General features: G+C 37.2%; 4 protein-coding genes and 1 long non-coding RNA gene across 6 annotated transcripts; all 5 read left to right on the top strand.

Moving 5' to 3' along the window:
- The first annotated feature begins 13,023 nt into the window (after positions 1 to 13,023).
- Positions 13,024 to 40,883, top strand: LOC129452877 (uncharacterized). 2 transcript variants are annotated; one of them, XM_073861600.1, is made up of 5 exons: positions 13,024 to 13,447; positions 13,664 to 13,984; positions 14,149 to 14,487; positions 17,211 to 17,522; positions 40,610 to 40,883. In XM_073861600.1, exons 1-5 carry the CDS (start codon positions 13,402 to 13,404, stop codon positions 40,753 to 40,755), a joined length of 1,164 nt encoding a protein of 387 aa, XP_073717701.1. In that variant the 5' UTR covers positions 13,024 to 13,401; the 3' UTR covers positions 40,756 to 40,883. The 2 variants fall into 2 exon arrangements, 1 of the variants encoding a protein (XP_073717701.1); XR_012365741.1 differs by lacking the exons at positions 13,024 to 13,447; positions 13,664 to 13,984; positions 14,149 to 14,487; positions 17,211 to 17,522 and adding an exon at positions 39,555 to 40,016 and having other exon boundaries at positions 40,610 to 40,732.
- LOC141359234 (uncharacterized) lies at positions 19,054 to 20,723 on the top strand. The gene is made up of 2 exons (XR_012365642.1): positions 19,054 to 19,333; positions 20,645 to 20,723. It is a non-coding gene; the product is annotated as an uncharacterized lncRNA (long non-coding RNA).
- LOC129452900 (uncharacterized) lies at positions 22,090 to 32,754 on the top strand. Its single transcript, XM_073862384.1, has 4 exons — positions 22,090 to 22,245; positions 31,676 to 32,005; positions 32,139 to 32,426; positions 32,636 to 32,754. Exons 1-4 carry the CDS (start codon positions 22,188 to 22,190, stop codon positions 32,752 to 32,754), a joined length of 795 nt encoding a protein of 264 aa, XP_073718485.1. The 5' UTR covers positions 22,090 to 22,187.
- LOC141359326 (uncharacterized) lies at positions 35,560 to 37,839 on the top strand. The gene is made up of 3 exons (XM_073861607.1): positions 35,560 to 35,786; positions 37,069 to 37,380; positions 37,472 to 37,839. The coding sequence occupies exons 1-3, from the start codon at positions 35,741 to 35,743 to the stop codon at positions 37,822 to 37,824; spliced, it is 711 nt and encodes a 236-aa protein (XP_073717708.1). The 5' UTR covers positions 35,560 to 35,740; the 3' UTR covers positions 37,825 to 37,839.
- A 25,240-nt stretch (positions 40,884 to 66,123) lies between the features above and the next one.
- Positions 66,124 to 67,300, top strand: LOC129452898 (uncharacterized). The gene is made up of 3 exons (XM_073861606.1): positions 66,124 to 66,497; positions 66,630 to 66,935; positions 67,127 to 67,300. The coding sequence occupies exons 1-3, from the start codon at positions 66,137 to 66,139 to the stop codon at positions 67,285 to 67,287; spliced, it is 828 nt and encodes a 275-aa protein (XP_073717707.1). The 5' UTR covers positions 66,124 to 66,136; the 3' UTR covers positions 67,288 to 67,300.
- Positions 67,301 to 72,089: the final 4,789 nt, after the last annotated feature.

Raw genomic sequence — 72,089 nt, 5'->3', positions numbered from 1 at the left:
ATGTTTCAAAAACAAAGCATTTTGGCACCTGTGTGTTTTCATTTGGGACACAACATGGACTAAAATAAATGTGCACATCAAATGCACTATAAGTCTTTTGAGATGAAATGTATAAATGTTTTTATGTGTACTGTATGTGTTATAGGTTATAATAAACTGATTTCTTGTAGTTATATTAATAGTTAAATTTATTGATGAGTCACATAAATGTATTAATAATGATTATTATATTCAAATGCATTAAGTGCATAAAATAATTTAGAATAAGGATTTGATGATTTATTATTTCTTCTCAGTGTACAGATGACTGTGTTTGTGTGTTTGCTCTTGTGTGTAAAGTATCATCTGTTCATACCAGTCAAAGGTTCAGCTGTAGATGTGAACACAAGATGGCACTACTGCTGCTTTATATATCAGTGAGATTTCTCAACTCATCTCTCCTCTGGTTCTGAATCTGGCTAGATGAAATACAGCTACTATGAGGTTAAATCTCGCGAGATGTTGGGTTTATGGGTAGAATTAAGATGAAAATAACGCACATCAGGTAAGATTTTTAGTGATTATTATATTATATAGATTAGACATTCGTGCATCTTTGAAAATTAACCTTAATATTTCACATAGCTCACTGTGATAGCACTTTGTGTAAAATTGAAGCTGGATAGGGAAAGAAGAGTGATGTACTTTTCAAACCACTCAAATAAACACGCTCATGTTCACAAACCAAACAAAACCACATTTATTTCCACATCAGGTTTGACTCTAACATGGAAATAAAGCTGTTCATGTGTCAGATGCACTCTAGAAATAAAACCACTATGACTCTTTGGTCGTATACCCACACTCTCTGATGTTTTTAATCACTGACATTTTGATAATATTTTACAGTTTAAACTTTCTTTAAAGTTGCAAGGCAGGTGGGCGGGGTCCAGGAAAAGATCGCACACTGCAAAAACCCGGGAGTTAAATTAACACTGCTCAGAGTTTATATAGGTCCACTCCCCAGAGTGTTAAAAAAGTAACACCGGAGAGAGTTAAAAGCTACAATCTGTGACTTTATTCTCTCTATCGCCATCTCTGTTTGAAAACTGAAATTGCATTTTACATCTTACTTGTAGAATTATTTTCTTAACTTATGTTAAGATGTTTGCTGTTTCATTTAAAGTCACCATTATTGTGATCAGTGGTTGTTTTAGTTGGACTTGACTCTTGACTATTAGCTTGTTAGTTTTTTCTAACTGCTATATCTTAGTGTGTTTAAAACATGTTGTTATAGCAAAGAAAAGGTTGTTGTGTGATTGAATATTGATGGTTGAAACAAAATCTCAAACTTATATATTTAATGACTATTTAATGAACAGATTTATTAATATAGTTTTCCTCCCTCATCAGAAGCATCATTTTCTTTTAATAATAAATTACTACAGTTCAAGATGCAGAACTCTCTCATAGCAGTTTATCATTCTGAAGGATTTTGATAGTGTGCACAAAAACTTTAACCGCTGAACAATGTAGATACAAAGACATCAAGAATTGAAGTATGAATCTCAACAATGGTGACAAAGAATATGGTAAAAAAGTTCATTATTTATTCATGCCGCAGTGCATTCTGGGAGTTCTGGATGAGATTTGTAATTTGTTGATACCCAGCATGCATTGCAGCACGAAGCTTTTCATTTTATTGTCACCATCATTGTGATTCATACTCTGATTCTTGATGTTTAAGTGTCTACGTTAGACTGCAGTTATTCTGTAAGTGTCAGTGTTTAAAAATGGTTCAAAATGAAAAACTGCAATGAGATGGCTGGATCTCATACTACAGTATCATATTATTGACAGAAATAAATACTTCTAGTAAGAAACCACTAAATAAATTATTTTTTAATAGTGCTATTTGAAAGTATATCTTAACAACCATTATAATCACAGAAATGCACTAGTGAATCCTCTTCGGCCACAAAAAAACATGTTTTTAACACATGTAATTATAACAGCCAAAAAAAGCTGAAGAGCTAAGACTAAGACTCAAGAGTCCAATTAAAACAACCACTAATCACAATAATGGTGACTTTAAATAAAACAGCCAACATCTTAACATAAGTTAAGAAAATAACTCTACAAGTAAGATCTAAAATGCAATTTCAGTTTTCAAACAGAGATGGTGATAGAGAGGATAAAGTCACAGATTGTAGCTTTTAACTCTCTCCGGTGTTACTTTTTTAACACTCTGGGGAGTGGACCTATATAAACTCTGAGCAGTGTTAATTTAACTCCCGGGTTTTTGCAGTGCAGTGATTAGCAATTAGCAACACGATCCAATCATTTCAAAAGCCGTTTCACTCGGATATACAGCGGGAAAAATAACTATTGCTGCGTCCGAAAACTCAAGGCAGTGACTCGTTGCCTCGCTGCCTCATGATGAAATGACTTCGGAGGCATGAAGGTAGCTCAGAGAAAGACTTTCGGACACACTTCTAAGGCAGCGTGTTTGAAATTTAATCAGAGAGCGCCTTTGTGATAACTAATCACATATTTGAAAACTACAATATTAATTTCTCGCTAGAAATGCAATTAAAAGGTGTAAAAAGTGAAAATGTACCTTTATTTACACTAAATTGGTGGTCCAGTCGCGTCCTTGGCCGCCATTTTATTTTTTCGAACTCGACCGGACTCGACCAATCACATTCTTAATGTACGTCCACGCATAGGTATCTCAGGAGACAGGAAGTAAACCAAAAATTGAATTCGGACATGCCTTGATGCCTTGCTGCCTTGGAAAGCTGCCTCAGAAGGCAGCAATTTAGAGTTTTCGGACGCAGCCTATATGACACATTAGCATGTTGACACAAAATGTCCACCAGATGTAGCCATCAAGCCAGTGCCGGTCCTAGATGCTGGGAGGCCCTAAGCAAAGCTTTGTGAGGGGCCCTCTGTCAGTGCATTCAGACCCTGATAGCACACATGCATCTTGAAGACGTCTATTTGATGTCTGCGTTTACATCTGCAAGATGTCTTATTTAGATTGTTTTCTCATCTGCAATACGTCTGTGAGACGTCTCCTAAAAGATGTCATATAGACATATTGAAGATGTCTGCAAGACGTTTTTGATTTAGAATGTATGTAAAGCAGCTCTTTTCCTTTATAAGATGTTTTTACACACCAGATGTATTCCAGATCTCCAGATCTTTACCAGACATCTTACAGACGTACCTGTGCTATCTGGGTAAAACCCAGTCAATGTTGCTGTTAGTTAGTTGTTAACTAACCACATAGTGTATTATCTTATAGCTGTATATTATTCCCATATGAACATAACTTTGAAACCCTGACTGATAAACTTGCTGATAATAACATGAAACATGTATTTGCTGATAAGTTGTTTTGATTTAAAGGGGTCATATGATGAAAATGTTAGCATTGCCACTTTGTAGGTGTGAGCAAAAACAGGTCATTGAAATTTGGCTTTCATTATGATGTCATAAGGATATCTTATTAGAATAATACCGCCTCCTTAATCTGAACTCTCCAACCACTGCACTGCCGTTTAGTGCAGAGAGAAAGAGAGAGAAAAGAAGGACTTGACAGCACAATTGAGTTTGAATAACAACAAACCACCATCATTGTGATCAGTGTTTGCACTTTATCCGCTCATTTGCATTTTAAAAAACACACCCAAAACGACACATTTTTGGACTTGACAGCACAAGAGTTTCAATACAATAAACCACCATCATTGTGATCAGTGTTTGCACTTCATCCGCTCATTTGCATTTTAAAAAACACACCCAAAACGACACATTTTTGCTCAAACCTACAAAGTGCCAATGCTAACATTTTCATCATATGACCCCTTTAAAATGTGCTGTGAGAAGCACTAAAAAATTAACCTGATCTAAATAAATGTAATGAATCAAATTAAATTACATATAAATACATACTGTTAATACACAGGGGTTAAATTGGGATTTGTTATGTGGGGGGGGGGGGCTCTGTGGGGAGGGGTACTTCGAGGGGTAACATATTTAATACTGATGACAGCAAAGCCACTGGTGTGTTTCAATGACATTCTGGACCTCTGATAGGATTTGATAAGTTTCAGCTTTAAAAGAGCATTTCACCCGTAGAAACATTAATCTTTATTGAAAGTGTTATATTTGTAGTCGAAATGTAACATACATTTAGAATTTGGTGCCTATTTTACAAAGAAAAGGGGTGTTTGTAGTCTCACTCCCTCAACAAAGATATTGCACTTCCTTCTTTCAATGATGCAAAATGATGAAGTGTCCCTTTAAAGCTGTCATAGAGGTTGACCCCAAATATTTTAAAAATAGTTTCTGATTTTAAATATTGCAAATCTATGAGTTTGACACCCTATATCCATTTGTTGCACATGTCATTATGCACAATTGATCAAACTTTAAAGGAAGTTAAAAGAATCAATCTCCTTGAATAATTCTAGGCATAAGATTCCCAAAAAGACTCAATTAACAAGATAAGGTACAACACACAGTACTGTATCAGCAACATGTCTTATAAATTAGCCATAGAGATTCCCTATGCTGGTCAGCAGCTGAAAACAATCATATAGTTAGGTTTGATTTGTGTAATCAAAATACATTATTTTATTAAACTATACAATGAGTTATATCCAGTGTTAACCAGTTAACATTGCAATTAAACGAGTGACATATACTTTAATCCTTTACAAATTTTAAGTCTTCTAATAAGTTTTCTCGAGGTGGGCACCATTCTTACCTCTCTCTCTCTCTCTCTCTCTCTCATGATGTCAAATTATCCTGCGCGAGAGCGCGTTCTTGAAGTTCAAAGGGAAAAGCGCGTGTTTTCGCGGCAATTGCGTCACCCAATTCGCGTCATTTGCATCGCCCCATGCTAGGACGCGTGTGGATGCGTCTTTGCATTGACTATATATGTAATCTGCTCGCGCAAATCCTTTATCTTGTTCCCTTGCTTCACGTTTTTTTACCTTTATTCTGCCCCAGACGGATAGCTTTGTTTTAAATTAATGGTGGGCATATAATATGTGCATCGTTACCAAATCACTCTTCTGCGTCATGCACGCGGCCGTTTCTAAATTTGAAGGCTGCAACCTCCGGATGTCGCATATGCGCGCTGCATACGATATCAAGCCTGATTTATTTAAGTTAAATGAGCATTTCATTTGCAAGTCATAAACATAATATAACAATTAACTATTAACTAAGAATAATAGTCAACATTATAATTGTTAATATTCTGAAATACGTTTTTATGACGCATATGCAGCCTACAAATGTGACCTCTGAAGGCTGCAGCCTTCGGATTGAGAGACTGCCTGCATGTTGTCCGAGTATATCACTGATTTAAGAAATCTTTAAGTATTTTTAAAAACCCGCATAAATTCGGAAGTTTGCAAATTATTTAAATTATAGCGCCTTGTTTTCATTAAACATAATAATAATTTTTCTTTGATATAATGGTTTTAAATAATTCTGAGATCAAGGGGGCCCTCTAGTGGTGGGGGGCCCTATGCAAATTGCCTAGTTTGCGTATAGGAAAGACCGGCACTGCATCAAGCCAAATATTGAATTCATACAAAGAAATCAGAACATTTAAGTATACCAGTTGAGTCATAATAAATAAAGTGAAATGACACAGCGAATAAGTATTGGACACACTTTATTTAATACTTTGTAGAAAAGTCTTTCTTGGTGATTACAGCTTCTAGACGCCTCTTGTATGGAGAGACCAGTCGTCAGCATTGCTCAGTATGTGTCATAAAGGTAAAACAGCATTTTCAAGTCGCCATGAAACAGACAGCGATTGTCTTATATTCCCAGCAATTCACCACTAATCAAGATAAAAAATCAAGTTGCATGTTAGATGAATCTGAAGATTGACAACATGCATATGTCAATGTGCAAGAGTTTTGGTTAAAGGAGATTTACTCAACATATCAGGATATTGGCTGAATTTCTGAGCCTTTTGTTTTCAGGACAGTGACGAATGACACAAGACTTTTGCATGCACTAATAGGTTTTGAAGTGAAAGGCAATCAAATTTGTTAAATGTAGTTCTAAATGTAGGTTCGAGAGGGCCTAAACATTCAAGCCTGCAATCATTATTATGGGTGTATAAGTCAGCCTTCCGGCCTCTGGGTCCAGCAGCAATTTTTCTGGCATCCCTCCTCCTCCCCATCTCCTCCTTCAATGTTCGTTTTATTGAAAGCCTGCATACACCACCTCATCCTCCACTGGAGCTATCTGTACACATAAACACAAACATTTCATAACAATCAAATCTTTAATTCTGTCTGTTTTTAAATCAGAATGTTGTTATATGCATGCATGCTTGTATTGAAGATCTGAGACTTTCTCTTGAGATACTGTAAAAAATTTTGTGGTTTGCCAGTATCTTGCTGTATTACATCTTTCATCTCATCAGCCTCCTTCCGGAATAGTTAACGTGTTTTCCTAATGAGCTGCTGATGAGTTGAATCAAGTGTTTTAAATAAGAATACATCTAAAACATTCTGGGAGGGTGTACGTGAAGACCAGGATTGGGAAACACTGCTGTAAGGGAACCAAAATCCTTTATTAACATTTTTCTTTAGATTTTGGTTCCCAGAATGCTTTGCATGAGGCTGTTATTTTATTGTTTTATTGTGTAAAGATAAAAAGACTTGTTAATATTTAATGTTTATTTAACTTTAACAAACTGTTTAAATAACGCACATTTAAATCTACAGTAAGTTACTGGCAAACAGCTGCTAGTAATACTCAGAGATGTATAAAGTACTAGGGACCCAGACTTGAGTAAAAGTACAAGTGCTCTATCAAAAAAGTGACTTGAGTAGAAGTTGAAGTTCTCTTTAAGCACAGCACTTAAGTGGAAGTACTAAAGTATTAAACCTGTTTTTTACTTAAGTATTGCAAGTAGTTTATTTTAAAATATACTACTCAAGTACTGAAAGTAAAACTACAAGTATTGTGTAATATAGTTATTAAAGAAAACAGTCAAAAGTTTGAATATAATATTGTTTATATTATTTCAAATGTTTAAGCTAAAGGACACTCACAATTGCTTTGGCTGTAGCAGGAGTACAAGGACAGGAATGTTCAGATTAATTTAACTAATATGGCGATAGAGAATTCAGAATTAATAAAATATTAGTCGATGTAATGGTAATAGGTAAAGGTACAAGGTGTTTCAATGCATCTAGGTTTCCTTCTTTCGCGCACACTCGCCCTTTCTCACGCATTCTCTCTCTCTCTCTCGGTCTCTCTCGCGCACTTTGGTTCTCTCTTCACTTCACATTTGTCCACAACCGCAGCTCATATTTGTGAGTGAGAGGGAGGGAGGGGTCCGCTCTTCACTATCTCCTATTGGTTTAGACCACGATCTGTGTGTGTTCTAATAGAGACAGAGCGCCGTTATGCAAATTTGAAAACCACGCCCACCGGGGGGGAAATCAGTCCAACCGTCTCCATTGACTTTGTATTGCGAGAAGCCGCCTCCTTGTCATTTCTGGCTTATAACAAAAAACTGAATAATGCCTAAAAGCTGCTGTGTGACAATCTGTACAGCTAACAAGCCAAAGAACCCAGAAATAAGTTTTTATAAGCTGTCGAGCCGTAAAACCCAGCCTTTAAGGAGAATAAAGTGGATCGCCGACTGCGTTTCCCCCTAGTGGACGCAGTTCTACTAATAGGAGTACTATGAAAAGTTGCCTGTGTCCATTTTTGTGTCTTTAAACGCTCGTTTTTTGGGGTCGACAGCTTATAAAAACGTATTTACAGATTAAACTTAAAAACAGAATAATACCTAAAAGCTGTGACAAGGTGTACATCTAACACGCCAAAAAAAAAAACCAATTACGTTTTTATAAGCTGTCGACTTCAAAAAACGAGCGTTTAAAGACACAGAAATGGAAACAGGCAACTTTTCATAGTACTACTATTAGTAGAACTGCGTCCACTAGGGGGAAACGTAGTCGGCGATCCACTTTATTCTCCTTAAAGGCTGGGTTTACGGCTCGACAGCTTATAAAAACTTATTTCTGGGTTCTTTGGCTTGTTAGCTGTACATATTGTCACACAGCAGCTTTTAGGCATTATTCATTTTTTTGTTATAAGCCAGAAATGACAAGGAGGCGGCTTCTCGCAATACAAAGTCAATGGAGACTGTTGGATTGCTTTCCCCCCCGGTGGGCGTGGTTTTCAGGTTGTGACACGCTGCGCTCTGTCTCTATGTGTATTACCGCTCCGGCAGTAATAATGTGGGTTTGGAATGATTTGTAACATTTTATTTTTATAACAAGTAATGATGTAGCACATAAAAAATGTATCGGAGTAAAAGTATTAAACTCATCGAAAATGTGTACTGAAGTAAAAGTGGAAGTAGGAAAAAAATAATACTTCAGTAGAGTACAAATACAGCCTTTTAGTACTTAAGTACAGTAGTGAAGTAGTTCTACTTCGTTACTATACATCTCTGGTAATACTGTAATTTTTACAGAAACATGTATGGTTACTAATAGCTGGATTATTTGTTTCTGCTCTTACATTTTACCTCCTTCAGACTATTTCCTCTTTACGCTTCTGAAGGTTAAGTTTCCTGTCTAGACAGTTTTTGTTTTAGCACACACCTGAAGAACTTTAACCTGTTTACAAGAGTTTTCATGCTAACAACAAACATCTTAAAGACTCATATTTGTTCTTTTATTCTTTCTTCTTCTTGTTTAGTGCACACTTCAAGTATTTTTGTACTCATATTGTTGTATTGACGCACTTATCATATGCTTAAAAGAAATCTCATCCATTAAAGCGAAAATGTACATGAATGATCTCACCGGTTTATGTGTTTGTCTTTTACAGAATGTTGGATCTGTGTACGTGATCTCCTCTCCACCGCTCTGAACTGTTGCTATTACAAACGAACACCAAATACTTTAAATTCGTTTATAAAAGTGCTCTTATAAGTATTATTGAGTTATGTTTTATATAGTTATATTTGCCCTAGGCTAGATGACACTTGCCTTCTATGTTTTTGTGTTTCCTGTAGATCCAGAAGATCATGACTGAAGTGACAATCATCAGAAATCCAACAGCAGCACAACAGATCACAACTTTATGATCTGAGGAGAGACCTGTAATGAATAATAAAAGAGTGAGTCTTTACTGTAACTGAATCTGTAGGTCTGATATATACTCAAATATGTGCAGTATTAGGGAGGACAAGCAGTTTACTCACCATAGACAGTAACATTAAATCTGTATGAGGTCTTCTGCTTGCCAGTGATAGTTATATTATAAAGTCCAGCGTGTTGAGTTGTGGTGTTTGTGATGGTGAGATCTCCAGTCTGATTATTCACCTGCAGTCTTCCTCTGAATCTCCCATCAAGGACATCAGCATATATTGATGTCTTATTAGCTGGTTTATTGATTCGAGCTATGAGAGTCTCTTGAGGTCCAAACATCCACTGTATCACATCATCTGTCTGTAGTTTAGTATGTGTGTGTAGAGTAACAGAATCTCCCTCCATCACTGACACTGACTTCACATCATCACCAAACACACCTGAAGAACACAAACAGAGGCAGATTTATCTTTAACAGAAACATAAAGGGCCCTATTTTAACCCTTTTGTGTTTTTTCTCCCAAATCAGTGACATCAGTTATGAACTTGGCAATGAAAGAGTTAAAATCATGTATTTTTGTAAACATTTGGTAGGTTTGATTAGTACTGAGGTTGATTAATAGATTTTTGCAAAAAATCTAATCATTTTTTACACCCGTTTAATTTAGTGGCTTTTTTGGCCAAATTAAATTTTTCACCAAAAATAATTTAATTTGCTGAAACACAGAGAAAGTTTTGGCCAAATTAAGACTTAAAAAAAGGTAATTCGGTCAAAAATGGTCTAAAGCACATGGTCTCAAAGGGTGTGTCCGAATACACTTTTGATAATTTAACAACAGGAAAAATGGTTTGTGCGCCTGGCACACAGTCTAAAAGGATTGTTCCTATTCTCGTAATGGGTGTTTTTTTGGACGTAACGTGCAATAAACCAATGAATGTCTCATCTCTCATCCCCTTTAAAAGCCAGTTCTGCCTATTCACTATTTAGATGGTGGAATATGTAAAATGAAAAACTAAGTGGAGGAAGAAGACGACCAGTTCTTAAAGTTAAAAATTGGGCTGTTTTTATTCGTTTTGAATTTGTTATTTTTTGCTGGTTGTCCTTTTCTTTCAGTCATGGAAGTGAAATTAGCAAATTGCTGTAAATGTATGGATAGCCTACATACGCATTTCTCAAAGTGTGGGGAACTCACTGGTGGGGAATAGGAACATTACAAGTGGGGCATGATGACAAACGGGAAGAAATTTTTGTGCCCATCTCTATATTACATCGTTTATTTATTGACCATACACTTAAAACAACACATTTAATTGTGAACCTAAAACAACATCAGACTGTGAAGAAAATATTACGCTGAATAAAAGCCTACAAGAATGAATTCATGTCAGAATGTTAATTGAACACTGTAAGACTTTTTATTGTATATATGCGGTAACTCACTGGCAACGTGTAACTGCCCCATTACAGTACCATAACTGTACATGTTTTTACAGTATGATGCCTTTACCGCAGTTCCATTTTACAGTAACATACCCTTACTGTAATCTAGTTTTAGGAAAAATTTTGCCTTGAAGGGGAATCGAACCTGGGTCGCCTGTGACATAGGTCCTTAACACTACCGCAGTGCCACAGAGTCACCAAATAAAAGTTACTCACTACACTCCCCAAGTAGCCTCTTCTGTCACTCTCCCGGCACTTCGAGGAGTGAAATCTTGGCGTCACTAGTGTTTTGAAGTCTTGAGGTCAAATTCAAATCTGACGGTCAAACATTTATCCATAATCCCTTTCTTGTTCCTATCTACAATTCTCAATAAATTATTTACACTGAAAAACAATTCACATTTTGAAATATGCTTCACTGCTAAAAGCATAACAAATAAAATGTATTTCATTTCATAGATATATTTTATTTTTCCAGTTTAAATGCTTTTATAACTATTTTTTTCAACTACAGTAACAATACTGCTGTTGTTTTACAGCAGTCTACCGCAAATTCAAAACATACAGTAAATTACTGTAAATTAAATGTTAATGCCCATAATGCAATGCATATTACAGTAATGAACTGGAAAAGAAAATGATGGTATTTTACTGGGCATTTTGTGGTAAGCGAAACAAAAACTTTAATGTGGAGAGGTGGTATAGGTGGTAACAGGTTTAAAAGTGGACAATGGATAAGTTTGTGACACAGAATAAAAATAAAACTGTAGATTCGACACCAGCAGAAAAAAACAACAACACAGAAACTAATAAACCAAAAAGCCAGCCGAAAAGAAAGTATGAAGACGTAAGTGCGTATTATTATTTACTTTTAAACAAAGTCTTATTTCATGCAAAGTAATAATGAGAAATTTATATTATTGATGACCGAATTAAAGTTCGTTAGAGTTTAATACAAAGAAACAACATCTTAATAAGAAATTAACACTTTTTTGTATCCTTTAAAACTATTAAAAATATTATTACAAACTGCTGTAATAAATGATTAAAGTGTGTTTATAACTTACCAACCAAACAGCAGAAGAAAACAAACACGAGAAGCATTTTTAGTTTCACTTTTTTACGGTTGTGATAAAATCTTTAGTGTTGTTCAGTGAACTCTACAGCTCTTGACATTTACACGATTCACGGAGCATGCGCATTGAGAACGTGGTCATAGCAGTGTTTTCCTCTCAGATGTTTGAACTGAATAATAATCAGAGCATTTAATTATTTTAGAAATAATGAAAAGTTTATAAAAGTGTAATTATAATAATGTTACATGTATGGTTGAAAAGTTGACAGATGATTTATGATGACATATCATAGGGGGCGGGGGTTAAAAACAGGTGAAGGTTAAAACGGTTAACATCATTAACAGTGTTGTCTTTACGCAACTTTAGCTGTAAGATTATCTCACTAAAGCTGTCGAGTGATTCATATGACCTGCTGAAGAAAATGTTTCCCATGTTTGTTTTTTTCTCTATGTGCTCTGAAGTTTTCTTGGTAAGTGATACAAGGAGGAGTTTTTTTTACAAATATATTGTTAATTAGTTTTATGCTTTTTGTAATGGTTTGTTATCTGTCTAATAGGTTAAATTGACTGTGTGAAATCTGTCTATGTTTGGTAATAAAGTGAAGTGATCGTCAGCGAGAAACTGGGGAGTTTCAGAGGGTCAGTTTCAGTTGTGTATCTCGGTCTCTTTTATCTGTCGAGCTGGAACTGGCACCCTTTTGACAAGTCAGTGTGTCTTTTCTTTTCCAGTCCTTTAATATTGCCATGTCATGCTGTAATCTTGCAAGTGGGTTGCAGTATTTCCGACGCACTCGAAATAAACAAAGAGCGTGGCGCATAAAACACGTCCAGAGCTGGGCAGATTACTTATGAATTGTAATCCGTTACGGATTACGAATTACATGACAAAATTTGTATTCAGTAATATAATCTCTTAAATTACACATCGTTGGTAACGTAATCGGACTACTTTTGGATTACATTTAGATTACTTTTGACAAATCTTATTTGATTTCAAATATATAGAGAGGGGGAAAAATATATTTAAATCTATTTCACAAACTAGAGCTTTATAAACTTAATTTTTTTTAAGATTTGTTAACCGTTTGTGGACCAACTATAGCGGTATTTTTACAGAACGCAGTTGTAAAAGATTCAAATCTCATTTAAGTGATTCATGGGTAAATTAATGTTAAATAAAATAAGTAATATGTAAAAAGGGGAGAGTCCACACTTTGATGACATCATGTAGTGCAGACCTTAGGAAACTTTAACACGAGTCTAAGAGGGGGCACTGGGACATATTTTGGTACAGACTCGAGCGTCACGCTGAAAATCGTCCATCAGTGCAAACTCCTCCCTTCGGACTCCTGATCAGTCGGATTCATTTTCGCAAGGACTTCTGGGTTGGTAAAGTGCGCGAAGCCTGCTGCAGTGTGGGCTTCACCGAAGACCGCATCAAGGGTGCAAAGGGGGCGCTAATGAGCATACTTCAAATCGTAAAAATTACAGATGGGTCACCCTATGGACTCGTAGACTCAGTGAGTACGCGCAATTTAAGGCCACGAGATCCACATGAAGTGCGCCATTTCGGACAGGGCCAGACTGTAGAGGGAAGCAGTGGAGACAGACTCTGCATTACACCAACCGGATATTTCACATGCTGACACCAGTGAATCTCCATCAGTATAAAAGTCTCTTTGTATGGTTTTAAGGTGGCTGTTACTGACTAACGCTCAGAGATCAGACACTAAAATACTTGACTCAACATGAAAAGGTTCACTTTACTCTTCATCGCCTTTTTATCCATCAACGGTAAGTTTGTTTATCAACATGCAACAGTTTTGGTAAATGTGGATTTGTTTAATAATATAATAACTGCAAGTGGTTTGGGGTTTATTATTTAGGTATGTATGTATATCATGTTTTATTGATCCAGATATTGATATTAAATGATATTACTTGGTTTGGTTTGATTGTAAAAGGTTTCACATGGTATTGTATTCAGATTGTTTCTGTTTGTGTGTTCAGGTGTGTTTGGTGATGAAGTCAAGACAGTGTTGGTGATGGAGGGAGATTCTGTTACTCTACACACTCATCTTACTGAAATACAGACAAATGATTTCTTAGATTGGAGGTTTGGTGGGAATGAGAAACGCATAGCTCAAATAAACCGTGAGGCCAATTTGATTTTAGTATATGCTGAAGTTCTTGATGGGAGATTCAGAGACAGACTGAAGCTGAACGATCATACTGGAGATCTCACCATCACAAACATCACAACTCAACACACTGGAGATTATAAACTAGAGTTTACCAGAGTGAGGATTACAAGAAAAACATTCAGAGTTAGTGAGTATATCAAGCTTTACATGAATAACCCTTATGAAAATTATGTTATTATTTCACTTTTACCACAAAAACATGGTTAATTTTCGTAATGGAATTAAATACATCATTATGGTTTTTATAATGAATGTAAAGTCTCTGTCCATCATTTTCATTTCTTTCTACAGATGTGATTGATGTTGATACAGATGAGATGAAGTCAGTGTCAGTGATGGATGGAGATTCTGTTACTCTACACACTGATGATCCTGATATTAAGAAATATGATGTGATACTGTGGAGGTTTCACTCTATTATAGCTGAACTCAACAGAAACACTGCTTTCTTCTCTACATATGATGATGTTCATGGTGTGAGATTCAGAGATAATCTGCAGCTGAATGTTCATACTGGATCTCTCACCATTACAGACATCACAACTCAACACTCTGGACTTTATGAAGTAGATCTCAGCAGCACCAGTGGTAGTTATACCATACATCAGTCATACACAGTTACTGTCAGTGGTGAGTCTTTTGAGTCTACTTTTGTCTAGTTTAATCTGGTGTGTCTCATACATCCTAAAAAGTGAAGCACCTGGCTCTTTGATCACCCCCTGGTGGTTGGCTGCAGCACAAGTCATAAACCCCACCCTCTCCATTCAAACAAATGGGACACTGCTCTAAATAATAAAAAAATTACACTTCCAATATCATTTTCCAAAATATGTTTTTTTCTTTTAACTCATTCACCGCCAGCCTTTTTGAGAAAAGTTGCCCACCTGCATTTTTGTGATTTTAACAAAATTTTCACAAAATTCCTTGCAGGAAAAATTATTTTCTATAAATATATAAACATAGAAATTATATCAAATTAAAGAACACACCCTCTGCTTTCAAACAAACAATAAACAAACAAACAAACAAACAAAATGGGGAAAAAACGTTTCATTATATATTTTCTTTTTTTTTTACTTAATTTAACCACTGAAATATGGATATTTCTCTTCAAAAATACAACATTTTGAGCAAAAAGCTTAAAAAATTGCGTTTTTGTAAAGAAATTTATGTTAGAGATCAGACTCAGAATGACTATCAAACATAAACGAAGTTAAAATAAATTATTAACTCTTTTTAACTTATGTTTTTGATAAATTCGTTTTAGCGCCATCTGCTGGATAAAAGCGGTATTAAACTTTCACTTTGAAATTCGTCCAGAAAGGCACATTTATTAGTTAAGTATGAACTCATAAATGACGAAATAACTCGTCAATGGCGGTGAATGAGTTAAGATAGTTGTTATCACGCTGATATATGTTCAAGTGTTCATTTTTGTGCTTAGTTTTATTTTAGCTAATTTGATGCTATAGAAATGGGGCGTGTCGTTATGATTGGTGTGCTTGAATTGGGCACACGAGCATTTGGGTGGAAGTTTGAAATACCGCGGCTCCGCCTTTGGCTCCATGGACGATTCCTTCTGCACTTGCCCTGGCTCCAAACCATAGACCAGGGTTCCCCAAATTTTACCCTAGAGGGCCAGAGCACTACAGAGTTTAGGTCCAACCCTAATCAAACTTACCTGTTATTTTCTAGTTATCATGAAGAGATTGATTAGCTTGCTCAGGTGTGTTTGATCAGGGTTGGAGCTAAACAGTGCTCCGGCCCTCCAGGGTAAGATTTGGGGAACCCTGCTATGGACTGTAAAAAAAGATGAATGTAGTATCGTCACCCCTAGGTTCCTGAAGATTGTTTTTGAAGACTAAAGTAGGGGCGCTTGCCGTCACAATCTTGCCCGCACATCACTCGCAGACAGTGCCGGGCAGTAGCTTCACTACAAGTAGCGAAGCTAGTAGTTTAACTACATTTTTCAGTAGCTTGGCGGTAGCTTAGCTGCTTTCTAAATAAAATAGCTTTTCGGTAGCTAAGCTCTTTTTTTGACCAAGTAGTGAGGTAGCTTCCACACAAGCTACAATTTTCCAAACATTTCTGAAGTCATCCTGAATTTGAGAATAAGCGTGTCATTTTGAATCGACACAGGACGTCGTTTGTCACGTATGTTCGATTTCTGCAGCCTTCCTTCATTCATACATACAAAACATTACCACTCGCATTCTGTGAAGACTCGTGCTACCTCTGATTGGGTTATGTCATCAAGCCAAGCTAATATAAAAACATGTAATAAATATTACAATTAAAACACTTAATAGAATGTGCTTTGGCGGGCACCTCACAGACTCTGTGCAGGCTACCTACCGCCCGCGGGCACCACGTTGGAGACCCCTATGTTAAGATATGTCAGGGCCAGGGGTTTCTTAAATTAAGGCAGCTCAAACATGCATTTTATTCTGGGAGTAGGATAAGACCTGTCCAGCAAACCGCCCCATAATGTAAAGTACCTATGGTATTACCAAAATGCTAAATGGAAACTAAATAAATAATAACATAATAAAACTGGTTAAAAGTAGCTTGGATGTAGCAAGCTACTATTGATGTAGCTTAGCTTGCTACATTTCCCAGGGGGGTAGCTTCAGTGTAGTGAAGCTTAATTTAATGTGAAGTAACTGGTAGCTTAGCTCACTACATTTTCCAAGTAGCTTGCCCAGCACTGCTCGCAGATATCCGAAAATGGGTAAAGAGGCGGGGCATGGGTGAAGCTGAGGTGGTTGCTTGCTGAAACCATGTGCCCCTAGCTCGACTCTAGTGACAACTCACTCAAGCGGCCCCGCCCTTAATTATGCAGAACTGTAAGGCTTAATATAAGTTATACGGAGGATTTACAGAAAAATTCACCCCCTTACAGTTGTCATGAAGGGTAAAATTAGCTATATAGACCAAAAACACTTGTTGTAAAAGGCTGTAAACATATTATTTTCTACTGTAAAGTTGGGCATTTTAACATGGGGGTATATGGGAACTGACTCCCTTTTGGAGCCAGCCTCAAGCAACCAGTCGATGAATTGCAGTTTAAGTCACTTCCGTATTGACTTCATCAGAGAGACGTTTTTATGTTTCATGGTTGGACATTTTGGCTTCAATTCATTACAATGGAAGGAGGCGACGTTGCGTCGCCCATCTTTTTTACGGGTTTAAAATACTGTAGCCGTTTCTCAATTTTTGTTATATTCATGTACAAATGTACAGTAGGTGCTTTTAAAATTTATCATTTTCATTCTTTCTCCCAGTGTGTTTGTTTTTCAGGATTGTTGTATGTTCATCTGACTGTAATGTTCATGTCTTTGGTGTTGTTACAGGTAAAGTGACGACAGTGTCAGTGATAACGGGAGATTGGGTCACTTTAAAGACTTATACTGAAATACAAACTTATGATCTGATACAGTGGATGTTTGCATCTGACCATGAGTTTAAGATAGCTAAAATATCAAACAATATGTTTGCAGTATATGATGGTGCTGATGGGAGATTCAGAGACAGACTGACGCTAAATAATCAGACTGGAGATCTCACCATCAAAAACATCACAACTGAAGATGCTGGACTTTATGAACTGAAGATGAGCAGCAGAAGACGATCCATTCAGAGGAGATTCAGTGTTAATGTCAGTGGTGAGTAACTTTTGTCTTTAAAAGCATTAATTCACCTAAAAATGAGAACGTTGTTATTAATAACTCACCCTGTCCAAGTGAGTAATGCAACTCACAACTGTCAAGTTCTTATAAAGACATCCTTAAAATAAATCATGTGACTACAGTGATTTAATCTTTATTTCATGAAGCGACTAAAACACTTTTCTGCTCATGAAGTCTCTGATGCATATTCATGAAAGTATAGAACATACACACCATCCTGGGATAGACATGTAGTTGTATGCCAGTCAAATGGCATTTTTTACGGAAAGACATTTGATGTCATTTTAAGCTCAGTTTTTTATGCATTCCCCCATATTGTTCATGTTATATTGTGGCACGTTAATATTGTCTCAAAAAATTAACTAAAGTGGTTTGTGCCCCTAAGTTTTTCCAAAATGAAGTTAAAGTAGAGCCTTGTAATGAAAGTAAAAAAGAAACTAGTTGAACATTACATTGAGTTACATTAATGCATCTCTCTCTCTCTTTTATTACAGAAAGAGGTCTGTCTTCATATGTTATAGCTGGATTATGTGCTGGTGTGCTGGTTATTGTTGCTCTAACAGCTGCTGGTGGGGTTTACTGTCGCCACAGGTTTCCTAAAGCAACAATACAAACAGGTAAGAATCATCTACAGATTAAGAAATAAATGGATATACTTGATATACACTTTGATTTGAAGTGGATCAAAAAAGTTCATCTAGATAAGATTGTACCAAGCCCCGGCCTAACGTGACATTGGAGTAAAAAAAATCTAAAGTTTATGTGCTCACGCAAAACCTTTATGTGCAGATTTTTTTTAAAGTTTAGTTTCACGTGCGTACGCGAAAGTTTCACATGAGCACGCAAAACTAAACACGGTAGTTTCACGCACGCACACGTAACTACACTCTCCATGTCCTATTTGGGGGTCCGTAAGATCAGGTATTATTCAAACAACTTTTATAAAAGGTTTTGATTCACTTTAAATGTTGACTAGTGTATATTAAGTAAGGAATAATTGACAACGGGCCATTGAATTATAAGAAAATAATGCACACCCAGGGTGGTTATGCGGCACGACGCTAAGCGGAGTGCTTTTTAAAAAAATAATTCAAATGAGTCAATTATTCCTCTTATACCACGGTTACCAAAAATATTGCTCTGGTGCCTATTTTTATAATAAGCGGAATAATTGACTCTAAAAATTATGCATGACATTTTCTTATAATAAATGGCCTGTCGTCAATTATTCCTTACTCATTAAATCATCTTTTGTGTGTCTTCTGGAATTGAATGTCGAGGGTTTACACTGATTTAATATCAAACATGAGATTCTTTGTATGTCTGAGCCAGATCAGTCTTTATAATCAGATGATGAAATATGATTTGTAAAGAGACTATAACATAAGAATTTAAACTGATCATAATAATAATAAAATTATATAAGTGCTAGTGATAGATGTATATAATCTTTGTATATAATTATTTATAATGATTGTGTTTTTTTTAATGGATTACAGTGATTAAGGGACATTTTGTCCGTCTTAAGACTGATGTTCATAACATAAAGACAGATGATGTGATCGAGTGGAAGTTTATACCTGGTGCTTTTCAACAAACCCTCATAGCTAAAATCCAGAATAACAACAAAACCGTTGATAAGAGATTCAGCAAAAATGCAGAACTGAACAAAAGGACCGGATCTCTCTACATCTCAAAAATCACAACTGATCATTCTGGACTTTATGAACTAAAAATCACCATTGATGGAAAAACCTCATACAAGAGATTCAGAGTCATTGTCACTGGTAAGTAACTACAATATAATTATTCACAATCATCTCAGATCTGCATATGATATAAAAGTTTGATATCATAAATGACGAGATGTGTTTATGAATATCTAATAGGGGTGCACCGATAAATGCCGATGTACACTAATAATACGTGGCTGATAACTATTCTGAATCGCACAGCTAATATTATTTACTATTTCATGTACGACAGCTTTTGATCAATAAATCCTTATCAATCTTGAATCACTGTTAGTTTGAGTCGTTTATTACATGCATTTGATAAAGCAACACTCCTCAAACATAATCATTATACATATTCTTTTTTATAATGAAAATAGCTGAAAAGGTTTTAAGAACAGCAATATAAATATATCCTTAAAGGTGCCGTGTGTAATTTTTAGAAGGATCTCTTGACAGAAATGCAAAATAACACACAAAACTATATGATCAGGGGTGTGTAAACACCTTTCATAATGAACTGTTATGTTTTTATTACCTTAGAATGAAATGTTTTTACATTCCCCTTACATGGAAGACGCCATTTTGTGCCGCCATGTTTCTACAGAAGCCCCTTAATGGACAAACTTTTTATACTAAGTTGTCTCCGAAGATGACATGTTTGTCCGCTGATGTCTACTGTACCTTCTCTATGCGTTTCAAAAGCGAGGGGTGAGCAGTGAACTGAGCCATTGGTTGCAATTCACAACCTCACCACTAGATGCCGCTAAAATTTACACACTGCACCTTTAAGACATATACTGGAGCTGCGTGTTATCTGCGTGTGTATGGTTCTTTATCTGCAACGCATATTGAGTTTCTGCATGAGAGCGCCCTCTGGCTTTTGGATATAGCGGCATTTCACCGTATTTCATTGAGAAGCATAGCAAGCATCATCGGACGATATATCGGTGCACCCCTAATATCTAATTACTTTAGCGCTTTTCACATCTTTTTTAAACTGACTTTAGACACTGCAACCTTTGACATAGGTTTGAAGGACAACATTAATGCTGGGTTATGAAACTTAAGCACTGCAAGTGTGGATTAACCCCTTACTACACTTTTAAAATTATGCCGTTGAAGAATGTGATGGTAATTTTCATTAACGGGCCGCATAAAATAGTTTTGCATGCAGTCATTGTTACTGATCAAATTATAGGGTTTGGATGTACATAGTGTACAGTTTGAAGGATTATTAAGTATAGACATGGAAATACATGATGCTAGAATGAAAGTTGGAAGATAGATTGCTCATTTAAAGATGTGTGACACTTTTTACTGTCTGATCATCTGTTTTGTGTGCTAACAAATTTTTTTTTGCAGAAAAAAATGTCTCTTTGAAGAAAAAGAAACGAACGATGTCAGAGTAACAGGATGAGCATCACGAACGCACAAGCAACTTTTAGCTTATATGAGCATCAAAAAACATACCTGCTCATAAACTTATATTTTAAATTATATTTTGCAAGACATAGACAATGTGTACTGAATGTAATATTTGCTGTTTCACAGTCATTTCTTTCACGGTATATTTGAATATGAGCTTAATATCTGCTGAAATGGATGGATAATATAAGTAGATGTGTGTGCCATTTAGTCTAAATGATATTAAATCTTGAGGTCATAAAACAGTGTGTTTTTATTAAAACGGTCTGATGTCTTCCTTGTTCTATGAAGTCCCTCCTTCAGAAATACATATCGAGTTCTGATTGTGTAGTTTGTTTAGTGTGTTGTGATTCGATAGCAGCTTGGCTTGCCGTTAGCTTAGCTGACAACTGATGTATTCCTGTGGGCGGAGTTTAGTCAGAAAACTGTTCGAGTGACATCATTAAAGCAGGAAGTAGAGGGCTGTAGTCCAAACCGGCCATTCGCTGTAGGCTTTGAATTCTGTTATATATCTGTTATATATATGTGAATTCTGAAAATATATCGCCTGGCAGTGAACTTTGATCTTTATAATTTTACAGGTATTATTTATGCTATTATAGCAACATTATACACTAACTAGGGCTTAAAAATTAGATCAGAAAGAATGTGACCTTTAAAGTCTTATTGCATCAAAATGATTGATTTGTTCATCAGTAGTTGATACCTTTAGTCATCAGACTTCACCTTTGACTTTTATAACACAGACCTTTGTGACATAATGAATGTAGACAGAATGTAGTAAAGAATAAATATAATTCATAAATATACACAGATGCTATGTACACATGTGCAAATTAAATAAATATTGAATAAATAGTTGCAGCTTCTAAAGCAGAAAAAAACTTCAGTAAAATTCAGCATTGGTTGCAAAGTCAAAAAGTGATTATTATATAGCCTAGAGTAGACATTCATGCATTTGTGTTTGAATATTAACCTTCAACATTATGTCACAATGTTCACTGTAATAGCACTTTGTGTATATTAAAGCTGGACAGGAAAAAAGTGACTTACAGTTCACATCACTCAAATGCACCCACAAACATCAACTAACAGACAAACACACATCTCACGTCTGCCAACACAACAAAACCACATTACTTTCCACATCTATTGAATGATGTTATCATGCAGAAGACAAGTTTTAACTTTCTTACAAAACAAAACTGAATGATATAAATATTTGTGACACTTTTCAGGTGAAACTTGTTTAGCCTTGCATTTGTTTATTTGTCAAACATGCATGTTTTCACAAACATGTGTTTTCACTTATGACTTATTAAACTAGTTTAGTGCATGATGATCACATGAGTTTTAGAGAAATGACGTGTGTGTTAAAACTGATGGTGGTCTTGTTCGGTTGTTAAATCCAACGGAAGTCAGCAGCATCGACCACATCACGCTCATATTGTCTTTAAGACTTTTACAGACCCCTGAAGTGATGAAGAAAATGTTTCTCATGTTTGTTTTTCTCTGTTTGTGCTTCTGCTGTCTGATGGGTGAGTTATACATGTTTTATGATTTATAGATCAGATTTACATTTACTTCTGTTTCCAGATGAATGACTTTAAATGTGTTTGTGTGTTCAGGTGTGTTTGGTAATGAAGTGAAGTCAGTGTCAGTGATGGAGGGAGATTCTCTGACTCTACACACTGATATTAAACTACAGAGAGATGATTTGATATTCTGGAGGTTTGGACATCAAAATTCTGCCATAGCAAGAATCATTGTAAAGGCTAAAGAGATCTCAATATTTGATGATGTTCTTGATTGGAGATTCAGAGACAGACTGCAGCTGGATAGGACTGGAGATCTCACCATCACAAACATCACAACTTATTACTCTGGACGTTATCAAATAAACATCAGAGGCAGACAGAAGATCTCATACAGAGTCAATGTTACTGTCTGTGAGTAAAGATTTGTTGTTTTGTATTATATTAAAATATTTCGACATGTTAGCTGTCATGATTTATATGAATGTGTCTTGGATCCACTCATATAATAAAATGATTTCTGTTTATTCTCTCATGTTTTTCAGCTCTGCCCATTCCTGTCATCTCTAGTTACTGTCCACAAAACTCATCATCAAGCTCAAATTGTGTGTTGTTGTGTTCAGTGTTAAATGTGAGAGATGTGAGTCTGTCCTGGTATAAAGGAAACAGTTTATTGTCCATCATCAGTGTGTCTGATCTCAACATCAGACTCTCTCTATTTCTGGAGGTTGAATATCAGGATACAAACACATACAGATGTGTACTCAACAATATCATCACAAACCAAACTCAACATCTCAACATCAAAAATCTCTGTCAGACGTGTTCAGGTGATGTTTGTGTTTAATCGTCTGTTACACTTTTTTTTAACCAAGATGCTTTTTATTAAAATTTAAGATGAGGTTTATAAGTATTTCTATCATTTGTTACCTCCAAATGTGAGTCAATCACTCCGTAGGAAATGATGTCATACTTGTCATCATTTTACCTTTAAGGTTAAAACATTTTATTTGTTTTATTTTGTTCTCTCAGATTGTGTTTGCTGTTGTCATGTTTCTGAAGCTGTGATCCGATTGGTGTTCTCTGCTCTGGTGGGTGTGGCTACTGTTGCTGTTCTGGTTTATGACATCACATCTAGCAGAACTAAACAGAAGAAAACATCACAGACACCATCAGACTGACACTGATCAACTTTATATTCTCACATTTAGGTGCTGTTGTGGATTTAAATGTTTGAGTTCACATTTCTGTTTTCTTTACTAACAACTGAAGCAAGTCTTGGGATGAAATGTATAAATGCTTTAATGTGTACTGTATGTGCTAATAAATTGATTCTTCTGGTTAAATTGAACTGAAATAAATGAACTGTTTTTGGCGTGTAAATGTGGATTTAATTGTCCCTCTTTTGTTATAATATATTGATGAGTTGAATTTAAATAATAGTTATTATTATCAAATGCATAAAAAACTTACTGTAGATTTAAATGGATGTTATTTACTGGCAACAGTTTGTTCAAAGTTAAATAAACATTAAACATTAACAAGACTTTATTTTTATTTTTTACTAAAAAAACAGCTTCATGCAAAGCATTCTGGGAACCAAAATCTGAAGAAAAAAAAAACAGAAAAGGTTGATGAGGGTTTTTCGTTCCCAGAATGCTTTGCATGAGGCTGTTATTTTAGTTTTATTCTGTTCAGCGCCTGAAAATAGTCCCCTGCTATTGAAAGTAACCAAGAGGACCATTTTTAATTTTCTGTCAGTCTTAGTACACGATGTAACTAGAAGAGTCAAGTATCAAAACTCTTTGGTTATTTCTGAGCGCAATGCTAATGGTCTAATCAGATTCAATGGATTGTGCTAAGCTATGCTAAAAGTGCTAGCGCCAGACCAGGGGCCTCATTTATCAAATGTGCGTACGTACAGAAGTGTGCGTAAAGTGTGCGTAGGAACAGTTTTACGCAAAGTGTGGAATTTATCAAATTGCACTTATACGTAGAAATCTGTGTAAATATACGCACACCTCTGAGTATGCGTACGCAGAGCATCTAGTGGTAGAATAGCGATACTACACAGGACCCTGTTCCAGTGAGTAAAGAAGTGTCTATTTTTTATCCACAAGCAGGTGTTAAAAATGATTAATGTCAGTATGGTAAAAGCAAATAAGTATAATGATTTATTTGTGATATGTATCTGTATCTGTAAAAGCTCTACATGTGATTTGTATAAATGAAGTCTCCGACAAATGCTTGACACAGTGCAATGGCTTATCTTGCGTTATTGGAAGACTTGGCAAATAATCATTCCGCAGGTAGCGCGTTTTCAAAGCGCTGGTTATATGCTGCTGTCCAAGGTGGAAAGTTGTCTGTCCTCCTCCAGTTGCACTCGTTTCACGTCGGTGTGCTGTGACGCGTTTTTTTTTTTTTTTTTTTTTTGCTGATAATTTAAAGTCAAACCACTTTTTTATTTTTGGAAGTGTTCTCTCCTCATATTCAACGGAATTAAACTCACTGGTAACATGTTCCCATGTAGATTTGTTTTCTTTTCTTAGTCATTCCTCCCGCACTAAGTAAACCAAACAGGATGTGTTATTAGGATTTAACCTCATCCACCAGTAACTCAATTTCTGTGTCTGTAAAATTCCTCTTTTACGCTGTCTTTGTCATTATTGTGATGAGGGAAAAAGCACAACCACGTGACATATAACGGGAGGTGTTGTCACCATATATGGTTCATTGGAGGCGTTTCGGAATGCAAATGACTATGAACATGCACGAGCATGGTGCTTAAGAACAAGTTGGATTTATCATCAAGGATTACTTACTGATGTGCGTACGAACCACGTGCGCACGTTTGATAAATCCCGATTTTTTTGTACTTAGGCACATTCTAAATTTCATTCGTAAGTACAAATATAGAACATTTTCTACGCAATGTTGATAAATGAGGCCCCTGGAGATCAGCTGAATGGATTCCAAAACGGTGAAAATCAAATGTTTAACTATTTAAAAAAAGTGGAGTGTCCCTTTAAACTACATTCAAAACATCTCTAGTTAAAGTCTTATTGCTTTAAAATGATTGATTTATTTATCAGTAGGTGATACCTTAAGTCATCAGACTTCACCTTTGACTTTTATAACCTTTGTGAAATAATGAATGTAGACACAATAAGCTAGTACAGAATAAATATCATTCATAAATATACACAAATGCTATGTGCACCTGTGCAAACTGAATAGTTGCAGCTTTCAAAGCAGAAAAAACTTCAGTAAAATTCAGCATTGGTTTCAAGGTCAAAGCGTTAAAGTGATTATTATATAGCCTAGAGTAGACATTCATGCATTTGTCATTGAATTTTAACCACATTGTGTAGAATTGAAGCTGGACAGGAAAAGAAAAGTGACGTACGGTTCACACCACTCAAAAAACACACAAATGCACACGCAAACATCAACTATCAGACAAACACACATCTCACATCCACCAACACAACACAACCACATTATTTTACACACCTATTGAATGATGTTATTACTCATGCAGAAGACAAGTTTTAATTTTCTTACAAAACAAAACCAAATAATATAAGTTTTCGTGACACTTTTCAGGTCAAGTTGGCCTCTAGTGTCTTTTTTTGTTTAGGCTTGCATTTGTTTATCTGTCAAACATGCAGTACACACGTATGTTTTACTCATGCTTTTATTTATTTAATTCAATTCAATTCAATTCAATTTTATTTATATAGCGCTTTTCACAATACTCAATTGTTTCAAAGCAGCTTTACATTAATAGAAGCAGTAAAAGCACAGAAAAACGACAGATAGCATAACATAATACACAATAGCATAAGCAGTCAAATTTGCTGCGGCTATGACGCGACATTATGAGCGAGCGTATTACTAATGTAACGTCTAGGAGAAGAAGCTAAGTTAAGCCAAAGCAGGCTACCTCCCCGGGGTAAAAAACCCCCTAGGAGAAAAAAACAAAAACCCCGGGTTGTTTAGCCGAGGAAATAAAAATAAAAGTCCTAGGAGGGAAAAACCCTTGGGAGAAAATAAAATTTAATCCATTTTAAAACAAAGCTTTATTTCTCCTTAATATTTTAAAGCAATATGTTAATGAAATTTCATTTAACTAGTTTAGTGCAGGATGATCAGATGAGTTTTAGAGAGATGACGTGTGTGTGAAACTGATGGTGGTCTCGTTCAGTTGTTAAATCGAACTGAAGTCATCAGCATCGACCACATCACGCTCATATTGTCTTTTAAACTCAAGTAAGACTTATACAGCCATCTGAAGTGATGAAGAAAATGTTTCTAATGTATGTTTTTCTCTGTTTGTGCTCCTGCTGTCTGATGGGTGAGTTATACATGATTTATGATTTATAGATCAGATTTACATTTATTTCTGTTTCCAGATGAATGACTTTAAATGTGTTTGTGTTCTTCAGGTGTGTTTGGTGATGAAGTGAAGTCAGTGTCAGTGATGGAGGGAGATTCTCTTACTCTACACACTCATATTACTGAAATACAGAGAGATGATCTGATAGACTGGAGGTTTGGACCAAATGAGACTCGTATAGCTGAGGTCAATAAAGAGGCCAATAAGATCACAATATATGATAAAGTTCTTGATGGGAGATTCAGAGACAGACTGCAGATGAATGATCAGACTGGAGATCTCACCATCACAAACATCAAAACCACAGACTCTGGACTTTATCAAATAAACATCAGAAGCAACAGACTAACCTCATACATATTCAATGTTACTGTCTATGGTGAGTTAAGATTTGTTGTTGTGTATTACATGAAAATATTTTGACATATTAGCTGTCATGATCTACATGAATGTGTCATATGAATTCACTCATATAATAAATAGATTTCTGTTTGTTCTCAAATGTTTTTCAGCTCATCTGCCCGTTCTTGTCATCACTAGAGACTCTTCACAATGTTCAAACTGTTCATTATTGTGTTCAGTGTTGAATGTGAGAGATGTGAGTCTGTCCTGGTATAAAGGAAACAGTTTATTGTCCAGCATCACTGTGACTTATCTCAACATCAGGCTCTCTCTATCTCTGGAGGTTGAATATCAGGATACAAACACATACAGATGTGTACTCAACAATACCATCACAAACCAAACTCAACATCTCAACATCACTCATCTCAGTCAGACGTGTCCAGGTGATGTTTGTTTTTAATCGTCTGTTACACTTTTTTTTAACCAAGATGATTTTTATTAAAATTTAAGATGAGGTTTATAAGTATTTCTATCATTTATTACCTCCAAATGTGAGTCAATCATCCGTAGGAAATGATGTCATACTTGTCATCATTATACCTTTAAGGTTAAAACTTTTATTTGTTTTATTTTGTTCTCTCAGATTGTGTTTGCTGTTGTCATGTTTCTGAAGCTGTGATCCGATTGGTGGTCTCTGCTCTGGTGGGTGTGACTACTGTTGCTGTTCTGGTTTATGACATCACGTCTAGCAGAACTAAACAGAAGAAAAGATCACAGACACCATCAGACCGACACTGATCAACTTTATATTCTTCTCACATTAAGGCACTGTTGTGGATTTATATTTTTGAGTTCACATTTCTGCTTTCCTTAATAACAACTGAAGCAAGTCTTGGGATGAAACGTATAAATGTTTTCATGTGTACTGTATGTGCTAATAAATTGATTCTTGTGGTTAAATTGAACTTGTATAGGAGAAATAAATGAACTGTTTTTGGCGTGTAAATGTGGATTTAATTGTCCCTCTTTTGTTATAATATATTGATGAGTTGAATTTAAATAATAGTTATTATTATCAAATGCATAAAAAACTTACTGTAGATTTAAATGTATGTTATTTACTGGCAACAGTTTGTTCAAAGTTAAATAAACATTAAACATTAACAAGACTTTATTTTTATTTTTTACTAAAAAAAAACAGCTTCATGCAAAGCATTCTGGGAACCAAAATCTGAAGAAAAAAAAACAGAAAAGGTTGATGAGGGTTTCTAGTTCCCAGAATGCTTTGCATGAGGCTGTTATTTTAGTTTTGTTCTGTTCAGCGCCTGAAAATAGTCCCCTGCTATTGAAAGTAACCGAGAGGACCATTTTTTATTTTCTGTCAGTCTTAGTACACGATGTAACTAGAAGAGTCAAGTATCAAAACTTTTTGGTTATTTCTGAGCGCAATGCTAATGGTCTAATCAGATTCAATGGATTGTGCTAAGCTATGCTAAAAGTGCTAGCGCCAGACCTGGAGATCAGCTGAATGGATTCCAAAACGGTGAAAATCAAATGTTTAACTATTTAAAAAAAGTGGAGTGTCCCTTTAAACTACATTCAAAACATCTCTAGTTAAAGTCTTATTGCTTTAAAATGATTGATTTATTTATCAGTAGGTGATACCTTAAGTCATCAGACTTCACCTTTAACTTATACATCCTTTGTAAAAATAATGAATGTAGACACAATTGGCTAGTACAGAATAAATATAATTCATAAATATAAACAGATGCTATGTACACATGTGCAAATTAAATAAACATTGAATAAATAGTTGCAGCTTCTAAAGCCGAAAAAACTTCAGTAAAATTCAGCATTGGTTGCAAGGTCAAAAAGTGATTATTATATAGCCTAGAGTAGACATTCATGCATTTGTGTTTGAATATTAACCACTTTGTGTAGAATTGAAGCTGGACAGGAAACAGAAAAGGAAAACTGACGTGCGGTTCACACCACTCAAATAAACACACAAATGCACCCACAAACATCAACAAACAGACAAACACACATCTCACATCTACCAACACAACAAAACCACATTACTTTATTGATATTTATTGATATTTTAAAGCAATATGTTAATGATTTTACATGTTATTTAACTAGTTAAGTGCAGGATGATCAGATGAGTTTTAGAGAGATGACGTGTGTGTGAAACTGATGGTGGCCTCGTTCAGTTGTTAAATCGAACGGAAGTCATCAGCATCGACCACATCACGCTCATATTGTCTTTCAAACTCAAGTAAGACTTTAACAGACCCCTGAAGTGATGAAGAAAATATTTCTCATGTTTGTTTTTCTCTGTTTGTGCTCCTGCTGTCTGATGGGTGAGTTATACATGTTTTATGATTTATAGATCAGATTTACACACTCTAAAAATGGTTGGGTTAAAAACAACCCAATTGGCAACCCAGCGCTGGGTAAATATTGGACAGAACACATGCTGGGTTAAAGTAACCCAGCAGGTTGGGTAACACATTTTAACCCAGCAGGTTGGGTTGTGCCAAGTTAATAGTGTTATTCTGCGGTTGTTGGTACATAATGGTAAAGATCATCACCTAATTCATTTACTAATCAAAACTTTATTTTCTGTCAAAAATGTAAATGGGATCCAGCACTTTCAGAGCAGTTTGTCATTAAGGAGTTTTAGAAACTTTGGACAAAAATATCCATTGTATAGTTGGGATGCCCAAACATCAAGAATCAGACTATGAATCTCAACCATGGTGACAATTAAAATTGTTTAAAAAATCCTTATTTATCCATGCTGCAGTGCATGCTGGGAGTCCTGAATGAGATTTGTAATTTGTTAATACCCAGCATGCATTGCAGCATGAAGTTTATCATTTCATTGTCACCATGATTGAGATTCATAGTCTGATTCTTGATGTTTGGGCATCCCAGTTATACAGCAGATTTTTTTGTCCAAAGTTTCTAAAACTCCTTAATGACAAACTGCTGTGAAAGCACTGGATCTCATTTACATTTTTGACAGAAAATAAAGTTTTGATTCGTAAATGAATTAGGTGATGATCTTTACCATTATGTACCAACAACCACAGAATAACACCATCAACTTGGCATGTTCATAACAAATGTGGCGCATCAACACAAAGTCAACACAACCAGGAAAAAACCAGCAAGCAAAAAGTCAAGTGTCAAGAGACCAACCAAAACAAACACCAATCACAACAAGGGTGACTCAAAACGAAACAAAACATCAACATCTAAACCTAGTAAGTGAATTGAGTTTTCTACAGCAGTGTATTTACTGCATACAGAAGTGGTGTTTTGTAAAATGGTGAAGTGCAATGTTTCTCTATCATTTACATAACAGTCAAACAAGTCAATATAATAAACAGTTGTTGTTTTAAACATTGTGTGAACATTAAAATATGACATTGTCATAACGTTTAAAAATGGTAAAATGTAACATTACTCTAACGTTCAGACAACAGAAACATTCCTAGAACTTAAAAAAAACTGGCCGCTTTTGGCGTTGGCGGAGTGTTTTTGGGAGCATTCGGGAGCTTTCAGGGAACGTTCTTGGAACTTTTTATTTCTAGCTGGGGAGGCTCATGTGCTTCGCGCCCTTGATGTTTGTCATTAAGGAGTTTTAGAAACTTTGGACAAAAAATATCTGATTTATAATTGGGATGCACAAACATCAAGAATCAGACTATGAATCTCAATCATGGTGACAATTAAATGAAAAACTTCATGCTGCAATGCATGCTGGGTATTAACAAATTACAAACCTCATTCAGGACTCCCAGCATGCACTGCAGCATCGATAAATAAGGATTTTTTTAACAATTTTAATTGTCACCATGGTTGAGATTCATAGTCTGATTCTTGATGTTTGGGCATCCCAACTATACAGCGGATATTTTTGTCCAAAGTTTCTAAAACTCCTTAATGACAAACTGCTGTGAAAGAGGTGGATCTAATATACATTATTGGCAGAAAATAAACTTTTGATTAGTAAATGAACTAGGTGATGATCTTTACCATTATGTACCAACAACCACAGAAATACACTAATAACTTTTCATAACAAATGACTTAAAATGAAACATCAACATCTAAACCTAGTAAGTGAATTGAGTTTTCTACAGCAATATATTTACTGAACATTCAGAAATAATGTTTTATAAAATAATAAAATGCAATGTTTCTCTATCATTTACATAACAGTCAAACAAGTCAATATAATAAACAGCTGTTGTTTTAAACATTGTGTGAACATTAAAACATGACATTGTCATAACGTTTAAAAATGGTAAAATGTAACATTACTCTAACGTTCAGACAACAGAAACGCTCCCAGAACCCAAAAAAAACTAGCCGCTTTTAACGTTGGCATAATGTTTTTGGGAACATTCTGGAACTTTCAGGGAACGTTCTTAGAACTTTTTATTTCTAGCTGGGTCTTCAAACAACCCAACATAATAACCCAGCAGTTTTAACCCAACACCTAGAAATCTGAAACTACCCAAAAAGTGTTTAAAAATGTAAAAAAATAACCCAGCAAAACAACCCAACAGACTCAACCCAGCATTTTGGGTTAAAAAATAACCCAGCCATTTTTAGAGTGCATTTATTTCTGTTTCCAGATGAATTAGTTTAAATGTGTTTGTGTTTCAGGTGTGTTTGGTGATGAAGTGAAGTCAGTGTCAGTGATGGAGGGAGATTCTGTTACTCTACACACTGATATTACTGAAATACAGCGATATGATCTGATACTGTGGAGATTTGGACCTCAAGAGGATCTCATAGCTAGAATCAACAGAGCAGCAAACAAGATCTCAATAAATGCTGATGTTCTTGATGGGAGATTCAGAGACAGACTGCAGGTGAATAATCAGACTGGAGATCTCACCATCACAAACATCACAACTCAACACACTGGACTTTATAATATAACCATTAGAGGCAAACAGAATACCTCACACAGATTTAATGTTACTGTTTATGGTGAGTAAAGATTTGTTGTTTTGTATTACATAAAAACATTTTGACATATTAGCTGTCATGATTTATATGAATGTGTCATATGAATCCACACATTTAATAAATTGATTTTTGTTTGTTCTCAAATGTTTTTCAGCTCGTCTGCCCGTTCCTGTCATCTCTAGTTACTGTCCACAAAACTCATTATCAATCTCAAACTGTTTATTATTGTGTTCAGTGATTAATGTAACTGATGTGAGTCTGTCCTGGTACAAAGGAAACAGTTTATTGTCCAGCATCAGTGTGTCTGATCTCAACATCAGACTCTCTCTATCTCTGGAGGTTGAATATCAGACTAACAATACATACAGTTGTGTGGTGAACAATTCTATCGGGAATCAGACTCAACATTTCAACATCACTCATCTCTGTCAGACGTGTTCAGGTGATGTTTGTGTTTATTAGTTTGTAAGTACTTATATATATTGTGACCTCCATATGTGAGTCAATCACTCCAGAGGCACAGGAAATGATGTCATACACCATTTTACCTTTAATGATATTCAGAGTAATGGGTCAGTGTAAGTTTTTTTTTTCTCAAATGAAAGCATTGAAACGTTAAAACATCTGATCTGTTTCATTTTGTTTTTTCAGATTGTGTTTGCTGCTGTCATGTTTCTGAATCTGTGATCCGATTGGTGGTCTCTGCTCTGGTGAGTGCAGCTACTGTTGCTGTTCTGATTTATGACATCACGTCTAGCAGAACTAACTGAAGAAAAGATCACAGACACCATCAAGCCAACACTGTTAAATTGAACATTCTCACAATTAGGTGCTGGTGTGGATTTATATTTTTGAGTTCATATTTCTGTTTTCTTTAATAACAACTGAAGCAGGGTTAATGCCAAAGATATTATTGAGTCAAATATATGGACACAACATGGACAAAAATAAATGTGTGCTTCTTTTGAGATGAAATGTATAAATATTTTTGTGTACTCTATGTGCATTTGAAACAAATTGATTTCTTGTGATTAAATTGTACTTGTATAAGAGAAATAAATAAACTGTTTTTGCAGTGTAAATGTGGATTTAATGTCCCTCATAAAATGTGTGTTATTTTAATATATTGATGAGGTGAATTAAAATAATGATTATTATTATCAAATTATCAGATTAAGTATTAATTGCTTAAGAGTTTAGTCTAAATTGTTACCAGTGTTGGGGGTAACACATTACAAGTAACGTGCATTACGTAATAATATTACTTTTCTGAAGTAACGAGTAAAGTAACGCATTACTTTATAAATGTACACATTTAAGCAATATCGCTCTCGGAGTCGTGTGATATAGCTCTATATCATCACGGCTGTGATTAGGCCAGAGGCACGAGGCCGGAGGCAATCACAGCCGTGATGATATAGAGCTATATCACACGACTCCGAGAGCGATATTGCTTTTATACAACAGTTCGACGGCACACGTTTGAAAAACGAAAACTAGAAAACAACAACGGAGTTATTTTAAAAGCCTCTTTGTTTGAGAACTACTTCTTCCGCCACGGATTTGAGAGCGGCCAGAATGACAGGAAACACTTTCGGCTGCTTTGAATCTCATATTAACTCAATGGACGGAGCAGACGTTTCTTTATATTACCGTTTCTTGGTCACAAAGTGTAGTTTTAAGATTAGTTCAGTCGAGAATGTATATGTATTATATTTAAATCTGCAGTCGATTAGTAAAGATAGCGCCTGTTTGAACGTTTGCTTAGTAAGATTCGGTACGAATGAGAACCAAAGCATGAGCGGACGTCAGTGTTCACTCGCCCCGCTGACCACCGCCCTCTCTGGGCTACATCTCTGACAGGGATTCCCTGGCTCTCATGTTCGCCTTACTATTGGTTTCCCATTTACTCTTAACGCGATACGAGCACTCGGTTATTATTAGACTTCGTTCTTGTCAGTACTTTATAAAACTGTTTTTTATAAGTGTCAGAGAGATGTTTTTGCATGCTGCTTATAAATATACCAGTGGCGATATTCTCATAACATGTCTTAATAGTCACGTCGCGATTAAATAAATGATCAATGTCCACATTTAAAAGCTGCGGTGCTTACCTGCAGTTCCACGGTGTTTTCGCGTTCTGATAAGAAATATAGCTCCAGAAAAAATGAGTGTTTACATTCCTCTTTCCAAGTGTTAATCGTCCACGCGATGTGACAAGACATTACTCCCATTAAGTTTAACATCCAAGAGCGCTGATCTTTGACGGAATAATAACTTCCGATTGGGATTCACAGACTGATTTACGAGCTAGTGAACTAATGAGACACACGGAGAGTGATTCAAACAGCGCGTCTGTGTTTTTCCATTCAGAGATGAGCCTGTTTAGAGGACCTCCATTCAAGTGGCGGAATGATACGAAAGGTGAAGCGGTTACTGTGTCGTTATCAGTACAATATCGCATAGCTCTTAGCCAATCAGATTCGAGAACCAGAAAGAACTGTTGTATAATAATATATAAGTTTTTTTTTTTTAAAGTAATGCAAGTTACTTTTCAGTTTATTTAATTCGATAAAAAATAATGTACTGAACAGAACTAAACGTAGTCAAGTAGAATTGCACAATCTATGTGCGCCTTAGCGGGAACAGTTTGAGTCAGAAACGGAGATGGCAGGCCAGAGCTTGACATTTTTGCGATGAAAATATGCAATTTCTGAATGCAGAACTTCATAAAAAACGCATGCAATGCCTGAAAGAGATCAAGCCTCAGCCAAGTAAGAAAAAGAACTCAAAAGTTAATTAAAAGAAAAGGAACTAAGTAACGCAATTAGTTACTTTATTGGGGAGTAACAGTAACTTTCCCCAACACTGATTGTTACAATTATGGTCATTTATTTATTTCATCTCAGTGTGTCATTTTGCTTTTGCACTTGTGTGTAAAGTATCATCTGTCATATCAGTCAAATATTCAGATGTAGATGTGAACTCATGCTGTGAACCCAATATGGCGCTCTACTGCTGCTTAAGATATTAGTGAGATAATTTCCCTTCTCAAACTCTCTCATTTTTTCTTCATGTTACTACTTTTGTGTGATGAAATGTCAAATATGCATCAAAAAAGCAACATTTTCAAAATTAAACTTTCTTTTGGGTCATGATTTGTCTTTGCCAAAGTCACGAGATCTGTCAAGTTCGGTTGTAATTCCACCCTTGGTAACTCTTCACTGCTAGATGACTGTAAAGTGTTTATTAAAATTCCTTTTAAAACATTTGTATTTTAAAGTCTCATTGCTTCAGATGGTACCCACTGACTTCCACATAGGAAAAACAAATACTATGAAAGTCAATGGTTTGGTTACAAACATTTGTTTTTAAATATCTTCCTTTGTGTTAAGCAGAACAAAGAAATTTAAACAGGTTTGTAACAACATGATGAGTACATGATGTCAACTTAAATTTTTGGGTAAACTATCCCTTTAAATGTTCTTCTGATGGAGTGTCCTGAAATGACATTTGTCACCCAACCCTATCTCTAAATGACACTCATGTTGTGTGAAATTTCCCATCACCCTCACAATACTAAAGAAAACAGTGGAGACAGATTCTGCATTACACCAACCGGTCATCCAATGATCATCAAGTCTCTTTGTCTGGTTTTGCGGTGTCTGTTACTGACTAACACACAGAGATCAGACACTAAAATACTTTAATAACTTTACGGCTCATCTTTATTATTTCTTTACCACCAACATCAAGATGAGGAAGATCTCTTTACTCTTCATCATCTCTTTATCCATCAACGGTAAGTCCATTTATCATTATTTTGGTTTTATTTGTTTATATGTAATAACTGCAGTCACATTTGGCAGTAATGTTTTTGATAATTACAGTGTTACTTTATTTTAATTTATTTTAATGTATGAATTTGGCAAATCCTTTAATGGAAAGCGATGTCATTTTAACATCCACATTTAATTATTGATCTTTAGAAATCGAACCCATGACCTTTGGTTTTGTTAGCTTTTAAGAAAATGTCTTTGATTCATATTATTATGTTTAAACATTGCTATAATATTTTTATTTACGTTCGTTTCAATTTAATTTGTTTATTATGAAAGACTGACGGCGCCATATAGGGTGTGGTAATGTATTGAATGATAAGTCGGTAGAAATGTTACTATTAAATAAAAACATAATTTTTGACTAGTTTTGTTCGCTCTTTTAAATTTTTTTATTTTATATAATTTGTTTCTTAATTTTGATCGTTTTTTGTTAAGATAAATAAACAAGAGCAACATAATGAACGCCTTGTGGAATTTTTCTACCGACTTATGGGTCAGACATAATTTGGGACTTTAAGTTTTGTTCGCTCTTTTAAAACGAATTTCGTTTTATATAATTTGATTCCTAATTTTAATCGATGTTTTGTTGTTTTTTGTTAATATAAATAAATAAATAAGAGCAACAGAATGAACGCCTTGTGGAATGAAGTGCGTGACAAATACAACAGCGGCCTTAAGAAAAGGCCAAAACAAAATGTTTGTCAGTTGTTATAGTCTTATAATACATTTTTAACTGATAGATTTCCTTAGGAAGACATTTAATTGTTTCAAATTGTTTGTGAGAGACGTCACATGAGATTATATTATGCAACAACTAACCGTGATTCGAAGCTTTGTTTCAATTGAACCACGTGCTTCAAAAATTATTCACGAAGCGGTCAAAACACCAAAATATGGCGCCCCCTGTTGGTGAAAATGTTGTAAAAGCAACAAGTTCTCAATCCAAACATTTAACACACCAATTGCAAAGTTTTTTCAAAAATATATTTTTAAAGAAAATAAATTCAAAGAAAATAGAATGAAGCCTCGTTTGGATAAAATTATGTGACTTGGCCAGTTTAAAAACAAAAGATTCGAAAAAGATTCATAAATGTTTTGAGGCTTCATGAAGCAATATTTCGAAATTGCCCATCTATACTGTCTTCATATTCAATGTAGAAATTACACGAGGTTTACTAGGCATGTTATCTTTTAACTGGCTGTTAGATTTAATTGTACTGCCTCTATATTTATGTGTTTCAGGTGTGTTTGGTGATGAAGTGAAGTCAGTGTCAGTGATGGAGGGAGATTCTGTTACTCTACACACTGATATTACTGAACTACAGAGAGATGATGTATTACATTGGTGGTTTGATAAAGACAATCTCATAGCTCAAATAAACAATGAGTCCAATTTGATTTTAATATTGGAGGTTCCTGATGGGAGATTCAGAGACAGACTGCAGGTGAATAATCAGACTGGAGATCTCACCATCACAAACATCACAACTCAACACACTGGAGATTATAAACTAGAGATCAATGGAGAGTCTACAGGACAGACATTCAGTGTTAGTGAGTATCTTGAATAATGTAGCCTACATACTTATTTTCTGGGTGTTATTTGCCATATCCTTAATTTTTGAGTAATCATATTTCTCTGCAGGTGTAATTCATGTTTATACAGATGAGATGAAGTCAGTGTCAGTGATGGAGGGAGATTCTGTTACTCTAAACACTGATGTTCTTGATATTAAGAAATATGATGTGATACGGTGGAGATTTCAACATGAAAACTCTCCTCTAGCTGAACTCAACAGAAAAACTGCTTTCTTCTCTACATATGATGATGTTCATGATGGGAGATTTAAAGGAAGACTGCAGCTGAATGTTCATACTGGATCTCTCACCATCACAAACATCAGAATCAAACATGCTGGACTTTATGAAGTAGATATCAGCAACAGCAGTTCACACACCATACATCAGTCATACACCGTTACTGTCAGTGGTAAGTAAATCAGATCCTACAATATAATAACATAGCAGGCATATGAGTGACCTTCAACGTTGAAATATGGTTGAAATAATTTCAGTTCTTGATTCAACGTTGAAGCAACATTGATACAACATTTAATTGCAAAATGTTAATAAAATGCGTAAAAATCAACTTTTGGATGAAACTTAGTTGAAATAATGTCAGTTGTTTGTTCAAAGTTGATTCAGTTTGGAAAATCAAAGGGTAATTCAATAGGTGGGAAAGATCTGATTCAGATCTTATGGCGCTGTGAATAATTCAGATATACTTTGGCTCAGTGTTCGAATTATGTCAAAAATGATGGGGTCCCCTAGCTAAGCCCCCATCATTACATTTTTTTTGTTTGTCCTGGATCAACATTTTAATAAAAATACTTAATTACTCTTAGCTCAAACCGTAATCGTACAGCAAAAAAATATATCTTCAAATATAATTTTAAATATATTTAAAAATATAAAAAATTGCCAAAAAATATGTGCTGAAATATATTTAGGAATATGTTCACAAAAATGTATTTTTCACCAATATATTAAATACATTTTTGGCCACTTTTTAAAAATATATTAAAAAATAAAAAAAATTAGCATTTATATTCACATTGCACTGAAAGAAAAATTTAGTTTGTTACAAACCTGTAAACATAAAAGGGTTTAAGATGTTAAAAGTGCATATTCAACTGTAAATATATACTTCTATATTTTGGCCAATAAACGTATATTTTTTGCCATATGGGTGGCAAAATTATAAATATATTTGTTTCCCTGAAATAAATTTAGAAAAATATGTTGATATATGAAAGTTAAAACCCATTATTATGTTGTCAAATTAAGAATATTTAATTAAGCTTGACTTTCTGCAAAATGTATTTGGCATATTTTAAAAACATATTTTGGCCAAATAAATAAATAAATAATAAATAACGGTGGTTATCTCGTTTTGCAACGAAACTCTTCATATATATATATATATATATATATATATATATATATATATATATATATATATATATATATATATATATATATATATATATATATATATATGATTAAAAAATATATATTTAATTTTTTTTGCCATATGGGTAACCATTTTTTACCCCTCAAATTATTGTGACATTTTTTAATTTTTAAAAGCCCCAAACCTAATCCTAAATCTAATGATTTGTAAATTCCTCCAAAAAACAGTGCAAGGCGAACTTGAAAGTTGCTTAGACAGAAACCTTTTGGATTCGATTTTTGTAAAATTGGAACAAATAATGGTCAATATTGCTTTGCTGCAGGGGAGCATGCAAATTTTAAATTCATTTAGTATTTTAATATGAACTAGGGGACCCATTCATTTTTTGTGCTTTAAAGAGGGTGCCTCAATGCTTAGTGGAGGTCAGGGACCACCCCAGGCCCCCCTCATTTTGAGCACTGCTTTGTCTATTTATTCCCCTGCTGTTATATGTATATGAATACATTACATTTGTTTCATATTCAGTCTGTTTATTTTTTTTCTCCGTCTTATTCTACAGTCATTCTCTTACACAATCTCAGTGAATCTCTGCACTTTGTCTTTGGTTCATGTCAGTACCATGAACTCTTTCTCTATAGCGTCTGGGTTTTGAATGGACAGTTTTGTGTTTCAGCTGATGTCACAGTGTGTGAGACGTTAATCATCAGGGTTTAATTATCATGGCAGTGCCTATGAGAGTCGACCTACTGCATGTTAAAATAATGGCTTTGGACAGATCTGAAGTGTTTAACATTTCACTGATATTTCACAAAATGTATAATATTCATATACCAATGCACAGTACAACAACTGCTTTATTTCTGTTTATTTAATGTTCATGTGTTTTGTGTTGTCAGTGGTAAAGTGACGACTGCGTCAGTGATAAAGGGAGGATCGGTCACTTTAAAGACTAATACTGAAATACAGAGCTATGATCTGATACAGTGGATGTTTGTACCTGATGATGACACACGGATAGCTGAAATATATAAATCAGACAATACATTTGCGGTATATGATGGTGCTGATGGGAGATTCAGAGACCGACTGATACTGAATAATCAGACCGGATATCTCACTATCATAAATATCAGAATTGAAGATGCTGGACTTTATGAACTGAAGATGAGCAGCAGTAGACGATCCATTCAGAGAAGATTCAGTGTTAATGTCAGTGGTGAGTACTAGTATCGACTAATCTTTATATTCAATTAAAATTCAATGTTGTCTTAAATTAAAATATTGCATGATTTTCTCACCCTCAAGCCATTCTTGATGTATATGATTATTTTGTTTCAGACAAACACAATCAGAGTTATATTAGAAAATGTTCTGGCTCTTCCAAGCTTTATAATGGTAGTGAATGGTGCTTGAGATTTTGAAGCCCAAAAAACGCATTCATCCTTTATAAAAGTAATCCACACGGCTCCAGTGGGTTAATAAAGGCCTTCTGTCCGACACAAGTGTATTCCAGCACATGACGTAGGACATATAACAACTCTCAACTTTTTTGGACTTCAAATCAGAAGCACCGTTTACAATAAGGGTCATACTTTGCCCTACTATTATAGACGCTATTGTCTCATCCCCCCCAAAAAATGATATATATTTGATATATTACCAAAACTCAATTTATAATTTTAACAATATTTTAAGCACCAACAGTGACGTTCTCTCTCTCTCTCTCTCTCTCTCTCTCTCTCTCTCTCTCTCTCTCTCTCTCTCTCTCTCTCTCTCTCTGTCTCTCTCTCTCTCTCTCTCTCATTACAGAACGAGGTCTGTCTTCATATGTTATAGTTGGATTATGTCTTGGTGTCCTCCTGGTTAGTGTTGCTTTAACAGCTGGTGTGTTTTACTGTCGCCAGAGGTTCCCTAAAGCAACAATAAGAAAAGGCAAGAGACAGATATACAGATGAAGAAATTTAATTATCTTTTTCTAGATCTCTAGAAATTAAATTTTTTAGATATTTTATTTAAAGATGAAAATGGGTTATTTGGCATTTAGCATTTTTAGCATTTGGTCAAAAAGAGACGACCCCAGTCTTTGTTAAATAAACCCAGAAAATGTTTAGATTTGACCCAATGGGTTAAATAAACCCATCATAGGTTAAATAGGTTAAACCCACCGGCTAGGTTTCATCCCTTTATGACTCAACGGTGGGTTGAAAATAACCCAGCGTTTTTTATTTCACATTTTTGTACAGCTTGATTTTGTAGAGGTTTTTATTCTGATATACAGGCAGAATACATGAACATGTTTATACATTTCTATTCGTTAAACGTATTTAAATTATTTGTATTTCATTAAAATGAACGTCAAAGTCCACAAACACAAAATCATGTAGTTTTAGCAAAAATTAAATAAAGTTTAGTTTCTCGTGCGCATGTGAAACTATCGCGTTTAATTTCGTGTGCGCACGCAAAACTAAACTTTAAAAAAAATTCTGCTCATGAAGGTTTCGCGTAAGCACATGAAAGTTTCACGTGAGCATGCGAAAGTTTTACGTGAGCACACAAAAGTTTTACGTGAGCACGCGAAAGTTTTACGTGAGCACGCAAAGGTTTTACGTGAGCACGCAAAAGTTTTACGTGAGCACGCGAAAGTTTTACGTGAGCACGCGAAAGTTTTACGTGAGCACGCGAAAGTTTTACGTGAGCACGCGAAAGTTTTACGTGAGCACGCGAAAGTTTTACGTGAGCACGCGGAAGTTTTACGTGAGCACACAACGGTTTTACGTGAGCACGCGAAAGTTTCACGTGAGAACATGATGGGGTGAGACTGGGTTGGAACATGACACTAAACATTAGATTTTTTACTCCAATGTCACATTAGAGGCTTGGTTTGAAAGAGATCAAGTGTCAGCCAAGTAATAAAAAGTAACGCAAAAGTAATGTAAGCATTACTTTTCATGAAAAGTAACTAAGTAACGTAATTAGTTACTTTTTTGGGGAGTAGCTTAATATTGTAATGCATTACTTTTAAAAGTAACTTTCCCCAACACTGATTATTAATGGTTTACAACATTCAGATTGATATCAAACATGAGATTCTTTGTATTAAATCATACTGATCTTTCTTTTATTGTTGTCATGCTCTTGTTATCATTTCTTTATCACTGTGACTGATGAATGGATTACAGTGATGGAGGGACGTTCTGTTCGTCTGAAGACTGATGTTGATAACATAGAGACAGATGATGTCATCGAGTGGAGGTTTAAGCCTGGTCCCTTTCGAAACACCGTCATAGCTAAAATCCAGAGTAACAACCTAACCGCTGTTAGTGATGAGAGATTGTGCAGGAATATGACACTGAACAAAAGGACTGGATCTCTCTACATCACAGACATCACAGCCGATCACTCTGGATCTTACGAACTAAAAATCACCAACGGTGTAATAACATCATACAAGAGATTCAAAGTCATCGTCTATGGTGAGTAACTAGATTCTGTAATCTTATATCAGCACAGATTATGACAACAGAATGTGAATGGAATCAGGTATATAGCGGTATATTCCTTTCCTGTGGCGCAATGCGGTATCTTACTACTGTGTCTCACTGCGATATATTGCGCTGCTGTGTTGCACTACTGTTCACGTGTGATATATTACATTACTGTGACATCGTACAATATATTATGATACTGTGGCATGCTGCGCGCTAATTGTTCTGCTGTGTCGCAGTGCTTACGATATATTGCACTACCGTGACTCTGTGCGGTATATTGCTCTGCTGTGGCACGGTATGTGGGTCTTATTGCACTTCTGTGGGTCTGTGCGGTATATTGCCCTGCTGTTGCGCGGTGTGTGCCATGTATTGCGCTGCTGTGACTCTGCGCGGTATATTGCGCTGCTGTGACTCTGCACGGTATATTGCATAGCTGTTACTTGCTACGGTATGTTAAACTGCTGCGGTATGTTGTCGTTGCTGTGTCTCATACGGTATATTGCGCTGCTGTGACATGGTACGGTGTGCTGTGCTGGTGTGCGATATATATATATATATATATATATATATATATGTATGTATGTATGTATGTATGTATGTATGTATGTATGTATGTATGTATGTATATATATATATATATATATATATATATATATATATATATATATATATATATATATATATATATATTTATATATATATATATATATATATTTATATATATATATATATATATATATATATATATATATATATATATATATATATATATATATATATATATGAAGAGTTTGGTTCCAAAACGCAATAAATCCATTTTGACAAATTTCGGTAAAAACGTGTTTTCTATACCAAGAAAGTGACAAGATGAAAACCAGTATTTTCTGTTACAAACTTTCACATAGCATCTTTATGTTATAAAAACATAAAAAATTCAAATCCATAACTTGATTTTCAAAGATTTATTATAAAAACGAATTCTTTTTTCCACAAAATGCAATAAATCCATGACAGTTTTTTATTTCAAAATGCTATAAATCTATTAAATCAATGTATAAATGTGCATTCATCTTTACCATTTTATATTTATTTAGTTGACTAGTGGTATAGAATGATTAAAAAATAAACATTAATGGCATTAACCAAAACACTTACTTTGTTATATTAAGAACACAATGTTTTAGCATGAGAAGCTTGATGCTGTCTGGAGAACAAGCAACCGAGTGCCTCTCGCGGAAATTATTAGCTGTTGATGGCTTACGTTTCTTTCCCGTCACAGAAAACCATCACAGGTTTGGCAATGCTATTAAAGTATTATTTTGTTTTGTTTGTTGATCACGAAGTACAAAGTAGATGAGGAAAATTAGGATTCCGTGTACTCAGCACGCCGCCATGTTTGTTTACATTGCGTGAATGGTCCGCTGTAATATCAGAAATGGATTTATTGCATTCTGTAAAAAAGGAGCAGTGGCGTTTGTCGCATTTTGGGAAAAAAGGGAGAAAAGATGACAGAATATCACGGCGGGTATTGGATTTTGCGTAAAATTAATTATTTACTTTTATACAACAGTTCTTTCTGGTTCTCGAATCTGATTGGCTAAGACCTATGCGATATTGTGCTGATAACAGCACTGTAGCCGCTTCACCTTTAGTATTATTCCGCCACCTAGTGAATGGAGGTCCTAAGCAGGCTCATCTCTGAATGGAAAAACACAGACGCGCTGTTTGAATCACTCTCCGTGTATCTCATTAGTTTACTAGCTCATAAATCAGTCTGTGAATCCCCAATCAGAAGTTATTAGTCAAAGATCGGCGCTCTTGGATGTTACGTTACAGTTAATGGGAGAAATGTCTTGTCACATCGTGTGGATTATTAACACTTGGAAAGAGGAATATAAACACTCGTTTTTTTTCTGGAGCTATATTTCTTATCAGAACGCGAAAACACTGTGAAACAGCAGGTAAGCACCGCAGCTTTTAAATGTGGACATTGATCATTTACTTTATCGTGACCTGACTATTAAAACATGTTATGAGATATCGCCACTGGTATATTTATAAGCAGCATGCAAAAACATCTCTCTGACACTTATAAAAAACAGTTTTATATAGTACTGACAAGAACAAAGTTTAATAATAATAATCGAGTGCTCGTATCACGTTAAGAATAAATGAGAAAGCAATAGTAACGTTATACAAATAGTTTTATTAACTTTTACCTCGCACCAAAACAATAACAACACAAAAGACACTAAATATGAATTAAAAAACAAGTAATAGTTTGATCATGACACCAAATACTGCTGATTTGATCTCATTTTGACGATCATGACAAACAAGGCCAACATGAGAGCCGGGGTATCTCTGTCAGAAATGTAGCCCAGAGAGGGCGGTGGTCAGCGGGCGAGTGAACACTGATGTCCGCTCATGCTTTGGTTCTCATTTGTACCGAATCTCACTAAGCAAACGTTCAAACAGGCGCTATCTTTACTAATCGACTGCAGATTTAAATATAATACAGATACATTCTCGACTGAACTAATCTTAAAACTACACTTTGTGACCAAGAAACGGTAATATAAAGTAAAGGGTTTTCCGTCCATTGAGTTGTTATGAGCTTCAAAGCAGCCGAAAGTTTTTCCTGTCATTCTGGCCGCCCTCAAATCCGTGGCGGAAGAAGTAGTTCTCAAACAAAGAGGCTTTTAAAATAACTCCGTTGTTGTTTTCTAGTTTTCGTTTTTCAAACGTGTGCCGTCGAACTGTTGTATAAAAGCAATATCGCTCTCGGAGTCGTGTGATATAGCTCTATATCATCACGGCTGTGATGATATAGAGCTATATCGCACTCCTACTCGAGCGCTATTGCTTAATTAACTACTGACCTGATATAATACTGATTTTGGCAGTAACTCATTTTTTTCAAAAATGGCGTTTATTGCGTTTTGGAACCAAACTCTTCATATATATATATATATATATATATATATATATATATATATATATATATATATATATATATATATATATATATATATATATATATATTTATATATATTTCACTACTGTGGCACTCTACGGTATGTTATCCTGCTGTGACGCTGTGTGCTGTTTTGCAATGCTGTGATGTGGTAGTTTACGCTATGTGGTATATTGTGATGCTGTGACATGCTGCGCTATGTTATGCTGCTGTGCAATATATTGCGCTGCTGTGATGTGCTGCAATTTTTGAATTTGGGAATATAATAGAAAGCTGGCATTGAGAATCTTAGCAAAAAACATTTGTGGCACACTCCCTATAAATTTGTATTATTTTTACGTAAAAAAGTATCGCTAAGCGCTATTTGGATTTAAATGATAAACCAATCTATGAATAAGATTTAATGTGTGTAGAGATGCACATCAGATGTCACTGTTTTCTCTCTCTAATCATCTTTTAATTTCATCTGTCGTCTGGGCTTCCTTATAGATTTCATCCCACCGAAAGATTTATTGGAGATAAGCTTTCCTTTGATGAGTAAATGGAGTCGGACAGCAGCAGAGTAACAAGAACAACAACATTACAACATCAGCGTGATATACAGTATCACTTATATGAACAATGAAAAACTTTCTGTGGACGGTTGAATGAACATAACTGTGAACTGAAGTTAAGACTGTGTCTTAAAATCTAGTCTGGGCAATTAGTAAGGGCTAATCATCAGTCTTACTATTTGGAATTAAATGATAAACCAATCTATGTAACATGCTAAAACACTTAAGATCAGTCTTGAAGAAACTTTTAGTCTTAGCGACCGTAAACTGTTCTGGTATGAAATAGAAACTTTTAGATTATTATGAAATTGATTTAAAGATTTGCAATAACTCATTATTTTATGTTTAACCTTTAATGTAAATGTCAGATTTTATTTCTATGTGTAGATGAAGATGAAGTGTGCACTGCATTTAATATTTCACTTTCATACTGTATCTTCAACACTATTATATTTAAAAAAGCTTAAAAAAAGCATTTTGGTTTTTTATTTGGGACACAACGGGGTGGTTTCCCGGACAGGGATTATTAATCCAGGACTAGTCCTTAGTTTAATTAGGAAAAATAACTCATTTTAACAAACATGCCTTACTAAAAACATTATTTCTGTGCATTTTGAGGCAAAACAAAGAGTAATGTATTTCAAAATATGTCAGTGCAAGTTGTTTTCGGTTTGGACAGCTGTTAATTTTTTTTAGTCTAGGACTAGTCTAATCCCTGTCCGGGAAACCGCCCCTACATGGAGTAAAATAAATGTGCACATCAAATGCACTATAAGTCTTTTGAGATGAAATGTATAAATGTAAATGTGTTCATAGTGTGTGCTATAGGTTATAATAAACTGATTTTGTGGTTAAATTGTATTTGTAGAAGCAATAGTTTAGTAGATTGATGAGTCACATAAATGCATTAATAATGGTTATAATAATCAAAAGCATTAAGTAAATAAAATAGCTTGAGAGTAAGAATTTGTTACAATTATGATGATTTATTATTTCTGATGACTGTGAGTTTGTGTTTTTGCTCTTGTAAAGTATCATCTTATATCAGTAAAAGGTTCAGGTGTAGATTTGAACACAAGGTGGCGCTTTATATAGTGATGCTTTATAGACGGTTTCATTGGACGCACGTGATACACGTGTGGATCCGAACTTTACTTCCGGTTTCGTTTTTTCAATGGTCTGACTAGTTGCTAAACTGATCTCTTGAACAAATGCCTCGTCGAAAATAACAAATATTTTGGTTTCTTAGGTAATGTGTTGTTTTTTTGCTTGTTATATAAATAACCTACGTCTAAAGTACTTTGTGGTTATTTATTATTAGCGGAGTTTGCCGGAAGTTACGTGCGGACCGCGACAGCCGCTTTTTTATGTTGTTACTGCTAAAACCGTCTATAATCTTTCTCCTCTGGGTCTGGCTAGATGGGATACAGCTACGACCAAACCTCGCGAGATGTTGGGTTTGGGCTAGGATTAGAATGAAAACACGATTTCACGATATTTTGGGTGTAGCTGTATTCCTTCTAGCCACAACTTTCTCCCCTTATTGTCTTCATGTTGCTTCATGTCATGTGTGATGAAGTTTTGACTCGTGTTCAGGTAAACATCCTTTAAAATGAACCTTTCAGATCTTGTACCAACATTTATGAATATATTTAAACATGATTTGAATGTAATGAAGTTGTTTTTAAAGTCCCATGACTCTGAAGGAGCAGCTGCAGGTGTTTGTATGTGAACTTCATCTCTTCTCCACCAGAGGACTCTAAACTAAACTGTGTAATTAAACTTGTTCAAAACATCTCTAGTTAAAGTCGTATTGCTTTAAAATGATTGATTTGTTTATCAGTAGTTGATACCTTTAGTAATTTCAGTCTTCACCTTTGACTTCTATAACACAGACCTTTATGACATAATGAATGTAGACACAATTGGCTAGTACAGAATAAATATAATTCACAAATATATAGATGCTATGTACACATGTGCACATTAAATAAATATTGAATAAATAGTTGCAGATTTATAAAGATTTTTTTTTTGTAAAATTTAGCATTGGTTGCAAGGTCAAAGCATTAAAGTGATTATTAGACATTCATGTCTTTGGATATCAACGTTAATATTTCACAAAGCTCACTGTGATAGCACTTTGTGTAAAATTAAAGCTGGACAGGAAAATGGTTGTCACATATCTGTTCACACCACTCAAATGCACACACAAACATCAACTAACAGACAACCACACATCTCACGTCCACCAACACAACAAAACCACATTACTTTCCACCTATTGAATGATGTTATAACTCATGCAGAAGACAAGTTTTAACTTTCTTTTTTACTTGAATACATTTGAAAACAAAGCTTTATTTCTACTTAATATTTTAAAGCTATATGTTAATTATATTACATTTAACTAATTTAGTGCAGGATGATCAGATTAGTTTTAGAGAGATGACATGTGTGTGAAACTGATGGTGGTCTCGTTCAGTTGTTAAATGCAACGGAAGTCATCAGCATCGACCACATCACGCTCATATTGTCTTTCAAACTCACGTAAGATTTTTACAGACCCCTGAAGTGATGAAGAAAATGTTTCTCATGTTTGTTTTTCTCTGTTTGTGCTTCTGCTGTCTGATGGGTGAGTTATACATGATTTATGATTTATAGATCAGATTTACATTTATTTCTGTTTCCAGATGAATTACTTTAAATGTGTTTGTGTGTTCAGATGTGTTTGGTGATGAAGTGAAGTCAGTGTCAGTGATGGAGGGAGATTCTGTTACTCTACACGTTGATATTACTGAAATACAGAGATATAATCTGATAGTGTGGAGGTTTGGACCAAGCAAAACTTGTATAGCTAGCATTAAAGGATTCAAAGAGATCTCAATATATGATAATGTTCTTGATGGGATATTCAGAGACAGACTGCAGATGAATAATCAGACTGGAGATCTCATCATCACAAACATCACAACTCATCACACTGGAGATTATAAACTGAGCATCAGCAGCGCTACAGAGATCTCATACAGATTCAATGTTATTGTCTATGGTGAGTAAAGATTTGTTGTTCTGTTTTACATGAACATATTTTGACATATTAGCTGCATGATCTTACATGCTTACATGAATGTGTCATATTATGATTCCACTCATATAATAAAATGATTTCTGTCCCAAATGGTTTTCAGCTCGTCTGCCCGTTCCTGTCATCAGCAGAGATTCTTCACAATGTTCAAATTGTTCATTATTGTGTTCAGTGTTGAATATGAGAGATGTGAGTCTGTCCTGGTACAAAGGAAACAGTTTATTGTCCAGCATCAGTGTGTCTGATCTCAACATCAGACTCTCTCTACCTCTGGAGGTTGAATATCAGGATACAAACACATACAGATGTGTACTCAACAATACCATCACAAACCAAACTCAACATCTCAACATCACTCATCTCTGTCAGACGTGTTCAGGTGATGTTTGTGTTTATTCACTGACTCTTTTTTTAATTAAAATGTAAGATGAATTTTTTAAGTATTATACAATTTGTGATCTGATCTGCCATGTGAATAACCACAGGAAATTATGTCATACTTGTCATAATTTTGTTCTTTTGTTTTTTCAGACTGTTTTTGCTGTTGTTATGGTTCTGAAGCTGTGATCCGATTGGTCGTCTCTGCTCTGGTGGGTGTGGTTACTGTTGCTGTTCTGGTTTATGAGATCATGTCTAGCAGATCAAAACTGAAGAAAAGATCACAGACACCATCAGACCGTTTCTGATCAACTGAACATTCTCACATTTAGGTGCTGGTGTGGCTTTAAAAGTTTGAGTTCACATTTCTGTACTTTTTTAACTATTTGTTTTCTTTAAATACAACTTAAAGCACAGTTAATGTCAAAGATACAGTATTATTGGATCAAATATATAATTTATGAAGTTGTTTTCTGGCCTGTAAAGTCAATGTTTAGGATTTGAGTTTCACTGTCAGTGCAGTCCTACTACAAACATTTATTGAGGGTCACCAATTGGGTTCAAAGTACACGAAACAGAGAGCTGGATGAGACACTGAGATTCTTAAAATAGTGAAAGATGAGTTGCATTAAAACTAATGAATGCAGAACTGAAAATGTAACTTTGTAACTACTGCAGATTGATAATAAACTACAATTATTCTTGCAATGTTGTATTATTAAAGGTGCAGTGTGTACATTTTAGCGGCATCTAGTGGTGAGGTTACGAATTGCAACCAACAGCTCAGCCCACAACTCACCCCTCGCTTTTGAAACACATAGAGAAGCTACAGTAGCCACCACCGGAAAAACATGTCACCGTCAGAAACAAAAAAAGTTTGTCCGTTAAGGGCTTCTGTAGAAACGTGGTGGCACAAAATGGCGACTTCCACGTAAGGGGACCCTCGTGCATCTAGTTAAAACATCTTATTTTAAAGTAATAAAAACGTAATGATTTATTATTATTAAAGGTCGTTACACACCCATGATAATGAAGTTTTGTATATTATTTTGCATTTCTGTCAAGAGATCCTTCTAAAAATTAAACACTGCACCTTTAAATGTTGTATGTGCAATTTCCCAGACAGGGCTTATATAGTCCCAGACTAAAATGCTTGTTTGAATTTAAAAACATCTTTCATTGACCAATCTTAACATATATCAGTTTAGTTGTTTTGTCTCAAGATGCACACCAGTATTATTTTTTTGTAAGTATGTTTGTAAAAACTACTAAATGTCCTAATATAACTAAGGCCTAGTCCTGGGGCCTCATTTATAAAGAGTTTTTACGCACAGATTTGATCTAAGACCGTGCGTACGCTCAAATCCACTCAAACGCTCAGATTTATAAAACTTGTCTTTGACGTGGAAAAGTACTTACCTCCACGTCAGGTTCCGACTTGACGTACGCACGTTTCCTTGTGGCAATATTGCAGTATTGCAGGTAGGCATATTCGAAACTTTTTGTTTTGTACCTTTTGTGGTCAAAATGCAGAAATTTTTTTCATTTGTTTTGGAGTTGTCCTTATTTAAAAAAAGAAAAAAAATGGTTAGATTTGTGCTCTTTTGTTAGAATTCATATATTTGTCTTAAGACTTTGGAAAATATTTAATTAGTTTTTTTCTCTTATGATATCGTATTACATACGAAATATTATTTGATTAATGTGTTACTTTTGTTTGCAACGTTTATTATAAATAAATGTAAATATGATGATTATAAACCATTATTCCGTATTTTTCTATTAGAAGTTAAGCAATAGGCTACCTAAAATCTATTAATAATCTGATAAACAAGAAAGCTGCTAAATGTATTAATGTATGTCAGCATTTCCATGTTTTTATTAAATTATTTTTCTCTTTCATCCCCTGGCTAATGTAAAAAAGTGTTGAATATGTTTGATAAAAAATAAATAAATATTCGAAACTTTTACAGCGTCAACATAATCTGTATTAGAGCTTCGATCGGGCACAAAAAACCATAACCGAAGCCCCTGCACGTTGTGTCCGAGCCCAGCCCGACTGACACATTACCGACAATGTTTTAATAGTGCGCCTTGACGTTCTCAACTACAATTCAGAGTTTTTTGAATTACAGAAATCTGTTTAGAATTATCTTAATGAGCTAATGCAACAAGGACGAAGCATGTAAACTGCGCTGTTTGTTTATTCAGAATAGAACCGTAAAAACATGCAACAATGATGCATATAGAAAATGAACAAACTGTGGAGAAGGCCTACTAGGCTACTCCAAAATAATTTAACCAGGTTTTAGAATATATTTTAAAACAAAATATGTTGGCCTATTTTGATATTTTAAAATGTAGGCCTATTCTAATGCAAAAAGATGGCGCCCAAGCTATAGGTTCAGAAACGATTTTCTAGTTAGTCATCTTTTCAAAAAATATTTAAAAATATAGCAAAATTGTTTCGCAGTGTTTAAGGCACATGTAAATGTTACAGAACATGTGCTTTATTGAATGAAAGTAAAACTGATCGAATTTAATGATTAAAACGATGTGAAAGGAACTAAATTGTGAAGCCTTGATTTAAGGGACATGCGACATTTAAGAGTGATGGGTATTTCAAAAATTAATACAAATTATCCCCATGCATCGATTTTAATGTTAAAGGGATACTTCACCGATTTAGCATTCAGCTTTGTATCTGTAGAAACCCGGCAGTATTACTGAATGACCATGTTTCCCTCCATCATTTCCCCCTGAGAGGAGAGATATCTGCATTTTGGTTCTGCAAAAAAGTCCTCCGATGATGCAAAAATCGTCATATTACATCATCGGAGGACTTTTTTGCAGAACCAAAACCGGGGATTTTGCTGTGCAGGGCAGTTTCCCAGACAGGGTGTCTGGGAAACTGCCCTGCACAGCAAAATCCCCGGTGTTAAATTAACACCGGCTCGGTGTTTATATGGGTACCACCAGCAGGGTGTTAAAAGTAACACCGAAGCAGTGTTAGAGTTAATTAGATAATTAAGCAATCATTTGAGTGATTATTTGATTATTGAAGACACCTGGTGATAATGAGCAGAACTACAACAACTTCCAGTCACTGCCTTAGATGAAATCAACTGAAAAGACATCTCTCTTATTACAAACCAGACTGACTTTTGTCTACTTTAAAATAGTTTGGTCACCATTATGGTGATCAGTGGTTCCTTTAGTTGGGTGGGTTGACTCTTGTTTTCTTTTTGATGTCTTTGCAACAGTGTTTACTGAACACATTATTTGTTGTAAAGGTTGTTAAAGCAAAGTTTATAAAGTTTTTATAACAGAGATTGTATATTTAAGTAAGTTGTTCACACAGTAAAAAAAATCAGTGTTCATAGAAAATTAGATGTTGATCAAATATATATTCTCTATTGGACTTCAGTAACATAGCTTTCCTCGGATCAAATTTTATTGTTAAATACTTGCTGGAAAAGCTTTTTTGCCTCACGTGCAGATATCATGAATCACCCCACTAATCGGAATCATGGTGACAAACATAATGTTGCAAAGCATGCTGGGATCCACCATAGTATAAAACTCATGACTCCCATCATGCATTGCAACATAAATTATGTCACCCTTGTTGCGATTAATGGGGTGATTCATGATATCTGCACATGAGGCACAATATAAACTTTCCGGCAAGTATTGTTAACAATAAAATTTGAAAAGCTCTGTAAGTTAAAACCAATAGAGAATATATATTTGGTCAACATTTTATTTTCCATGAATACTGAATTTTTTTACTGTGTAAACAATTTACTTCAATCTACAATCTCTGTTATAAAAACTTTATAAACTTTGCTTTAACAACCTTTACAACAAATAATGTGTTCAGTAAACACCAGAAACTGTAGTCAGCGACGAGGTGAGAGAACAAATTGAGAACGATTCACTGTCCCTTTGTGTCCCAGCTGTCGTCTGTGGAGGAAGAGAGAGAACAAGCGTGAGCTCTAAGGAGACCAGTTGTGAAGGAGAACCATACGTACCAGAAGCTGTAGTCAGCGACGAGGTGAGAGAACAAATTGAGAACGATTCACTGTGTCCTTGTGTCCCAGCTGTCGTCTGCGGAGGAAGAGAGAGAACAAGCGTGAGCTCTAAGGAGACCCGTTGTGAAGGAGAACCATACGTACCAGAAACTGTAGTCAGTGACAAGGTGAGAGAACAAATTGAGAACGATTCACTGTGTCCTTGTGTCCCAGCTGTCGTCTGCAGAGGAAGAGAGAGAACAAGCGTGAGCTCTAAGGAGACCAGTTGTGAAGGAGAACCATACGTACCAGAAGCTGTAGTCAGCGACGAGGTGAGAGAACAAATTGAGAACGATTCACTGTGCCCTTGTGTCCCAGCTGTCGTCTGCGGAGGAAGAGAGAGAACAAGCGTGAGCTCTAAGGAGACCAGTTGTGAAGGAGAACCATACGTACCAGAAGCTGTAGTCAGTGACAAGGTGAGAGAACAAATTGAGAACGATTCACTGTGTCCTTGTGTCCCAGCTGTCGTCTGCAGAGGAAGAGAGAGAACAAGCGTGAGCTCTAAGGAGACCAGTTGTGAAGGAGAACCATACGTACCAGAAGCTGTAGTCAGCGACGAGGTGAGAGAACAAATTGAGAACGATTCACTGTGCCCTTGTGTCCCAGCTGTCGTCTGCGGAGGAAGAGAGAGAACAAGCGTGAGCTCTAAGGAGACCAGTTGTGAAGGAGAACCATACGCACCAGAAGCTGTAGTCAGCGACGAGGTGAGAGAACAAATTGGAGTTGATTCACTGTGCCTTTGTGTCCCAGCTGTCGTCTGTGGAGGAAGAGAGAGAACAGGTGTGAGCGCTAAAGCAACGAGTCGAGAAGAAGAATTCAGACTTACCCAGAAGCTGTAGTCGGTGGAGAGGTGAGGAGACTCTCGTGAAAACGATCCACTGTGTCTTCATGTCCCAGCTGTAGCCGGTGGAGAGGTGAGGAGACTCTCGTGAGAACGATCCACTGTGTCTTCATGTCCCAGCTGTAGCCTGTGGAGAGAAAGAGAGAACAGGAAGGGAGAGTGAGTCGACAACCAAGGAGCTGCGTGGGAAGACGGCGGAGCGCCGCGAACTACACGCAGGTACACGGATAGGAAACAGTACATGCCAATACTCATTGTGATTTTATTCTGCCTCCAGGAAGGAAGAGAAGCGCGCCACGGGCAGAGGGAACCAGAGGCGGGAGCCCGTTCCCCGACGTAAACCCCCCCCCCCTCTGGAGGACAGATCCTGACCTTAGTTTTAATTTCCCTTTCCCCAAGTCCCCATATATTTTAAATATTTAAATAAATAAAGAATATTTTATACTTACCTGTACTCGTTGTTGTCTGGTCATTGGGTTGGTTTTGGGGACCTCCTTGAGGTGGAAGTTTAGAAGGGGCGTGGCTTAACCATTAGTGGCCAGCCCCTGGCTTGTGACAGATTTTGGCGTAGTCGGCAGGGTTCCACCTCGAGTTGAGTAACCAGACTAGCCCAATGACCGACAACGCGGGGCCCGCAGCCCAACCCCGTGCGGTGCCTGTCTTTATGGGCAGCCCTTGGGTGCAAAAGTATGGAGGGACAGAGTCGGGAGTACGATTGACAGAATGGAAGGCCCAGTTGGAGTATCTCGCCGACCTACAAGGCCTTAGCGTGGCCCAGCGGCTCCAGTTCGTGCTGAACTCCCTAGAGGGAGAGGCGCGGCGAGAAGTACAGGCCGCTCCTGAAGCTGTCCGAGCCAATGCCCAAACTATATTCCAGTTTCTCACCGAGCAATATGGTGATCACACCCCCGTAGCCGTCCTCCGTTCCCAATTTTTTAACTGTAAGCAAGGCCCCCGACAACCCATTAGAGCTTTTGCCCTGAGACTGCGAGAGCAGTTCACCCGGCTGCAGACTCGCCGCGATCATGGGCTAGGAGACGGAGAAACCTTGTTGCGCGACCAATTCCTTCTGGGGATGAAAGAGGGCCCCGTGAGACAAAGTCTGAGGGTCCAGTTTCGGAGGGACCCCGACCTCACATTTGAAGACCTAAAGAAGGAGGCGCTAGCTTTGGAGGGCGACGAGGTTGAAGTAAGTGAGGCCCCAGTATGTGCGGCTATAAACGAAAGCATGCCAACACAACCTGAGCGCACGGATTGGAAGCAGGCTTTGAAAGCAGAACTTTTGAAGGACGTCCGGGAACAGATGTCGGAATTATCAAAGACTCTTCTGGGGGAACTGCGCCAAGGTAGGGCGCGGGAGGAACCAAGGCCGGCACCCCGAGAGCGAGTATACTCGGAGAGGAGCCGAGAGCCACCTGGACGACCAAGCCGCTATAATTGGCCCCGGTTCGAATGGGATGACCAGGGGCGGCCGATTTGCAACCGTTGTGGTGAGCCAGGACATTATAGCCGTCAGTGTGGGCCCCGCAGGGCATCTGAAGGGGGTTTTTAGGACGACCGGCCACAGTGGGTCGTGTGCCCGGGACCCCTCGAGAAGACCCGGGAAGAAGGGACAGCTCTAGGCAACAGATGGTCGGGCATAGCCCGGTGGCAGAGGTAAAAGTGTGTGGCAAGTGGATTCAGTGCCTGGTGGACACGGGCTCACAAGTAACGATGTTTGCAGAAAGCCTCTCCAAGGAGATATTCGGACAGGAAGGAACACAAGGAACGGAGGCCCCCTGGCTGACATTGAAGGGCGCTAATGGCCTAGAAATTCCCTACATTGGCTATCGCCTGACGGATCTTGAAGTTCATGGGGTAGTCGTCCCCCAAAAAGGTGTGATCATTGTTGAAGATAAGTGTTTGGGCGCCCACCGCGCCCTATTGGGCATGAATGTCCTCTCCGAATGCTGGGAAGAGATATTCCAGGCTAGGCCTGGTCCAAGGATCTCACCTGCGGAGAGGCCCAAGTGGGAGCGCGTAGTGGCTGACTGCCGCCGGGTCCAAATGAACCAGGTGCGTAGAGATCGGGAGGAAGTGGGAAGAGTAATGTGTCGTTTTGCTTTGTCTATTCCCCCTAGGAGTGAGGCTATCATATGGGCGAGAGTGCCCCTTCGGGAAGCGAACCCAGAGGAGTGGGTGTTGGTCGAGCCACACACGGATTGCCCACAGGTGGAGGTAGCACGGGGACTAGCGGCGATCCACCGGGGGAGAATCCCTGTGAGGGTACGAAACGAGCACCCCTATGCAGTACAACTATACCGACATCAACGACTGGCCTGGCTGACGATGGTCACGCCTCACCAGGTGAGGGAAGAGAGGGACGTCAGCTTCGGTCAGGTGTGCCCCACTGTGATCGAGGTGGCCCTGACTCAAATGGATGCCCCGTCAAGTGACCCGGGGAGAGGTGTGCCAAAACATCTAGCGGGTGAGTCATTACAAGGGGACGACCTGGGACAGGTACAGGCACAGAAACTGCAGGCACTCCTTCGGAAGTGGCAACACGTGTTTGCAAGGCACGATGAGGACTACGGATGCACCAGGGTGGTGGAACACCACATCCCCACGGGGGACGCAGGGCCAAGTAGGGAAAGGTACCGACCCATCCCACCTACCTTGTATGCGGAGGTACGCACGCTCCTGCAGGGCCTGTTGGGCCGGGGCATCGTCAAGGAGAGTAGTAGCCCCTGGGCGGCCCCCATCGTGCTCGTGCAGAAGAAGACGGGAGCCTGGAGGTTCTGTGTGGACTATCGCAAGCTGAACCTGGTAACAAAGAAGGACGCGTTTCCTTTACCACGAATTGAAGACTCCCTTGCTAGTCTCACGCAGTCGGCCTGGTACTCTACTCTAGATCTGGCCAGCGGATATTGGCAGGTGCAAGTAGCCGAGGCAGACAGGGAGAAGACTGCCTTCACGACCCCGTTCGGATTATTTGAATGGGACCGGATGCCTTTCGGGCTCTGCAACGCTCCGGCCACGTTCCAACGCTTGATGCAACGCTGCCTTGGAGGTCAGTTGATGGAGTCAGTATTGGTATATTTGGATGATGTGATTGTGTATTCCCCAGATTTCGACTCACACCTCCGGCACCTAGAGGAAGTCTTTCGAGCTATGGAGAGATATGGGCTGAAGCTGCAGCCGGACAAATGCCATCTGCTGCGGCGAGAAGTGAAATTCCTAGGCCATGTGGTCAGCGCAGCAGGGGTGGCCGTGGACCCCGAGAAGGTCTCTGCGGTAAAGGATTGGAATGCACCGAAGACTGTAAGGCAAGTACGATCCTTTCTGGGGTTCGTGGGATATTATCAGCGATTTATTAAGGATTTCTCGAAGATCGCCAAGCCCCTTAACCAGTTGCTGGTTGGCACGGGGCGAAGCCGGGGCCGTGAATCACCCTCTATTAACTGGGGTAATGATTGCGAGATGGCTTTTCAGAGGCTGAAGCAGGAATTGCTACAGGCCCCCATCTTGGCGTACGCTGACTTTTCTAAACCTTTTGTCTTGTATACAGACGCGAGCAATCTGGGACTGGGGGCAGTACTGGCCCAACGGCAAGAAGGAACAGAGCGGGTAATCGCTTATGCGAGCCGAAGCCTCCACCCGGCAGAGAGGAATGATGCCAATTACAGCTCCTTTAAACTAGAACTGCTGGCCCTGAAGTGGGCCTTGAGCGAGAAGTTCAAGGACTATCTTTGGGGAGCCAAGGTAACAGTCATCACAGATAACAACCCTCTGGTACATTTACAGACGGCAAAGCTGGGGGCCGTGGAACAGCGGTGGGTGGCTCAGCTGGCAAATTTCGATTATCAACTGCAGTATCGGCCCGGGCGAGAGCATACGAACGCAGATGTCCTCTCGAGACTACCGGAGGTAAAGAGCCCCAGATGCCGGGGGTATCGAAAGGAAGATAGCCAGGAGGAAGGCTATATGATCGGGGCCGTGGAGGCGCCAGGAGGCCAGCAGGAGGCCGTGCCAGGGAACTGGGGGTGGGACCCCCGCCGCTGGATAGAGAGGCAGGCCCAGGATCGGGACGTGTGCCAGGTGAAGAGGTGGGTAGAGCAGGGCAAACGGCCGACGTCGGCGGAAAGACTGGCCCAGACGGAGATTGGGAGAAGATTACTGGGACAGTGGGAGAAGCTGGAGCTACAGGAAGGGGTGCTTTGTAGGAAGACCCGCGACCCGAAGTCGGGTGAGGAAGTGAGCCAGATCGTGGTACCCGCCGACCAGGTAAACGCATTAGTCACAGCCTATCATGACCAGTTGGGACACCAGGGACAGGAGAGGACCGTATCCCTACTACGGAGATTCTTTTACTGGCCTGGGCTGGAGGCATCTGTGCATGACTCAATTCAAGCCTGCCCCCGGTGCATACTGTTCAAATCTAGACGAGAGGCCCGAGTGCCGATGGTACCCATCCATGCAAAAGCCCCCCTCCACATAATGGCAATGGATTTCCTGACGCTGGGCCGCCCTCAGGACCGTTATCAGAACATCCTGGTGATCACTGACCTGTTTACTAAATACGCCTGGGCAGTCCCGACGCTTGATCAGACAGCCAACACCACCGCCACAGCTCTATGGCGAAATGTGTTTCAGACATTTGGATGTCCCGAGTTTCTGCACTCCGATCATGGGGCCAATTTTGAATCTAAGGTAATCCGTGAGTTATGCCAGTTGTATGGATGCACTAAAACCCATACGACATCGTATCATCCCCAGGGAAATGGAAGCTGTGAGAGGTTTAATCAGACCCTATTGGGGCTACTGGGGACGTTGGATCAACGACAGCAGAGCGACTGGGTGAGTGCTTTACCAAATCTTCTGCAAGCATACAATAACAGTGTTCATAGCACGACGGGGTACGCCCCTACTTACCTGATGTTCGGCAGGCACGTACGGATGCCCACTGACCCGGTCTTGGGAGTAGCAGCGGACCGGGAAGAAGTGAGTGTGACGGAGTGGGTGGGGCGCCACCACCAGCGTTTACACTTTGCGTATGAGCAAGTGTCAAAGAAGATACAGACGGCGGGAGAAAGGAACAAACGGTTGTACAATCGGACTGCTCGAGAGGCCCCCCTGTTACCAGGTGAGAGGGTCCTGGCGAGGGATAACCGGCGACAGGGGAAAGGAAAGCTGAGCGACCGCTGGGAGGCTATCCCGTATGTGGTCTGCAAGCAGCAGAGGCCGGGACAACCGGTGTATACCATCCGGCCCGAGGGAAAACCTGGCCCCGAACGGGTGGTACATCGGAATATGCTTCGCCCCTGTCCGAACTACCTCGAGGCCGTGAAGGAGGGGCCCACAGAACCAGTGCCGGCGGCCCCCTGGACGGAGGGATGGGCTGTGGTACCGGGTCGACCTGTGGTGGCGCTACCCCCGGCTGCCCAGATGCAGCCAGAACCGGCACCCGAGCCGGCTGAACCCCCGGCTGCCCAGATGCAACCAGAGTTAGCACCCGAGCCAGTTGAACCCGATTCGCCCGTGAGACGCTCCCAACGGGAGAACCGAGGACGTCCCCCGGCCCGGTACGGTGAGTGGACGACACCGAGGCATTCCAGGGACTAGAATGCATTGGCGGGGGAGGATGTCACAGGAGTGACGATCTTTTGGGCGGAACCAAAAGTTGGGAAAGTTTGGTTCCGCCCGGATGTTTCCGCCCGGACCGGAAAAAGAAAACACCGGACATCCGGTAGTACCGCGAGGGCTGTAATCAGCCAAACTACGGACAGCTGTGGGTTATTAACAGGAGCGCCGGGTGATTGGATGAAGGCAACACCCAGGTGAGTACTTAAGAACAGTTTAAACCACAGTTTAGGAGTTGTTGTTATCACCGGTGTTGGTGTGTGCCGTAGCGCTGAGTTGAGCTCGCCTGGTACGCCAGTCGGATCGTTGGACTTGCTCTCTCTCTCTTTGTGCATCGTGGGATTTCGGCTGATGGAGATATTGAAGACCTTATGGGTTGGAAAGTAAACGGAGACTGACCTTGTATGAACGAAGTGAAGGAAGAAGGAACGTGCTATCGTGAGTACCCATTTGTGCAACGGTGGTATTGACGACTGGAGAAACCGTTTATCTGTGTAGCTGGAATTATCGTAAGGAGAAGTCAACCTAAGGAAGCGTGAGCTCTAAGGAGACCAGTTGTGAAGGAGAACCATACGTACCAGAAGCTGTAGTCAGCGACGAGGTGAGAGAACAAATTGAGAGCGATTCACTGTGCCTTGTGTCCCAGCTGTTGTCTGTGGAGGAAGAGAGAGAACAAGCGTGAGCTCTAAGGAGACCAGTTGTGAAGGAGAACCATACGCACCAGAAACTGTAGTCAGCGACGAGGTGAGAGAACAAATTGAGAACGATTCACTGTCCCTTTGTGTCCCAGCTGTCGTCTGTGGAGGAAGAGAGAGAACAAGCGTGAGCTCTAAGGAGACCAGTTGTGAAGGAGAACCATACGTACCAGAAGCTGTAGTCAGCGACGAGGTGAGAGAACAAATTGAGAACGATTCACTGTGTCCTTGTGTCCCAGCTGTCGTCTGCGGAGGAAGAGAGAGAACAAGCGTGAGCTCTAAGGAGACCAGTTGTGAAGGAGAACCATACGTACCAGAAGCCAGAGGCGTCATGCCCATTCAAACTGAGGGGGCAACTGCCCCCTTGGTTTTTTTGAGCCAATGGATTTTGCATCCAACCTCAAAATCAAATAAGCTTCCATTAATCTGTTATTTGACTTTTAATCTGTTTAATATGCACAATATTATACATTATGTGCTGCATCCTTGTCACTTTTCGGAGATTTTCGCCATTTTGATAGTGTTTTGATCATGTTACATTACTTTTATTCTGGCGGCAGCTGCGCAGTCGCAGACGTCATCAGCGTCTGGGCGCGCTCACGTCACGAGCTCTCTGCTGTTGCTGACTTGCTGCTGCATTTGGCTATCTGAGGAATTAAAACGTGTTAGAAACGCTCACAACATTTCCAAACCCCAGTATGGTAATGTGCAGTTAACCTCCTCTGTGTAGAAAATGTATGGTTTAAAATGTGACCGTCTCAACGTTATATTAGTAGAGATTCATCTTCTTGGCACAACGCCTAAGTTTGCCAGAGTTATCGCGGGCGCAGAATCTCACATGCTCACATGAGGTAAAATTTAATGCAAAATCCGTTCCTCTAATAATTTTATCTAAACATATTTTTTAAAATCATTATTGAACATTAAAATCAATCACGTGGCTATAGCTTATGTCATTTTCGTTGTTTATATACTTTATCGATTTAAAATTACATTAATTTTATATGATAATGTAGTTGTTGTGCAAAATGCATTAATGACACAATTAAACAAGCCATTAAGACTTAAATAAAACATGCCGTTTCAGATGTAAATATGATGCAAATGTGTCATTATTCCGATTGAATAGTATTTGATATTAAAGTTAGTCATCACTCTTATTTTGGAGGTTTTTGCATGAAAGCAGGGGTTTTCAGATTGTTAGAAATGTAAGTGCCATGGAAAAGACTGAAAGCTCTATAATATTTCGTTTGATGACTGTGTATACACAAATTACTGTGAGCTGTTGACACTGTGCCCCCTTAAAAAAAAATGGTGCATGACGCCCCTGCCAGAAGCTGTAGTCAGCGACGAGGTGAGAGAACAAATTGAGAACGATTCACTGTGTCCTTGTGTCCCAGCTGTCGTCTGCAGAGGAAGAGAGAGAACAAGCGTGAGCTCTAAGGAGACCAGTTGTGAAGGAGAACCATACGTACCAGAAGCTGTAGTCAGCGACGAGGTGAGAGAACAAATTGAGAACGATTCACTGTGCCCTTGTGTCCCAGCTGTCGTCTGCGGAGGAAGAGAGAGAACAAGCGTGAGCTCTAAGGAGACCAGTTGTGAAGGAGAACCATACGTACCAGAAGCTGTAGTCAGCGACGAGGTGAGAGAACAAATTGGAGATCGATTCACTGTGCCTTTGTGTCCCAGCTGTCGTCTGTGGAGGAAGAGAGAGAACAGGTGTGAGCGCTAAAGCAACGAGTCGAGAAGAAGAATTCAGACTTACCCAGAAGCTGTAGTCGGTGGAGAGGTGAGGAGACTCTCGTGAGAACGATCCACTGTGTCTTCATGTCCCAGCTGTAGCCGGTGGAGAGGTGAGGAGACTCTCGTGAGAACGATCCACTGTGTCTTCATGTCCCAGCTGTAGCCTGTGGAGAGAAAGAGAGAACAGGAAGGGAGAGTGAGTCGACAACCAAGGAGCTGCGTGGGAAGACGGCGGAGCGCCGCGAACTACACGCAGGTACACGGATAGGAAACAGTACATTCCAATACTCATTGTGATTTTATTCTGCCTCCAGGAAGGAAGAGGAGCGCGCCACGGGCAGAGAGAACCAGAGGCGGGAGCCCGTTCCCCGACGTAAACCCCCCCCCCCCCTCTGGAGGACAGATCCTGACCTTAGTTTTAATTCCCCTTTCCCCAAGTCCCCATATATTTTAAATATTTAAATAAATAAAGAATATTTTATACTTACCTGTACTCGTTGTTGTCTGGTCATTGGGTTGGTTTTGGGGACCTCCTCGAGGTGGAAGTTTAGAAGGGGCGTGGCTTAACCATTAGTGGCCAGCCCCTGGCTTGTGACATTGACAGCACAATAGAGTTTCAATTACAATAAACCACCATCATTGTGATCAGTGTTTGCACTTCATCCGCTCATTTGCATTTTAAAAAACACACCCAAAACGACACATTTTTGCTCAAACCTACAAAGTGGCAATGCTAACATTTTCATCATATCCCAGCTAGAAATAAAAAGTTCTAAGAACGTTCCCTGAAAGTTCCCGAATGTTCCCAAAAACATTCTGCCAACGTTAAAAGCGGCTAGTTTTTTTTTAAGTTCTAGGAACGTTTCTGTTGTCTGAACGTTAGAGTAACGTTACATTTTACCATTTTTAAACGTTATGACAATGTCATGTTTTAATGTTCACACAATGTTTAAAACAACAGCTGTTTATTATATTGACTTGTTTGATTGTTATGTAAATGATAGAGAAACATTGCATTTTATTATTTTATAAAACATTATTTCTGTATGCAGTAAATATATTGCTGTAGAAAACTCAATTCACTTATTAGGTTTAGATGTTGATGTTTCATTTTAAGTCACCCTTATTGTGATTCGTGTTTGTTTTAGTTGGTCTCTTGACACTTGACTTTTTGCCTACTAGTTTTTTCCTGGTTGTGTTAACTTTGTGTTAATGCACCACATTTGTTATGAAAAGTTATTAATGTATTTCTGTGGTAGTTGGTATAACTCTAAAGATCATCACCTAATTCATTTACTAATCAAAAGTTTATTTCCTGCCAATATTGTATATTAGATCCAACTCTTTTACAGCAGTTTGTCATTAAGGAGTTTTAGAAACTTTGGACAAAAAATATCCGCTGTATAGTTGGGATGCCCAAACATCAAGAATCAGACTATGAATCTCAACCATGGTGGCAATTAAAATTGTTAAAAAAAATCCTTATTTATCCATGCTGCGGTGCATGCTGGGAGTCCTGAATGAGATTTGTAATTTGTTAATACCCAGCATGCATTGCAGCATGAAGTTTTTCATTTAATTGTCACCATGATTGAGATTCATAGTCTGATTCTTGATGTTTGTGCTTCCCAATTATACAGCAGATATTTTTTGTCCAAAGTTTCTAAAACTCCTTAATGACAAACTGCTGTGAAGGTGCTGGATCTCACTTACATTTTTGACAGAAAATAAAGTTTTGATTAGTAAATAAATTAAGTGATGATCTTTACCATTATGTACCAACAACCACAGAATAACACCACCAACTTGGCATGTTCATAACACATGTGGTGCATTGACACAAAGTTAACACAACCAGGAAAAAACCAGCAAGCAAAAACCCAAGTGTCAAGAGACCAACCAAAGCAAACACCAATCACAACAAGGGTGACCCAAAATGAAACAAACATCAACATCCAAACCTAGTAAGTGAATTGAGTTTTCTACAGCAATATATTTACTGAACATTCAGAAATAATGTTTTCTAAAATAACAAAATGCAATGTTTCTCCACCATCTACACAACAATCAAACAAGTCAATATAATAAACAGTTGTTGTTTTGAACATTGTTTGAACATTAAAACATGACATTGTCATAACGTTTAAAATGGTAAAATGTAACATTACTCTAACGTTCAGACAACAGAAACGTTCCTAGAACTTAAAAAAAACTAGCCGCTTTTAACGTTGGCAGAATGTTTTTGGGAGCATTCGGGGGCTTTCGGGGAACGTTCTTGGAACTTTTTATTTCTAGCTGGGATGACCCCTTTAAGTTTCAAACAGAGATGATGATAGAGAGGCAAAAGTTAAAGATGGCAGCTTTTTACTCTGCTTCAGTGTAACTTTTTAAAACTCTGTAAGATAGAATCATATATACACACAGCAGTTTTTATATGTCTTTTGCATTTCATATTTTGACCTTTTTCATCATGTTAGTATTACTTTCTCCAGAAAAATAAAATAAAAACTTAGAGACAGGAACAATTCTAAAATTAAGTTGATTTGACACGAAATGACCAGCAGGTGTTCACCATTAATGTCTTAATCATCACTTCATTATCTCATTAACTTTAACACTAATTCAGTGTAAATTTAACACTTTGTAGAGTGGGACCATATATGCTCCCAGCAGTGTTAAATTAACACTGGGAGTTTTACTGTGTATAAGAGCAATAGTTAATAGATTGATGAGTCACATAAATGTATTCATAATTTGTATTATAATCAAAAGCATTAAGTGAATAAAATAACTGAGCTTGAGAGTAAGAATTTGTTACAATTATGATGATTTATTATTTCTGATGACTGTGAGTTTGTGTTTTTGATCTTGTGTATAAAGTGTCATCGTATATCAGTAAAAGGTTCATTAGATTTGTAGATTTGAACACAAGGTGGCGCTTTATATAGTGCTGCTTTATATATCAGTGAGATTTCTCAACTCATCTTTCTCCTCTGGTTGTGGCTAGATGTGATACAGCTACGACCAAATCTCGCGAGATGTTGGGTTAGATAGAGGATTAGAATAAAAACACGATTTCACGATATTCTGGCCGTAGCTGTATCCCTTCTAGCCACAACTTTCTCCCCTGATTGTCTTCATGTTGCTTTATGTGTGATGAAGTTTTGACTCGTGTTCAGGTGAACATCTTTTAAAATGAATCTTTCAGATCTTGTACAAACATTTATGAATATATTTAAACATGATTTGAATGTAATGAATTTGTTTTTAAAGTCCCATGACTCTGAAGGAGCAGCTGCAGGTGTTTGTAAGTGAACTTCATCTCTTCACCAACAGAGGACTCTAAACTCAAATGTGTAATTAAACTACATTTAAAACCTCTCTAGTTAAAGTCTTATTGCTTCTTATTGATTTGTTCATCAGTAGTTGATGTTTTATTGATCAGAGTTGTAAGTAAATCTTCATCTTCATCAGTTTGTGTCTGGAGTCTGTCATCATCAAACATCTCTTATAAAGGTGAGAGTTTAACTTTATAACACACAACTTCTTTCTGAAATAATTGATTAATACAGAATAAATACAATAACAGAGAAAAACCAACATGAGAAACATTTTCTTCAACACCTCAGTGGTCTGCAAAAAAAGGTGTTACTTCGGAAGTCATCAACGTCAGGAGTATTAATATCAGCATCGACCACATCACGCTCATATTGTCTTTCAAACTCAAGAAAGACTTTTACAGACCCCTGAAGTGATGAAGAAAATGTTTCTCATGTTTGTTTTTCTCTGTTTGTGCTCCTGCTGTCTGATGGGTGAGTTAAATGATTAAATTATTTATGATTTATAGATCAGATTTACATTTACTTCTGTTTCCAGATGAATGACTTTAAATGTGTTTGTGTGTTCAGGTGTGTTTGGTGATGCAGTGAAGTCATTGTCAGTGAGGGAGGGAGATTCTCTAACTCTACACACTGATATTACTGAAATACAGAGAGATGATCGGATACAGTGGAGGTTTGAACCTCAAGGGACTCGTTTAGCTACAATAAACAAAGAAAACAATAGTAGCTCAATATATGATGATGTTCTTAGTGGGAGATTCAGAGACAGACTGCAGGTGAATAATCAGACTGGAGATCTCATCATCACAAACATTACAACTCAACACACTGGACTTTATAATGTAACCATCAGAGGCATACAGACGCCCTTAGCATACAGATTTAATGTTACTGTCTATGGTGAGTAAAGATTTGTTGTTGTGTATTGCATGAAAACATTTTGACATATTGGTGTCATGATTTATATGAATGTGTCATATGAATCCACTCATATAATAAATTGATTTCTGTTTGCTCCCAAAATTTTTCCAGCTCGTCTGCCTGTTCCTGTCATCAGCAGTAACTCAACACAATGTTCATCATCATCAACAAAAAGATCACCATGTGTGTTATTGTGTTCAGTGTTGAATATGAGAGATGTGAGAGATGTGAGTCTGTCCTGGTACAAAGGAAACAGTTTATTGTCCATCATCAGTGTGTCTGATCTCAACATCAGACTCTCTCTATCTCTGGAGGTTGAATATCAGGATACAAACACATACAGATGTGTACTCAACAATACCATCACAAACCAAACTCAACATCTCAACATCAAACATTTCTGTCAGACGTGTTCAGGTGTCACAGGTGTGTTTATTCACTGACTCATTCATTTAATAGCAGATTATTCAGCTTTATTGTCTATTAAATCTTTTTTAACCAAGATGCTTTTTATTTAAATTTAAGATTACGTTATTTATCATTTGTGATCTGTCATGTGATTAATCACAGGAAATTATGTCATGCTTGTCATCATTTTGTTCTCTCAGATTGTGTTTGCTGTTGTCATGTTTCTGAAGCTGTGATCCGATTGGTGTTCTCTGCTCTGGTGGGTGTGGCTACTGTTGCTGTTCTGGTTTATGACATCACATCTAGCAGAACTAAACAGAAGAAAAGATCACAGACACCATCAGACCGTCAGATCAACTGAACATTCTCACATTTAGGTGCTGTTAGGAATATATATGTTTGAGTTCACATTTCTGTTTTCTTTAAACAACTGCAGCAAGTCTTGGGATGAAATGTGTACATTTTTTATGTGTACTGTGTGTGCTAATAAACTGATTCTTCTGGTTAAATTGAACTTGTATTGGAGAAAGAATTTAGGACCCAGTGTAAATGTGGATTGATTGTCTCTCTTTTGTTCAACCCTCATAAACCCCTATTTTTATGTATACGTTAGAGTTCCCTGGGGGTAAAAATGACCCCAGAAATTAAAATAGTGATTAAAAAATACATACAATGTTGGGTTGTTGTTATGCAACCATGTGGTATAATAACCCAGCAGTCAATTTTTAGCATGTTCTGTCCAATATTTACCCATTATGGTTTAAATAACCCAGACATTTTTAGAGTGTACAAATAATATATCAATTTTTTGTTTACTTCCCATCTATACATTAATGCTGTGTTTTGGGAGATATGAAGTACTTTTGTACCTGTTTACCACTCAATTCCTCAACTACACCATAGCTTGCCTGTAAAATATCACATTTTTATGAAAAGTTCACATAAATTGATCTAAATTTTATTTAAATTGTTTTTAAATATTGATCTAGATGTTATGTGTTAAATTTGGTCATCTGGTATTTAGAAAAAAACATAAAAGAATTTAAGTTTAGGAAATAAATCATTTTGACCAGCAGATGCCATGAGACCCATTCATTTTACTGGATATGGACAACTGCTCAACACCATTACTTGAGTGATACATTTTGTGAATTTATGTGTGTGTGTGATTGAGCATGCATTTTCTATGTAACATTTGTGCTCTAGTACCAGGCCTACTTTTCTGTGTAGAAATTATCAGATTTATTCTAGATGCATTGATTTTTTTTACAAAAAAAAAAAAAAAATTTTTGCATTTCCCATTCATTTCAATACGGGTCATTTTTACCCCCAAAGGGCCCTTTTTGGTACATTTTATACCTCTTTAGAACGACCGAATCAAGCCCAGTTTTTTATATGAATCTTGACAGATAATCTGGAAAAGTCACAAAATCTTATTCCACTGAGTTAAAGGGAACCATGTTTTTAACTAAAGAAAAGTGGCTTGGGGGTAAGATTGACCCCAAGGGACTTATAAGGGTTAATATATTGATAAGTTGAATTAAAATAATAGTTATTATTATCAAATGCATAAAATAATCAGATTCATTATGTCTGAATTGTTACGATTATAATCATTTATTTATTTCATCCCTGTGTAGAGATGTGTGTTATTGTGTTTTGTGTTTAAAGGGACAGTAAGTAGGATTTACCCCCCTCTAGGGGTGAAATTGTGGTTTGCATTCAACCAAATAGTGCTCCCTAGCGCCTCGCTTTTCCAAATGCGTGTTGCAATGACGGTAGCCGTTATGTAATCACTAATCTCTGTCCGTTTCAGCTAGTTCACGTGTTCTGAACAGAAAATGCATTGTGGAAACGCTTTGGTAGGCTAGTGCTTTTTGTCCCTCTCTGCTATTATAGTTTATCAATAAGGCTGAACAATATGGAAGCCTCCTTGGACTTACCCGTTCAATGTAAGTAAAGAGAAGAAATTCTAAGCTTACAAAGAAAAATCAGATCACTGGCAGAGGTCATTTGACACCAACGAGGACATATTTATGAATAAAGACATTGAGTTTGATTAATTAAACACTTACTTACAGTCCCTTTAAAAGTATCATCATCTGTCATATCAGTCAAATGTTCAGCTGTAGATATGAACACAAGATGGCGCTACTGTTGCTTTATATATCAGTGAGATTTATCAACTTACTCTCTCCTCTGTCTTTCTGTTGCTTTATATGTCTGGTAAATTTTTGACTTGTGTGTCAGGTAAACATCTTTTAAAAGTCACCTATTATGCCCATTTTGAGTAATATAAGTCTTAGGTGTGCTCAGAATTTGTCTGTGATGTTTCAGCTTAAATTACAGACCGTTTATTATAGGATGTCTAAAATGCCCCTATTTAGGTGAAAGCAAAAATACGTTTTAAAATGCAAAAGATTGATCTGTTTTCCAGCGCTCTTTTATATGCACAAGGTTTACATAACAAGGAGAAAACAATTGAGTTTTGAGGCTCACGATATGCCATTACCATGTACAGAACTCTTATTATTCATATAAAAATACAGTTTTCTATGGCACATTTAATATTTCTCATTTGTAAGAGCTCACAGTAATGTCACAGTTACATTCAAAGCAGACTCTTATGTATCAAACTTTATCATTGATGGATGCAATATTTTTGAAGACTAAAAGCAATTTTGTATGTGTAAAAATAACATGGGCAAGAACAAAAGACATACATGCTGTTCACACTTCTGATACACACACATACAGATGAACCCACAAACATTTACTCTTCGACAATGTCCACCAGCAGAACAAAACCACATTTCTTTCCATATACATACAGATGAACACACACTAGGTTTCACTAGAAACGAAGCTGCAAGAGTGCTGCATGCATTCAGTGACAAACATTTTTTCTACAAAGATCACTATTTTTTGTCAAAATCTTAGTGATAATAGTTTACGGATTAATTTGCGTAAGAATGTTGCGTAAGCATAAAATTAGACTAAAGGCTGTAAATAATCTGATACCAGTTTTTAATTGTAATTAGATATTTTTATCAGTTCAGAGGTTAAACATACTGTTAACAAAGTTACTGGTTGTTACATATTTGACACATGTGGTCGACCACAGCATCTGCGGTTTAATCCAGCATGTTTAACGAAACAAATACAATCACATGTGTTTACTCTATCTTTATCATGAGACTATCTATGTTTATAGTCAACTCTGTGTTTCTCACACATATCTAACTTTCACTTTGAGTCTCAGTCTTTATACTATGTCCTAACTATGCTCTGAACTTAATAAGAGATTGGACTACATTATTGTGACATCAATCAGTTTACAGCCTTGACAGTCCATTACCATTGAACATGCGGGAACTTTAAAGGTGTGTGGTTAAAAAATGGGGGTGGTCTATTGCAACATCTTGCGGAAATCAGCAAGATGAATAACCACATCTATTGTCTCTACACGACTTCACTAAACAACAGAGACTTGTTAAGAGTTATTATTATTACTAGACTTTTGAAGTGTAAAAAAAAATGTTTCTCATGTTTATTTTTCTCTCTTTGCGCTTCTGCTGTCTGATGGGTAAGTTATAAATAAGTTAAAGTTTTATAATGTTATATTGAGATCGATTGAGATGCAGCAATGAAAATGTAATGATAGACTGTGGTGTTTATTTTCATAAATTACCATTTTTATTTAATCTTATTTTTTACATTAACATTTATGTTGTGCAACTGTTTAAGTGTGGATCAAATATGTTTAGAAACATGCTTTTTCCCTGCCAGCGTTAAAAAAAATTGGCAGCCAGCATTTTTTATGAATTTCACAAAAGTTTAATGCCTTACTTACAGAATATGTTCAATATAACAAAACCATTTCATCCTACCTTAATTTTGTCAGGATCCTGCCAGATACTTGTTTGTATTTAGATCTAGTCATCATGGCAGGGCTCTGACAGTACAATGTTTTATGTGGGAGATGCGTGGTTTTAGTATTGGTTTATTCTGACCACGCATTTCCCGGGTCTCGTCACTTTTCCCCCGATCCCTTACTTGTGATTATTTTCAGGTGTATGTAATTTATTTTCTCCCTCTTTAAGAGTCATTATGTTTGTCGTCCAGTGCGAGTTCGTCAGTGTTACTTTGTTCTTCAAGTACTCTACCAGTGAGTTTTGCTGTGTATATCTCGTGTTCCTGTTCCTGTTTATGTTTGGTGTTTTATTTAAATGATAGTGTTTAGTGTAGTCTTGTTTGATTTGTGTTTACCCTGTTCTGTTTGCCCCCTCGTGGGTTTTGTTTTCTGTTTTGTTTAAATAAATTATTGTATCTATACCTGTCGTGTCAGCGCTTGGGTTCATCCTCGTCCAAATCTTGACACATTTGTTTTCTTTTTATCACCTCTCAAATTTTGAGCAAAAAGATAATTGCATTTTTGTAAAAGACTTTTGTTGAGATCAGATTCAGAGTGATGATTAAAACTTACACGGAGTTTATCCTCTTGAGTGTTTTATAAGTTGCGTAATAGCGCTACCTAGTGAATATAGTGGAAATATGGATTGCCGTAAAAAAAACTCATTGGGAACCGTTTTCTGTTAATTGACGGGATAACTAAACATATTGGCTTTTATCTGAATATCGCCATTAATTGTGCAATTGTTGAAAAATTAAAAATATAATTAAAGACTTTTCATAAATCAGCAGGTAACAACAGTGGTGCATTGATACTTAAGCTATGTAATGCGGTCTGAAGCATGGGTTATTTTATCACAGCTTAGAACGAATGTTTTAACCAATAAAAATGACGTTTTATAATATGCTATAAACATGGGCTGTATCAAAAGCTCTAAATTGCTGCCTTCTGATTCACCATTCCAAGGCAGGAAGGCATCAAGGCATGTCCGAATCTAATGCTTGGTTTACTTCCTAGCTGAGATACCTTCATCGTCCTGTCCCACAATTTTATGCGTGTGTGAACACGGGGAATGTGATTGGTCGAGCCTAGTCGAGTTTGAAAAAATAAAATGGCGGCCAAGAAAGCCGCTACAGCACAAATTTTGTGTAAATAAAGTCTTATATTAAATTTTTAAACCTTTTAATTGCATTTCTAGTGAGAAATTAGTATTGTAGTTTTCAATTATGGGATTAGTTAAAACACAGACG

This window comes from Misgurnus anguillicaudatus, chromosome 23, assembly GCF_027580225.2.
Source record: "Misgurnus anguillicaudatus chromosome 23, ASM2758022v2, whole genome shotgun sequence".
Taxonomy (NCBI): Eukaryota; Metazoa; Chordata; class Actinopteri; order Cypriniformes; family Cobitidae; genus Misgurnus; species Misgurnus anguillicaudatus.
Note: the sequence above shows the minus strand (reverse complement) of the source record. Positions and strands in the feature narration are given on the sequence as shown.

Coding starts and splice junctions, on each gene's coding strand:
- LOC129452877 (XM_073861600.1), top strand. CDS start 13,402: ATGAAAAGGTTCACTTTACTCTTCATCGCCTTTTTATCCATCAACG. Junction 13,448..13,663: donor CGCCTTTTTATCCATCAACG/GTAAGTTTGTTT, acceptor TTGTGTGTTCAG/GTGTGTTTGGTGATGAAGTC. Junction 17,523..40,609: donor ATTCAGTGTTAATGTCAGTG/GTGAGTAACTTT, acceptor CTCTCATTACAG/AACGAGGTCTGTCTTCATAT.
- LOC141359326 (XM_073861607.1), top strand. CDS start 35,741: ATGAGGAAGATCTCTTTACTCTTCATCATCTCTTTATCCATCAACG. Junction 35,787..37,068: donor CATCTCTTTATCCATCAACG/GTAAGTCCATTT, acceptor TATGTGTTTCAG/GTGTGTTTGGTGATGAAGTG. Junction 37,381..37,471: donor AGGACAGACATTCAGTGTTA/GTGAGTATCTTG, acceptor ATTTCTCTGCAG/GTGTAATTCATGTTTATACA.
- LOC129452898 (XM_073861606.1), top strand. CDS start 66,137: ATGACTTTAAATGTGTTTGTGTGTTCAGGTGTGTTTGGTGATGCAGTG. Junction 66,498..66,629: donor ATTTAATGTTACTGTCTATG/GTGAGTAAAGAT, acceptor AAATTTTTCCAG/CTCGTCTGCCTGTTCCTGTC. Junction 66,936..67,126: donor TTTCTGTCAGACGTGTTCAG/GTGTCACAGGTG, acceptor TTGTTCTCTCAG/ATTGTGTTTGCTGTTGTCAT.
- LOC129452900 (XM_073862384.1), top strand. CDS start 22,188: ATGAAGAAAATGTTTCTCATGTTTGTTTTTCTCTGTTTGTGCTTCTGC. Junction 22,246..31,675: donor GTGCTTCTGCTGTCTGATGG/GTGAGTTATACA, acceptor TTTGTGTTTCAG/GTGTGTTTGGTGATGAAGTG. Junction 32,006..32,138: donor ATTTAATGTTACTGTTTATG/GTGAGTAAAGAT, acceptor AATGTTTTTCAG/CTCGTCTGCCCGTTCCTGTC.